The sequence below is a fragment of the Triplophysa rosa genome, linkage group LG8, assembly GCF_024868665.1.
Source record: "Triplophysa rosa linkage group LG8, Trosa_1v2, whole genome shotgun sequence".
NCBI lineage: Eukaryota > Metazoa > Chordata > Actinopteri > Cypriniformes > Nemacheilidae > Triplophysa > Triplophysa rosa.
This window is the reverse complement of record NC_079897.1, coordinates 5,120,941-5,186,884: the sequence shown is the minus strand read 5'-3', so window position 1 is coordinate 5,186,884 and position 65,944 is coordinate 5,120,941. Positions and strand designations below refer to the sequence as shown.

At 39.2% G+C, this 65,944-nt stretch overlaps 5 protein-coding genes across 9 annotated transcripts; 3 read left to right on the top strand and 2 right to left on the bottom strand.

The window, feature by feature from the left end:
- Positions 1 to 15,680: 15,680 nt before the first annotated feature.
- On the bottom strand, positions 15,681 to 33,227 carry smarcc1a (SWI/SNF related, matrix associated, actin dependent regulator of chromatin, subfamily c, member 1a). Of its 4 annotated transcripts, none has more exons than XM_057340300.1 (28): positions 33,000 to 33,227; positions 30,832 to 30,951; positions 30,553 to 30,638; positions 30,324 to 30,405; positions 30,119 to 30,211; positions 29,961 to 30,030; positions 29,753 to 29,822; positions 29,479 to 29,554; positions 29,192 to 29,317; positions 28,877 to 28,992; positions 28,558 to 28,688; positions 27,124 to 27,183; positions 26,996 to 27,033; positions 26,740 to 26,858; positions 26,322 to 26,393; positions 24,482 to 24,595; positions 24,241 to 24,394; positions 23,964 to 24,074; positions 22,691 to 22,750; positions 22,317 to 22,575; positions 22,016 to 22,177; positions 19,425 to 19,480; positions 19,177 to 19,318; positions 18,773 to 18,927; positions 18,487 to 18,621; positions 17,463 to 17,718; positions 17,261 to 17,389; positions 15,681 to 17,175 (listed from the first exon to the last, which is right to left on the bottom strand). In XM_057340300.1, the coding sequence occupies exons 1-28, from the start codon at positions 33,183 to 33,185 to the stop codon at positions 17,072 to 17,074; spliced, it is 3,282 nt and encodes a 1,093-aa protein (XP_057196283.1). In that variant the 5' UTR covers positions 33,186 to 33,227; the 3' UTR covers positions 15,681 to 17,071. The 4 variants fall into 4 exon arrangements, with proteins under 4 accessions (XP_057196283.1, XP_057196284.1, XP_057196285.1 ...); XM_057340301.1 differs by having other exon boundaries at positions 28,558 to 28,685; XM_057340302.1 differs by having other exon boundaries at positions 28,877 to 28,968.
- A 2,893-nt stretch (positions 33,228 to 36,120) lies between these two features.
- si:ch211-215k15.4 (fucolectin) lies at positions 36,121 to 37,571 on the top strand. Its single transcript, XM_057339726.1, is given in 5 exon segments — positions 36,121 to 36,179; positions 36,181 to 36,267; positions 36,356 to 36,537; positions 36,772 to 37,045; positions 37,421 to 37,571. Coding segments are annotated over 5 exon segments (753 nt in total).
- Positions 37,572 to 38,275: 704 nt separating this feature from the next.
- Positions 38,276 to 39,800, top strand: pkdc (protein kinase-like domain containing). Its single transcript, XM_057340509.1, has 2 exons — positions 38,276 to 38,340; positions 38,682 to 39,800. The coding sequence occupies exon 2, from the start codon at positions 38,683 to 38,685 to the stop codon at positions 39,646 to 39,648; it is 966 nt and encodes a 321-aa protein (XP_057196492.1). The 5' UTR covers positions 38,276 to 38,340; position 38,682; the 3' UTR covers positions 39,649 to 39,800.
- Positions 39,801 to 40,422: 622 nt separating this feature from the next.
- On the top strand, positions 40,423 to 44,247 carry herpud2 (HERPUD family member 2). Of its 2 annotated transcripts, none has more exons than XM_057340140.1 (9): positions 40,423 to 40,531; positions 41,178 to 41,555; positions 41,998 to 42,075; positions 42,191 to 42,292; positions 42,513 to 42,661; positions 42,752 to 42,877; positions 42,968 to 43,291; positions 43,382 to 43,484; positions 43,634 to 44,247. In XM_057340140.1, the coding sequence occupies exons 2-9, from the start codon at positions 41,409 to 41,411 to the stop codon at positions 43,808 to 43,810; spliced, it is 1,206 nt and encodes a 401-aa protein (XP_057196123.1). In that variant the 5' UTR covers positions 40,423 to 40,531; positions 41,178 to 41,408; the 3' UTR covers positions 43,811 to 44,247. The 2 variants fall into 2 exon arrangements, with proteins under 2 accessions (XP_057196123.1, XP_057196124.1); XM_057340141.1 differs by lacking the exon at positions 40,423 to 40,531 and adding an exon at positions 40,623 to 40,644.
- A 2,682-nt stretch (positions 44,248 to 46,929) lies between these two features.
- On the bottom strand, positions 46,930 to 54,016 carry tbx20 (T-box transcription factor 20). Its single transcript, XM_057340426.1, has 8 exons — positions 53,635 to 54,016; positions 52,492 to 52,726; positions 52,066 to 52,230; positions 51,590 to 51,698; positions 50,655 to 50,813; positions 50,283 to 50,359; positions 49,027 to 49,139; positions 46,930 to 48,909 (listed from the first exon to the last, which is right to left on the bottom strand). The coding sequence occupies exons 1-8, from the start codon at positions 53,759 to 53,761 to the stop codon at positions 48,569 to 48,571; spliced, it is 1,326 nt and encodes a 441-aa protein (XP_057196409.1). The 5' UTR covers positions 53,762 to 54,016; the 3' UTR covers positions 46,930 to 48,568.
- Between the last annotated feature and the right edge of the window lie 11,928 nt (positions 54,017 to 65,944).

Here is a 65,944-nt window from a genome sequence, read left to right as displayed (position 1 = left end):
GGACCAGAGCAAACTGTTACAGCTAACATTATCCGCGATCGGAGAGGCGGATTAACAAAAAGGTAACATGTCAGAGATGGGTAAACTGCATTTATTTGCGTTTAGCCTCCACTACAGCCCTCCGCTGTGTGCGACTGAGTAGAGAGAGGGCATAACTTTACCCCACCCCTTTCTTGCCTTTTATTATCGTCTTCGTGTGTGTGACTGAGTAAACTGTGTGCATAGGGCAACCACATAGCCTCGACTAAGTGACATGATATGGAAATTAACAACAACAAGAATAAACGAAATTAGCAAATAATAATTAATAACAATAAAAAAAAATGTGTTTCGTTTTTTATAGCATTTCTGCTGTGTTAAACTTGACTATGATGTCGCCACTGCGTCAAAATATTTCTCAAACGACAGTGCCCCCCCCCCGCCGATGACCCAATGCCCCTCCAGTAGATCTGCTCTGGCGCCGACTCTGATCTTCCTCACTCCAGAAGCCATTTCACTTCGATATCCATCACAATTCAGAAGAAAAAACCATTTGTTTCATGCTGACTTTAACTTAAAATTTTCAACAATTTTTGTAGTCTATCAAAAACAGCGAAATCCTGTTATTGGTTATAATGCATGAAAAACCTCTCTACATCATCGACATGAAAATTGAGGAAAGGTGATTATCTGATGCACATATAAATTCTTCCCACAAACCATTTGTTTACTTGAGTTTACCAAAGAAATTTACTTTGACAGAGAACTTTTGCCTTCCAAAGCAGCATTACTGTTTGGCCGCTGTTTGACTATTGGCACCACAATGAAGCTATTCATTCTGAAGTTAAAGATTCTGCTGCATCTGCCAGGTGAAAGCACTTTCAAAGTCTTTCTCGCTGATTTACCCTTGCATATAAACTCACACACTACTTATGAAAGACACTGATCTTCTCTCATGTGGCCAGACGTAAGCCCCGCCCTCTCTTTCTTCTACACCTACTTCAGCGTTTTCTTTTTATTCAAGTGCCATTAGCGCACTGCTGCTATTCCTGGCTCTGGACGGGCTGGAGCTTGGATCATATGGGCTTATGTGCTGCCAACCAGAGCAGAACTAAACTGTTTGTGCAGACCCCCCACCCTCACCATTAGCATTTACCCAACCCCACCATCTCTCTGTCCCTCTGTGCTTCATTTAAATACACACGGCAACTTTTTATCTCTTACAATGATGTCAACTTGTGCGAGTAGTGACATATTTGTGCCATATGATTAATAAATAATAATGATAAACCTGTGTATTATGAGTGACTTGATCAGAGACTGCAGCATTGCTTTGCATGGCGCCTAATGAACATATGAAGATCAATGGCATTTATGCATGTATAGTGGCCAAAAGTGATGTCTGGAGGACATATTTGTATATTTGCTTTTAATGCCATCTCGCTTAGATTAAACCATCATATGAGGTGTATGGTACAAAATGGAAAGAACACTAAGTTTTGTAGGTATTTATTGGACAATATTATTTGGCAAAAAGGCAAACTACAGCATATCAGTAAATATGGGTTTTATAAAAAGCATGTATAGAAAAACAAAAATCTTAAACGAAATAAAGCAGTATCTTTTTTTCTGTATAGAGATGTCACGGTCGTGAGGCTGAAGAACCCAGATGCTGGCAGGCGGTGGGTAAGGGGCACGACCGTCACAGAATCCAACAGCCAATACTGAACCCAGCAGGTAGCCCCATGGACAGGCTCCCAACCAGCCGGTGGCCGTGTACCGGCAATCCGGTATGGTGGGAGGCATTAGCCTCCCAGTCACACGCCGGAGGTGGCCCGTTCCCGGCCCAGTGCCATCGGTCCTTACAGGACTATGCTCGGGAGGTCGAGGCCAGGAAGGCATCCATCCCCGAGGTACTGGTGAGTGCCTACCTCATGGCCGGGATGGACGACCCACCATCTTTTCTGGAGCGGGAGGAGTTGGTTTACCAGCCGTTCCCACAATTAGTGGAACGGTTGCAGCTTCGAGAGGAGTGTGGCAAAGACTCCTCTCCCAGCAATAATCCAATCTCCTCTCGTCCCGGTCTGGCATCCATCCCGGAGGACCGTGTGGTGGGTACTCTCACCTTGGGGGACTCCACACCGTCCTCCTCCTCACCTCCTGCAGCCTCTCCACCACCAGCCAGCCTCGGTGGCAAGCGGGGGAGGCGAGCATCCTGGGAGTCCACATCCGAGGAGTCCCAGCCAGAGCCAGCCGTGCCTTTTGCCTCTTTTCTTCAGCCGACCTCCAGGCGGGTGGCGCGGCTGAAGAAAAAGAGGCAGCGGCGGGCAGCGCGGACTCCACCCCAGCCTGTGTCCAGTCCTGTGATCCAGCCGGCGTCCAGTCCGGTGATCCAGCCGGCGTCCAGTCCGGTGATCCAGCCGGCGTCCAGTCCGGTGATCCAGCCGGCGTCCAGTCCGGTGATCCAGCCGGCGTCCAGTCCGGTGATCCAGCCGGCGTCCAGTCCGGTGATCCAGCCGGCGTCCAGTCCGGTGATCCAGCCGGCGTCCCAGCCGGCCTTCCAGCCGGCGTCAAGCCATGTCCAGCCGGCTCCAGCCGGCGTCAAGCCCTGTCCAGCCGGCCTTCCAGCCGGCGTCAAGCCCTGTCCAGCCGGCCTTCCAGCCGGTCCTAGTCCCTCCAGCCGGTCCCTGGGAACCCCAGGGCCAAAGACTGTTCCCCCCAGGACTCCCCTAAGTCCCCTAGGACTACGCGCCCTCGAGCGCAGCCGGGGACTAGAACTGTTCCCCCCTTGGACTCTTTTGTTCCCCCCATGAACTCTTGTTTTGCCCCACCCCCCCTCCCATGTTTGTTATTCTTGTTGTGTCACCCCAACCCCATGATTATCTTGTCTTGTTTGCCTCTGATTTTGTTTTCCTTGTTCTGTCTTGTCATGTCACTGTCTCAGTCTGCCCTGTCTCGTTCCGTCTACCCCTTGGTGAGCACCTGGAGGTGCTCATTAAAGGGGGGGCTTCTGTCATGGCTCTGCTTCTCTTAGTCATGTTTTCTTGGTCCTGTGCAGAGCCATGACAAAGTCTTTGGTTAGGTGTGGAGAGAAACATATTATTGTTCTTTTGACAATAATATCGTTCTCTCCAGTGTCTTGTCATTGGCCCCATCCTCTCGTTTCCTTGTTATCTTTCCCTGAGTGTTTGATGTTCCACCACCTGTCCTTGCCTGTTATCCCTCGTTTGTCTTCCCCTATATATACCCTCTTTTTCTTTGTCTTGTGCTTTGATTGCTTGTTCTAGTATGTGTACTGTGCTGTCTGTACGTTGTCTGGGTTCTGTTCTTGTGCCTTGCTCTGTGGTTCCTGTGGTTCCTTGTTCCTCGCCCTAGTTTTCGTGTTTTGCTTGAGTTTTGTTAGTTTTTTATGTTGTTTTGATTTATTTGAGATAATATGTATCATGATAATTTTATTAATCACAACAAAAAATAACCTAGATTAATCGTCAACTAACATTAGATTAATCGAGGTGAACGAAGTACACAACTTCCTTACTTGAGTGAAAGTACAGATACTACTGGTCTAAATATTACTCCACTACAAGTAAAAGTTGTAAAGACAGATTCTTACTAGTAAAAGTACAGAAGTACGTGCTTTTAAAAGTACTCAAGTATTAAAAGTAAATTTCCTTTATGTCAGTTGTGCATTGTTTTATTGTCGTATACCTTATGCCTCTGAAGCAACCTACTGAATACACTGAGTAGCTCTCAGTATCAGTTGTATTAAAGGAGTACTGTACTGTAGTGTATTACTGTTCCATAGTCATTTTTATTCCTACTATGGAAAGTCAATGGGGGCAAATTTTGCAGTGAGCAACTCCTTTAAGAGCTTTATATGTTTAGCAAATAAATGTTTAGTTTAGATATAATCCTGTATGATCATTTAGCAAAATGATCCCCATTAGCCCCCTAGTCCTATATGTATTTATGAGCAGTGTTCTTTTATTTTGTATATTCCCTTTACCAGTTTTAGCAGCAATTTACCAGTAAGTAGTAAGGTTCTTGTAAATAGTAAAGTGTAGAAGCCATGTGTTTGTTGGATTTATTACCATTTGTATTACCATAATTTAACTACAAACATAAACTATAGCTAGTATAATGAAACTATGGTATGTTTAGTTGCTGTGGTTTTACTAAAGATTATTAATTGGAGTATGGTTCCTATATATAGAAAATGGTAAATTTGTGGATACTGTGGTTTTACTGCAAATACCATCCCTGCTGAAAAAAACAATTAATTTTTTAACTAGAATGAGATTTTTAAATTAAATTCCTCTTTGTAGTGTGTTTTGGGTTTTATTCCAATAGGATTTACCATCCCAGCAATAGAATCCATCACATACAAGTAGACAACATAGTATCCATAGTACAATTCCCCATTATAACCATTAAATCCATTACATTTTATGTTGTATTTTGGGCAGGGTTCTATTGTTTTTATTTCAACAGGAATACTTCAACTATAGTTACTTCAGTAAAAACATCATTCATTTTCCAAATCGCTTTAAATGATATAGCAGCAGATCAGAAGTTAACACGCACGCGTAGCTCAAGGTGTATGTGATGCTTATTTACCGTTTAGCCGTTATGCCGATCATTTTCATGACAATGTTTCTTCGATCTTTGACTGATCGTAACCCACAGATGATACACCACACTTTAACATGTGGCTTTTCGTCTCTTATTGTTCTATTTGTCTTTTTAGAGCGCTATAAATGGTGTATCAGCGCCTACGTTTACATTAGTTTAACAGGGAAGATCCCAGAGTTGCCAGATTTGCATTAAAAAATCTGCCAAATGGCCATTCAAAGCTTGCCGGAAAATGGCGAGCATAGAAAAGCTGAAATACTTGGCGACAGTAAAAGATCCTGGCAGATCGCAAGCCAGATAAATTGCGCACACAGGAAACCAAGCTGCATAGAAACCATTTTCTACTTTTGGACCTTTTTATAAATGTAGTGGAGTAAAAAGTATGATATTTGTCTTTCAAATGTATTGAAGTTAAAGTACAAGTACTCAGAAAAAATAATACTCAAGTAAAGTACAGATACTCAAAAAGTGTACTTAAGTACAGTACTCAGGCAAATTTACTTCGTTACTGTCCACCTCTGGAACTAAATAATACGAAGACTAACAGGCAAGACCAGGCAGGAACAAGACGGGAACCACAGACAGAGGCCGTAGAACCAACACGATGAACTGCATACACATACGTAATACTGAACAATCCAACAGCACAAGACAAAGAAACATGAGGGTATATATAGGGGAAGACAAACGAGGGATAACGAGCAAGGACAGGTGTGGAACATCAAACACTCAGAGAAAGATAACAAGGAAACGAGAGGAGTGGGGCCAATGACAAGACACTGGAGAGAACGCATATTATTGTCAAAAGAACAATAATATGTTTCTCTCCACACCTAACCAAAGACTTTGTCATGGCTCTGCTACAGGACCAAGAAAACATGACTAAATGAAGCAGAGCCATGACAAGAGATGCATGTCGTGCTAAACAGGCCTATAATGCTTCAGTCAAAAAACAAATTCCTTCTGGGACCAGCTTGAAGAACAAAAGGTGACAGAGCAACAAGGACAACACATGGCTGATATGAATCATGATAACCCATCACAAAAAGTGTCAGATCCAGATGTCAGATCAACAGCAATGAAAACAAGACGACACAGCCGGCACAACTGTGCTTCATCTGTGGCATCTAACCAAAGATGCTGGCTGGAGGATAGACAACCTGACTATATATCAAATATAGAAGCGAATAAGAGTTATAATGATCCTACCGCAGACTTCACAACAAGCAGAACATGGTACACACTGCGAGCTAATAGTGGCACACGGTACACAGACCATTTACTGGACGGACACTTGGCAGAACATTGGAAAGTGGAATCTCAATATTGGACCGAAGGAACAGCCCAATTTAAACAGTGAAACAGAGCAAGTGTTGAGATACTTTCTGTTACTGTTTGGCAAAATGTTAAGAACTACCAGACGGAATTGGCTGTACATACATTGACCTGAAAACACACAGTTGTTTTCCATATACAAATACCACCGAACAAATTAAACAGATTTTTTCGTCCTGCTTGGTGCAAACCAGTTGCCAGCAATGGGCCACTCAGCTGAATAGATGCCTACATTAACTCACCAAGATGACTGAGAGAACAATGAAGACCATTGTGATGTAATCCATTAAAGTTACTAATGAAGAGTTCAGCAAATTGAAAACAAAAGGATCAAACCAAATTAAACGCAGAATAGGTGAACTTGCAGAAACATTTTTTTGTCATGCTGGTTGGAAATCTCTTTACATCCTGATAGCAATCAAGAAGTATAGTGGTCAAATAATATTTTTATAATTATATATCGTCTGTGAAAGGCGTAGGACCAAAAAACTTCGCCCAATCAAAATGCTCTTGCCGAACGGTCATGTGTACATTTTCAGTCAACATATTTTGCATACCACTGCACACCCTGTTCACACAGACATCATACGTCATCAGCGCACTCACGTCCACTGTGTCAATGTAGGGAGAATGGCGGGCAATCAGCAACAATCAAACTTTCCTGTGGAACCGACAACAAGTAAATCTACAAAACGAAAGTCCGTTTTTGAAAAAGCAGTGACGAAAAAACGTCTGGATCATGAAAGAGGAAAAACTCGAATTAACATCGGTTCAGCTTTTACTCCGGCAGGCAAAGGGTCTGAAAGAAGATACCATGCTTGCTCTCTTTCTTTTGGACAGGTATGTACATGCTTCGCAAAGAATTTAATGGATTTAGTTTGTAATTCGTTACGTGGATTTACGAAATACATTCATGTGTTTGGAGGAGGCGTGGCTTTGGACAGCGAATCGCATAGAGGGTGGGATTATAATTTCAGTGCCACTCCACCTTTAAACAATCACATCACAAAGGCATGTTTGTCACATTTGATTTGGCTGAAGGGCATTCACGCTTGTCATTTACAAAAAAAATCCATTGTTCACAAGCATCAGAAAATGTGAACGGTCAAATTTAGTTCAATATGAATTGAGCCCAGCTTGCTGCACTTTACATTTATGCATTTGGCAAATGCTCTTATCCAAAGTGTACACAGTGCATTTAAAGGGATAAGAGATCGTCCAAAATTCTGTCATAATTTATTTACCCTCATCATGTTGTTCAAAAACGTATATACACAAAGGAAGATATTCTGAGAAATGTCTCAATAGTTTTGTGTCCATACAATGGAAGTCAATGGGTGCCAATGTTGCTCAGTTACCATCATTCTTCAAAATATCCCCTTTTCTATGTTCAGCAGAAGAAAAAAAGTCCAAAAGGTTCGATGACATAGGGTGAGTAAATGGGTTAACTATCCCTTTAAGGTGTGCATTTCATTAGTATGTGTGTTGCCTGGGAATCAAATACATTAACTACTGATGGTTTACCAGCTGAGCTACAGGAACTGAACTTTAATCCATTAGGAAGCAAAAGTTAAACAAAACAGCAGCTATGGTTTGTGAGCATGCTTGCCAAGATAAAGCCAAGATAAATTTGAAAAGAACTTTGTCAGTAAACAAAAGCACACAAATCTTAAACTCTGGCCTGGTCTTATTTTGTTTCAATGGGACAATTCCATGTGGCTCCTCCATCAGACAAAGCATTAAGCGTACTTTCATTTTAATTTACTGCCACCGTGCCTGGCTATAACAATTACCAACAAAGAGTCAGAAAAGAGTTTAACTCACACATGCTGGCTATTTCACAGAAAATAAAATGTCAACAAGTCAATCTGGCACACCATAGAAATTCAATAATAAAGAGCTTCTGTGAGCATCGAAATGCAACTAAATTTAAGGTAATTTAAAGGTCTAGTGTGTAATTTTTTGGAGGCTCTATTGACAGAAATGCAATATAATAGACATAAATATGTCTTAGGAGGTGTATAAAGAACTTACATAATGAAGCGTTATGTTTTTCTATACCTTAGAATGAGCTATTTCTATCTAAATACACCGTGGGTCCCCTTACGTGGAATTCGCAACCTCATCGCTAGATGCCACTAAATTTCATACACTGGACCTGTAAGCTGCTTAAATGCACATAACATTTATTTTGTCCCTCAGTTTGTGAAAATACAATGCAGTTACAATGAAAGATTACGGGAAAGACAATATGTAGTATGAAATTTTACAGTTTCCAAATTTTACCTTACCAAATAGAATAATGCATGGAGCTAGTATACCGGTCTGTCTAAAACACCAAACTGAAAATAGAAGCAAGGGCAGACAGTAGCATGCTTCTTTCTCTCAACCCATCCACATCTCCACATCAATAAACCACTAGCCTACTTTCTTAGCCTCCATTTTTAATGAGCTTCTACAGAACCCGCGCTGGAGCTCACCAGTCAACAACCTGTCAGAGCCAAGAAACCGATCAGAAAGGAACACAGAGTTATTGTAATAAATATCAAAAACTGCAGGTTCAGTGGCCTCCAAAAATCCAAAAAGCTGGTTGCTAACTCCAAGTCCTTGAGACCTGGATTTTTACATTTATACACCAAAATAAAATTTGAAGATGGATGACACTTGCAACAATTGTGGTAACTAGAAAGGAATGCAGCTACACAATAACCTCACTGCATACTTTAAAAAGAAATATGATTGATCTTAAATGCTCCAGATGTCGGTAATAATTACATTTCATCGTCTTATTTATTCTAGATTCAAGAATTCAACTAACAGCAGATGTCTTGAGGAATAAGCAAAAACAGATTCAACTAATAGTTACAAGGCACTTAAGAAGGGCCATAAAGAACAACAAATAAACACGCCTCTGAGCTCAACGCTAAACAGGCATTACACTCACCTTTGCACTTTAAACGGTCTGGCCGAGGCTCAGTCTCCCACCGGGAAGGAAGGTGCTGGATCTAATTTCCTCTCTGCAGGTGACTGGAGGAGACACCTGCTCTTCTCTCACACGTCCAGCGTGAAACTGTGTAATGTAACCAGTCCAGGTAACCATTAAGGAGTCTCCCAACCTAGCTTAGCCTTAGAAGTCACATTCTTGCTCTGACCTATCAAAAATTAAGAATAAATCTGCTTTGATTGTTTAGTTCCTCTGGGAGGAGCTAGACATGTTCACAGCAGATGACCCACTCAAGCAGTGACTTGTAAACAAAACTGCATTGAGTCACAACAAATACAGCATATCAGAGGCTTAAAATACTAAAAAAAATAACATTTTGCTTATCCCAACAGAATGAACGCTGAGTGACGATGTAACACATACAGGTCCACAAACTAAATAAGCAACATAATCAAAACCCATCAAAATCGAATTATAACATGTATAACATGACCTACCTGTCCAGAAGTTACCGTGCGGCATCATCTTTTAAACACCGATTGTAATCATACCCGTCAACACTCCCGTTTTGACCAGTATTTTCCCGTTTTGGCCAGTATTTTCCCGTTTTGACAAGGATTTTCACGTTTTGACAAGGATTTTCCCATATTTCACACCCATTTCCTCTTGAAACCATCGGAACAAAATCGAGAACAGACCGAGCGGGAAACCCCTGCGAGCGGCGGGACATTCTAAAACGCTTAACGTGAAAAACGCTTAACGTGATATTATTCACTTTATCCGCGGACCAAGAGCTCGTTCTGTTGACAGCAGCAAGTGTTTGGTACAAGGAAGGTTTGAAACGTGGTTTTCCTTGATCGCTGTTTAGGTACGTTAAGCGTTTTTCACGTTAAGCGTTTTAGAATGTCCCCTTCAAACAAACCGTCAGGGACCGGAATGCATTCGCGAATGCATTCTGCTTTCAACCCTTTGCTGATTAGAGGTTTTTAATCGTGGCAGCTAGGTTTTTTTTGATGATCTTTATTTTTGTTCGCCCTTTGCAAGTTCCACTAGCAAACTTGCACACATTTAACAAGGGGAAAGTTAGGTTCCAGCTGTTTACCTGCCGTTCCCCCGCTGTTTGTCTGCGCAGTGTTATGTGACCGCGCTGATGACGTATGGTGTTTGCATGAACAGGGTGCGCAAAATGGGATGCAAAATACGTTGACTGAAAATGTACACATGTAGGCCTATCCAACTAACCATGAATCGCACCGAGGCCAATGATTCGGGAAAGTTTTTTGGTCCTACGCATTTTACAGACGATATATAATTATAAAAATACCAATGTATCACTTTACTTATTGATTGCTATCAGGATGTTAAGAGACTTCCAACCAGCATTACAAAAAAAACGTTTCTGGACAGGATTGCCTACTCAGCCTTTAAACTCATCTTCACAAAGTTAACAGTACCTGTGTGCTTCATTAAACTATATAACACAACGATGGGTGGTCTGGGGTAGTGTTTAAACTCTGGTAAATAAAAGATTGATCCAATACCCGGAGACTCGTAACTCAACTCGCGACTAGTAAACAAGTTTTTATTTATTATTTACGCTTTTACATTTCTCCAACTAAAAATGTAAATATTGTATTTAAAATAAAGCCTCATGTATTACAATTCTCCAAATAAAAATAAAAATATTGTATAAATAAAATAAATCCTAATGTTCTATAGGGCAGGCTATTAGATACATTCAACAGAATAATAATCTGTACTGTCACAGCGTCTAATCTTAAAACAGAAATGTTGCTAAAATAATTTGATTTAAAAAGACTTCATCCAGACTTGCCTTTTGACTCAGGACTTTAGGGAATTGTGAACATGTCTGCATTGTGACCTTAAATGACACTTAACCCCAGAATGCTCAGGGGGATTATCCATGTAATAGACTCACTTTCCTTTTCCATGTTAACATTGTATAGTATAAAATAAAACAAATGACAACGTCCCTGGTGCGCACAATTTGCATCCACAGAAATTTTAATAGATTTCTGCAGAATTGAAAAACCATCATGCACAACAGATTTTCTTTATTCTTTGCAATGCCTACAAATTCCATCTGCGGTCCTCTGCATAAATTCTATTTTAATATATATCTGACAGCTAATGTATTCTAATGTATAGTCTTGACTGAAACATCACTTCATATGAGCTGTCATGGTAATGAAAGTGAAAATCATGTATGGATACCAAAGTCCCATGTTTTCAGTCATGGCACAAACACAGACGGACCCTAATTGAGAGCTTGTTGTTAAGCCCTTGGCTCTGTCCCAGATTTGCTCTTTTTTAGTCTGGAAGGTTAAAGATCAAATCACAAACTAGAGAATGTTTCTCAGCTTCAGTGGATAAACCTTTTGACTACTCTTAAAAAAGAGATCAGATTGAGACAATCCAAAAAAGGGTATCTCACTCAGTCTCGCATGAACTCATTGACCCTCCATCTGAACATTTCAGGTCATGCACATGGAACTCGAAGTGTGTGTTCCCAATGCATGCAGATTAGATGTGTAATTAATTTCGTGTTACGAAGACAGTCGCAGTTCTGTTTGACCGGTGAAGGTGACTACTGTCCCCTACAATCGTGACAGTAATTCTGTCGCCGACAGAGTCTCCACCATTAGATTTACCAGAGCACTTGCTTTAACGTTCATCTTTAAAGCACGAAACAGCCCCTCCTGTAAGGCTACTCTTCATGCAGAACCATGAGAACTGTTGCCATGGAAACGTCCTCAAAGATAGTGCGGGTGCACAAACATGAAATGCTTAAATGCCTTTGTCAAGCACGTATCGAACTGAAGCGATGGTGCTTAGGAAACAAGGAAAGTATCTTTTATATTCGATCAAGAATACACACACACACACACACACACACACACACGCACACACCAACTGTCTCTGGCAGCCCAGGAGCTCCAGCCATCTGCACATCACACACAGGCTGTCATTGTTTGTTGTTTTAATTCAAAGACTTTAGATTTGGAGTTTCTGCAATCCTACAGGGAACACAGCGAGGAAATCAAACTAACAGTAGAAGATGTTCAAATATGCAGTGCATATTTAGCCTTCTGTATATGTAAACCTGTTCTTCACTTGAGCAAACACATTTCAGCTTCCGGGGCATTCAAGGTACACGGTTATTAGTATGCATGTTCCCTAGAATCAAACGTTTCTCCCTTAAACCTGCTTCTACCTTACAATTATACAGGTCCCATATTGCTTTCAATTTTTGAGCGTTAGTTAAAGAAATTGTGCGATGTATTAGTAGACGAATATAAAAACAAGCTTTCCAAAGCACTTCTCTTTCCTGCAGCACTATCGTAGAGTGCGTTCTGCCAGTGCCACGATCAAGCTGCACTGAGCACCCTCTGCTTTATTCACACATCTCTGGACCTGCCGCCATGGTTACGGAAGTGATGGATGAAGACTGACGGCAGAACATGTAAGGACGAGCGAGGAGGTGGTGGTGAGGGACAGAGACGATGAAGAGCCAAGAAAAAGAAGAATTGGCAGAGGAATGAAGTCAGTGAGGAACCTGCTAAAGAAAACTGGGCAAAAAGTAATGGGTTGAAAGGAGGAAAAAGGGGCTTTTAAAGAATGACCTCATCTCATCGGTGATGACAGGGCTGGTGCAGCACAAATATAAAAGGGGATAATTATGTAACATTTAAACAAGTGAGCAACCAATATGGGTTTATCAAAAGTCAATAAAATACTGACAGAACATGATATGTAAAAATGACCAATTTACATTTAGTCATTTAGCAGACACTTTTATCCAAAGCGACTTACAGATGAGGGAAACAATGGAAGCAATTGGAACAACATAAGGACAACAAAAAGCATAAGTGCAATAAAAGAAAACAGGTCTCATATAGCCTACCACAGTATACAGAGTAGAAAACAGTATTTTTTTTGAAAGAGTAGAAAAGAGATAGAAGTCAGAACTGATCAGTCAGGTGAAGAGATGTGTTTTCATACGGTTCTTAAAGATGGCTACAGAATCTGCTGATCTTGTAGCAGCGGGCAATTTCATTTCTTAAAGTGATAAAATTCTTCCATAATTGATTCACCCAAACCTGTATGACTTTCTTTGTTCTGTGGAACATGCAAGAAGATATTTTGAGAAATGTGGAAGTCAATAGGCCCAATGTTGTTCGGTTACCAACATTCTTTAAAATATCTTCTTTTGTGTTCTGCCAAAACAAGAAAGTTTGGAATGACATGAGGTTGAGTAAATTTCATCATTTGATAAACTATCAATAATTCATGTTCTCCATATAAATTATTTATTGGTACATCCAGAGAATAAAAGTCTTTGTAATCTGTGTTACTGGTTCTCATTTCTCAACCCCTCCCTTCTTAACAGCCACTTCTCACAATCCAATAACTCCTGCCCTATATATTTATTTCATTGAACATTGTAGTTCTCAACACATATGTATTTTACACCATATTTACCCAATTTACTGTGAATTTAAAAATAGAAACTATGCATTATCCCCTGACAGGCTACTCAATCTAATGAAAGTAGATTTTAGAAATAAGACTAAAACTGAAATAATGGATAAAAACATACATATCTCAAAATGGCCGAATATAGGTATCTCAATCAGTATTATAAAATAATGGCTTAAATAAGTATGTAACAAAAAAATTTGTCAACAAAATAAACAAATAATGGAGAAACAAGAAATGTTCTGACTGTGCTCATCAAAAATAAGAGCCTTCACACAAAGGCTGTATAGCACTAGATTCTACCCTGGCCGAGAAGTGCAAAACAAAACAACAAGTTGCAAAACTACAAACAAATCTAAAAGCAAAATAAATAATCCAAAATCAAAATGACAAATCTGAAAACGCAATATCAAATCTAAAAACAGAATAGCAAATCTTAAAACACAACAACAATTCGGGAAACAAAATAAGTCAGAAACCACATCGACATGTCAGAAAGCAAAACGACAAGTCAGAAAACACAACGACAAATCAGTCAAACCGGAAAAGGTAGGTATTTTCTTGAAATGGGATAGCTACTGCTGATTGGATGAAACTCCTGTCAATCAAGATATCCAGGACGCACAATGAGAAAGGACGTGCATATGTGATACAGCGCATATTCATTGATTAAGGTTCAAAAGCCACATTTTGTTAATAAAGTTGAAACGGGCGATGCAGGAGTAGATGTGTGTCTGTTTCACACTGCATGCATGAGCAGAGTCGTCATGCATGCAGTGTCATGATCATGATTTTGGATTATTTATTTTGCTTTTAGATTTGTTATTAGTTTTGCAATTTGTGGTTTTGTTTTGCACTTCTCGGCCACGGTAAGATTCCCTGTAAGTTATAGAGGAGGAGGTTTTAATATGTCCTGAAATCATTGGGCGTTTTGGCACGCCTCAAGCACGGTTTTATGACCTGGACCTCATCTGGTGTCATTACACCAAATGTAAATAGCAGCCATAAATATTAATATCCACACAGAGGCAGTGAGGTACTAAAAGCCTTGGGGATAACCTATATGAGGCTAGTAAAAGTTGAATATGAGAAAACACCTAAAATATTGATCACATTTCACCATTTAACAAGTCAGACCTGAGAGTAATTATCTGTTCAGTTTGTAAAAATCTTGAAAAATGGGCCCATTGCTTTAAAACCTTTTATCAAGCACCAACTTGTTTTGAACGCATTAATTAATATAATTTAATAGATTTTGTAAATTAAAATAAGCTCTTTTCAGGTCAAAGACTGGTTTCCAAAAGTTGGTTGGCATTTATATTATATTATTTATAGTATATTAGAGTATTACAAGAGTAATATAATATTAATACAGTGATCCCACTCCATTGGCAGGTCTGTGAGAATAGTTAAGACAGTCTTAATTTAGCGGCTGTGTTTATGCAACTGGCCCCATATATTTATTCACCAAGCTGGTATGTTGCTTCATGGCAACTACAAACTGCTTACAATCAACTCCAATGATTGTCACAAGACTGATTATTTCGATCACTAATACATTTACTTCACATTTCTAATGTCATACATTCTATAACAGATAGGAGATTTAAAATGAATAACCGTTTTATCTCACAGCCATTTCAGCTACCAAGAACATTTTAAACTGGATTATGCAGGTTAGCATTACATGAAATTGCTATAATCATATGTGCTTTTCCCCTTAAGTAACATCATATTTAAAATGAAAACCCAACAAGTGAACACACTGTGAGGTCAAAGCTTTACTTTTGCACTCCACAAGCTTGTTATATATACAGGTCTAATATATATCAAATTTCTACTTCAAATAGACACATATTGCCAAATGACTGCCATATAAAAGTTAAAATGGCAGGTCATACCAACCCACAGAATAGCTTAATTTTCCCCAAAATAAAAAAGAACCCTATTTAGGACCATTAAGATTTGCATTGTGACATTTACAAGACAATAAGTCACAGTATTACAGTATTTTTTACTGTAACACTAAAACGCATGTAACAATGTACAAAAAGTGTCTCGCACGCAAGTAATATATCCAAACAATTTTGTTCTAATAAAATGCCACAATGCAAAAAACTGTAGTAAATGCGTTTTCTTTCCTTTAGGCTATATCCAAACTAAACTAAAACAGATAAGCAGTCCTACAAAAACAGAAACCCACTTTATTTGACAGTGTTCAGGTCTCAGTACCAATGTGCTGGGTAAAAATCAAAAGAAAAAGCTACAAACATCCAAGAACTGAGATAACTGAGTCTACACAATCTTTATTTTCTTAAAAATACATTACCATAAAATAAAAAGCAATAAAAGATATATATTCGGGATGAGGAAGATAGGGAATCACCCGTCTCCTGTGATATACAGCCGGGAAAGTTTTAGAAGAGGAAATGCATGTGTATCTGTGTGTGTGTGTGTGTGTGTGTGTGTAGCGGGGTGGGCCGTGATGAAGAGAGGGGCTTGGTTCACCTGAGGAGGAAGAGGACGACAGCCTCCACACAGCAGTAATGCAGCAGTCACATGGGCACACACAAAAGAGAGACAACAGCCATAGGAAGAGAGAGCGCGAGAGAGAGAGAGAAAAGAGGTAGTAAAGTGAGAGAGGTAGAGCGAGGCAGGGCAGCTATTCTGTCAGCACCTAAGGGAGGAGCACAAAGGGCTAGCTACACCTAAAACAAGCAAAGGTCCTCCGTCATTTCAGTGTGATACCATGTTCACCTCCATTATCATTCTCAGTGTGAACGAATGGAGTTTGTCATGTGGCGTGTTTTGTGTTTTGGCGCATGTGGGTACATCTCTAAAGCGGAGTATCTGCATGTTCTGGACAGCAGGGACCGCTTGGCCGGGGTTATGGCATAAGTTACGCCCCATAGGGTGAGCGCTCGCTGATCTCCGCTCTAGCCTGAGCATTACTAGGTCACAGTGTGGCTGACTAAACTAAGCACCATAAAGCAAGTCTGAGCAATATAGCAACACAAACCGTGCACAGGTGGAAAACGACCGGTGAGGTAGATTCTTAGCAAGGTGAGGGTGTAAATATTATAGGAAGCTCAGAGAAGCCACTAGGAACCCTGTTAAGATAAACACTGCACCACAGACAAACAAAACGGTGGCGAGATCTGGTTCTTTGCGCATCACAGGCCTGTAGGGCAGGAGGCTGCCGACCGGCTCGTATCTACAGTGTGTTTTCGAAGAGGGAGCACTGACTCACAACAGAGCTGTGCTCCAGTCTCAGAGGGTTTAGCTTACATGGCTTAGCACAATATACACATATTATTCTTTCAGTCACATTACAAAGAGGAGCCAGACGACAGCAGGTGTTCCTCCCCAAACACAGGAGTCTGTTAGCGTTAGCAGCGCGGTGTTATACATTACAGAACAAACAGTAGCCAATGCTATTACTAGCCAAGAGTTGCAGGAACAACTGTACTCCTGTGCCCTGAGCATGCGAGGATGTTTATGGGTGAGGAGGTGAGTGCTTAGCTCAGCTTGGGAGAAAAAGGCTTTAGAGATGACCCACCCATCAGGTTTGCGAGCGGTTCAGAGGAACCAGGATTAATTTGGATTTAAAGGAGTAAAATGTTCGATTGACTGTGTGTATTTGTGTGCAGATGTGTACATGTGTGAGGACAGGGCAACAGTTTAGTTTTCAGCAGCACGAGGAGCGGGCGCAGAGATGGGAGGTCCCACTGGGACAGGAGGCATCACATCAGGCTGTGTAGGTTGAGGAGGTGGTGGACCTGTATCTGTAAGAAGCAAACCAATTACGGTTTAATGCAGCTTTAAAGTAATATAGGAAAGGACAAAATCTGAAACAGAAAGGATACTCACACATGCCGTTGAGTGGTCCAGGGTGCCGTGGTCCCATCATAGGGGGCATGCCACCCTGTGGGGGGCCAACTGGGGGAGGTCCAGTCATCATCCGACCTGGCATGGGCTGTCCTGGTCCAACCATTGGTCCTACACCAAGCAACAAGAGATATTTGAGATTTGCTACATACAAGTCATCAAAGCTTTTAGGAAAAGTGCTGACCTGACTGAGGGGCATGGTGGGGACCCATGGCATGATGCATGGGGGGATACCCAGGGCCGGGGAGTCCGGGATGTCCAGTGTGCATGCCCGGAGGTGGGCCGTGTGGTGGAGGTCCGTGATGGCCTCCTGCGTTCTGCTGCGCAGCTGCAGCCGCCTGCTGTTCCATCTGCTGACGAGCCTTCATCTCTGCATACTTCAGCTGCTCCATGTGGAATGCCTGTCGTTCGGTCAGGAGCTGCTGTCTCTGGAGCTCCAGCTAAAGACAGACGGAAAGATCCAACTTGAATTTATAACAGTACAAGGTGACAGAAAGCTCAAACCGATAGAGGCTCAAAGCGTCTTTCAAATGTATAAATATAAACATAAGCTGGAGTGTTTTTACATCAGGTCTTTAGAACAGAACGGCAGTAGGTTTTAAAAGTGCTCCTAAACAAATCTCTTGTGTGGAGTCTAGCCAACACCTGGATATCTATATTGGCTGCTACATATAAAAACAATGCCTAGTTACTTCAACAAAAGGCAGTGAGAAGCACATTATCAGTTTTACAAGAGTTACTGGTAAATCATGTTGTGAATAACCGCATGGGTCTTCCTCAAAAGCACATTTAACTGAAATCAAAGGTGCATTAAATAAATGTCTGGACACTGGGCTATATAAAGACACATCATTCATGCACTATTTACAGTGGTTAAATTAGGTTACTATATTCAGCTGCATTTGGGCAGACATTTTGTGGAGAGCGCCCCAGGTGTGCAAACACAAGACTGGAAGATACACAAGAACAAGGCAGAAAATGAAGAGCATTCTGTATTTACACCAGTGAATTTGATAAGTTTAACCATTTTCACTGGCTATATATAAAGCCTATTTGAGGACCATTAAGATTTTTGGCATTGACATTTGTGCCATATTCATGATACTTTTATAATGTATTAAAACCAATGCAAGAAACACAAAATTAGCCATTTGACCATAATATCATTATATGCACTTATTTTATCACCAGGCATGTTCAAGACTCACCGCTTCTTTCTCACGATCCATAATGGTCTCTAGCTCCTCAAAGTGTCTGAGTTTAATCTCCAGCTTCTTCATCTGAGTCTCAACCAGCAGAGCCACAAGAGACTTGATCTTTCTCTCCTCCACTGCTGCCAGGTGCTGAGACAAAAGAGAGAGACAATGAGATGCCGCATGAAATGAACTTGGCATTACAAAAGGTATAAAGACTGGAACCACCTACGTAAAACTCAGTTTGTTAGTGCAAAGAGTTCTTAAATATCAAATCAAGTCCATGCATTGGATGTGTTACCTTTGCTTTGGTCGCAGCAGATGCCAGAGCAGCTGCGGCAGCGGTGGCAATGTTGCCCTCTTCGATATCTAACTCCAGCTTCCTTCCTTCCTCCTTCTCCTCCTTTGCCTCTTTCTCTTCCTCTGTGGTCTCCATGGCCTCCTCTTTGTCTTTCTCTAAAAATGGGAGCAAACATATAGCACATCACCTTCCGTCACAATGCATTGTTCTGTTTACTTCAAACACATTTTATGTAAGCAGTCGGGCATATCTATATTTAATTTGCCAGAATTATTAGATGTCAGTGTGATTGTTCTGTTTGGTAGATCTTTAAAGACCTAAGAGATTAGCTAGGCATGAGAAACCAAACGGCAGACATTAAGCCTGTGAGAATCTGGAACAGACTCGGCTGTCAGAATCTGTACCTGCTGTCTTTGTTTCTCCACCTTCGCTCTCTTCCTCCTCCTGTGGCTCAGACTTTTCTGTCGTCTCGCTCTTTTCTTTTTCTACCTCTGCCGGCTTCTCCGCAGACTCGCTGGGCTTCTCAGCTTCATCTTTGGACTCCGCCTGAGTCATATATTATGAGTAATGCATATGACGTTTAAGTGTCTGTATGACAAGTAAATCACATGGAAATGTACATCTGGCTTCTGGGGGCTGGACCAAAACTGACCTTATCTGGCTGCTGGGAGTCAGAGTCTGTGTCCATCTTCTCAGTCTCTGTTGTCTCTGCAAGGACAAAAAAAGACAATGATTAGAACAAAGCACATCACACCAAATACATGAAATCAGAAAAAAATGTGATAAAATATTAAATACATTTTAAATGTCTATACTGGAGAAAAAGTAATTACGCACATTTCCTAGATCATAATTAAAAACATTAATATTTCCCCTGTCAGATTTGGTCCACATGTAAGTGTGGAGTAAACGGTGCTATGGTGAGCTGCAGGGTGTAAATCAGCCCTGCCTGAGAACACACGGTGCCATGGCCTCTGTCGACCTATTACACTGAACTCTAAAGCACCTGACACGTGAAAACACACAGCCATTAGATGAGACACAACAGCACGACATAGTGGGACCGCTATGACCTTACGAACAAACAGAGCATCACAGCTGAATGAGGAAATTAGGCATATATGGAAACCGAAACGGACGCTTCAGCGAGCGGCTATGTTTTGAGCTTTTAGTGATAAGGTGTGTGTGCGGCAAAGTCAAAGCTGGCACGACAAGTCACACCAGGTCACACTTAACTGACCCAGTTTCAACCCCTCCCATACTTGTGCGCCCCATCTGCCAGCGCTGCATCGAGCCACGGGAGTGTGGAGGGGGAATGACATTAAAAAGATTTAGAATAAGCAACCATTGTTTTCAGAAGCACAATCGCATCTAGGACTAGAGTGTCTAACACAATATGGATTTCAGATCAAATTAGCCAAATCCTTAAAGCTCATAGGTGAGCATGGAGGGGGGGGTTCTTTGTAGCATATACAGGTGCTGGTCATATAATTAGAATATCATCAAAAAGTTGATTTATTTCACTAATTCCATTCAAAAAGTGAAACTTGTATATTATATTCATTCATTACACACAAACTGATATATTTCAAATGTTTATTTCTTTTAATTTGATGATTATAACTGACAACTAATGAAAATCCCAAATTCAGTATCTCAGAAAATTAGAATATTACTTAAGACCAATACAAAGAAAGGATTTTTAGAAATCTTGGCCAACTGAAAAGTATGAACATGAAAAGTATGAGCATGTACAGCACTCAATACTTAGTTGGGGCTCCTTTTGCCTGAATTACTGCAGCAATGCGGCGTGGCATGGAGTCGATCAGTCTGTGGCACTGCTCAGGTGTTATGAGAGGCCAGGTTGCTCTGATAGTGGCCTTCAGCTCTTCTGCATTGTTGGGTCTGGCATATCGCATCTTCCTCTTCACAATACCCCATAGATTTTCTATGGGGTTAAGGTCAGGCGAGTTTGCTGGCCAATTAAGAACAGTGATACCATGGTCCTTAAACCAGGTACTGATAGCTTTGGCACTGTGTGCAGGTGCCAAGTCCTGTTGGAAAATGAAATCTGCATCTCCATAAAGTTGGTCAGCAGCAGGAAGCATGAAGTGCTCTAAAACTTCCTGGTATACGGCTGTGTTGACCTTGGTCCTCAGAAAACACAGTGGACCAACACCAGCAGATGACATGGCACCCCAAACCATCACTGACTGTGGAAACTGTACACTGGATCTCAAGCAACGTGGATTCTGTGCCTGTCCTCTCTTCCTCCAGACTCTGGGACCCTGATTTCCAAAGGAAATGCAAAATTTACTTTCATCAGAGAACATAACTTTGGACCACTCAGCAGCAGTCCAGTCCTTTTTGTCTTTAGCCCAGGCGAGACGCTTCTGATGCTTCCTGCTGCTGACCAACTTTATGGAGATGCAGATTTCATTTTCCAACAGGACTTGGCACCTGCACACAGTGCCAAAGCTACCAGTACCTGGTTTAAGGACCATGATATCCCTGTTCTTAATTGGCCAGCAAACTCGCCTGACCTTAACCCCATAGAAAATCTATGGGGTATTGTGAAGAGGAAGATGCGATATGCCAGACCCAACAATGCAGAAGAGCTGAAGGCCACTATCAGAGCAACCTGGACTCTCATAACACCTGAGCAGTGCCACAGACTGATCGACTCCATGCCACGCCGCATTGCTGCAGTAATTCAGGCAAAAGGAGCCCCAACTAAGTATTGAGTGCTGTACATGCTCATACTTTTCATGTTCATACTTTTCAGGTGGCCAAGATTTCTAAAAATCCTTTCTTTGTATTGGTCTTAAGTAATATTCTAATTTTCTGAGATACTGAATTTGGGATTTTCATTAGTTGTCAGTTATAATCATCAAATTAAAAGAAATAAACATTTGAAATATATCAGTCTGTGTGTAATGAATTAATATAATATACAAGTTTCACTTTTTGAATGGAATTAGTGAAATAAATCAACTTTTTGATGATATTCTAATTATATGACCAGCACCTGTATCTTTAATTTGAATTTCTAGATCTACACAAGCCCATCCACAGCTGATTAGGGTCAATGAGTTCTTCGCAAACCCTCCTTGTCTGAAGTGGTTCAAACATACTAATCTGATGCCATCTGGTGGCAGCAGCAGGTATTACACAACGCAGCAGGTATTACTCAACACACCTGCCAACCATAATGAGTTTTCTGACTTTATTGTAAGTAGTTACCCGTCTTCTCTGGCTCCTCGGGGGCAGTGCCAGCAATACCACTGCTCTCCAGACCAAACGAGGGGTCCACTTTACCAGTGTTGCGGGCCGCCTCCTGCACCTTCTTCACGTGAGCCTCAACCAGCTCTGTCGGCACCTCCTCACGTACACGAGAGAACTCCTCTATAAACACAACGTCCAGTAATACCATATACAAATCACGGGTATTTAAATCGACAAAAGAGCTCAATGTTGTACAGCATAGTGATATTTGAGAAAATGTGTCAAAAATTGATACAGGTCAGAGACATACAGTACATACCTAGAGCTGCTTTGGCAGCAGCTGCCGCCACGCGTGGGTCAACCACGGAGGCGAGAAACGCAACAGTGCTCATGACTGGGTTTCCTGATTGGCTGAAGGGGATCGGCTGGTAGGCCAGAGGTCCTAATGAGGCCTCAGAACTCTCAAGGTAAGGATCTTCTATTGGCAGCCGCAGGAAGTGCAAGATGCACTCATCCTGAGTACGGCTGCCCACGTGCTCCGAGACCTTGTTCCAGTCATCCTTGTATATCTCCAGAGCCTGGAAATACAAGCACAGGTATAATATAAGATAAAAAATGAAGAAAATGGCAAAACGGAAAAACAAAGCCAAAAAGATGTTGGTACCAAAGATCTGAATCAGAGTCTGATCTCACCTCCAACAGAAGCAAAGTTTCTTGCTCGGTCCAGTCTCTGCCACCAGCAGTTCCCTTAATCTGTAAAGCAACAAAAAAACGATCACATCCTGAGCGATGGAAGACACAAAGAATCACAGCAGTAGGGCTGTGCGATTTGGGGAAAATATCTAATTGCGATTTTTTTGACAGACATTGCGATTGCGATTTGATTTGCGATTTTAACTTTTCTAATTCAAGCTTCAGCTCAATATTGTTGTGTGGAGCACAATATGGGTATAGTTACCCTGCTGAAAGAAAACAACAACAAAAAACATTACAGAATTTTAATTGTTTCCATTAAAACCATTACAAAATTCATTTTTGTAGTGTGTTTTTGGGCGTTATTCAAATATTGGTCCCCAACTTCCAGATTACATCACACCAATAGAATCCAAATACCAGTGTACACTATTATAGTTTCCATTAAAACAAATACAACTCCCATTGTAACCCTTAAATTCTAACATTTTCTATTGTGTTAGTGAATTATTAAAATAGTTCATAGGTTACATAGGCTGATTTATACTTTTTTAAGTATGTGGGATTTTTTAAAACAAGTTGAAAATGTGCTGAATGTTTCATTTCATCCAAGTGAAATTAGCAAAACAGTTAGATAGAATTTACATTTGTTTGAAACGCGGAGATAGGCGTGAGTTGACACAGGGTGCGCGCGTGCGTCAAGCCTCGTCCATATTGCCAGATGCCCGTATGGAGCCGGACTCAAGTACTATAAACGTCATTACAAAACAGGCTGTGTGTGCGCATCAAGTTTAAACGGCTCGTCCGCGAGACGCGCGAGTATGACACAGGCTGTGTGTGCGCATCAGGTTTAAACGGCTCGTCCGCAAGACGCGGCGAAGTGTCGAGTGTGTGCAGGCTGTGTGTGCGGTCTTCTGAATTGGACGGTTCTTTAGTATTTATTTGCCTAATATGATCGATCTGACTCTGCAGATGCCATAATAACACACTCTCTCTCTCTCCTGCCTTATGTTTTTTTTTTTTTAATGTCGGATGTTTACGCAGTTGGCTAGGGCAGTGCTGATAGACATAACAGAGGTGCGCTCACTCAGTTGGTTAGCAAGAATGCCACTCAAAGCGGGTTTGGAACAGACGCGTTTCTTATTTTTCACATCGCTTCCACATCGCAGCCTCTTGCGATTAGCAAATCGCAACGTCTCACATCGCGATTGCGATTCGATTTCGATTAATCGTTCAGCCCTACACAGCAGCTATAAGAACAGGAGCCACTTGCCTTGGGATTCTTCTTCGAGTATATATCTGGACGGAGACCAAAGTTCTGCAGGTCGGTAGGCTTGTCTTTGCCCTTTTCTGGGAAGTTCAGCATCGGCTGGGCATTGGGAACCTGCAGAAAACCCCAGAGAGTTTATGACACGGCACAGATTCACATGCTCATAGACAGAGGACACACCAAAGCTATGGGTTTTCATTTTAATCCAAATTGAACGGGACCATAAATTGGTTCGGTTACAACATTTAAATGCCATGAGAAAGCTTGTTTTAAACCTCACCTGTGGGGGGCGGTGATGCAATGGTACCAAACCAGAGGGAGTATCAGCCAGTACGTTGAAATGTGGGGTTGGTGGTGGACCCATAGGGAGGGGTCTACTCTCTGCATCAACCTGGTAGTTCACCAGTCCCCACTGCTCCAGAAAGGCATGAACCCTGGGGAAAAACACACAGATTAGTACAAAAAATAAATGTCTGAACAAAACAAAGAAAAAACACTGGACCATGAATGAGAGTTCTCACCTCATGACCGCACACACATCTCCAGTGAGGTTCCTCCTGCAGGAGGTGGAGGTCAGGTACTCCTGAGGATTCAGACGGTACGTGTCGATCATGAAGTTACGATAAGCCAGATATCTATTAAAAATTGTAATAAACAGAACAGAACAGTCAAGACATGTACACATTCAGGAATTATAGGACAGCAACTCATCGATGCAGCATTCATGTAATTCATTATATTTTTATTTTAAGGAAAGATTAAAGATAGTTTGTAAAATACGCCGCTAGAGGGCGCACATTCAAAACGGATATGTTCAAAACAACAACGGCGTAGCTTGATGACGCTGTGAAGATAATGGTAACTGTCGTCTTCAACTCCACCACTAATAATCAATCAGACGTGAATGAGAAATGTATGTAAAGTAATAAAGTTTTATAAATGTTGCGTTTGATGACGTGATTTTATTTCATTATAATGAATTAGATGTCATTCATAAAATGAATTTATTACTATTTAGTCAGATCATCTAAAAACAATTACCGCTTGTTCAGTAAATATATACAGGACATTTGTGCTAAATGAAGAAAAAGACATTCAAACAATAAGACTAACCTTGTTGATCGATATAACCATACGTTTTCTGTTAGTAAAGGAATCTAAACCGTTGCTCACCTGTCTAGTAAAATACATGCAAGATCAGCGTCTCTGTCTAGTAAAAATGCCTTTGTTGACAGAACCAGCTGCAAACAGTAACGAATAAATGTGCTCCATAACGACTGCGCAAAACAAGATAGTTGCTTGATAGACGCTCCAAACTGATACTTCCACATTTGTCCACGAGACTGTGTTGTCATGGTTTCTACGGCAGTAAAAGCGGAAACCGAGGGTAACGCCAGAGACTGTGTTATTAGATGCAAGGTCTAGAGAAAGCGTAACGGCTTACTCCAGGGGTGTCCAAAGTCAGTCCTGGAGGGCCGGTGTCCTGCAAAGTGTAGCTTCAACCCTAATCAAACACATGAGCCTAGTTGGAGCTAAACTCTGCAGGACAGTGGCCCTCCAGGACCGACATTGGGCACCCCTGGCTTACACGAATCATGCGTGGCACCTCAGCCAATCATATAACAGCCTATTAGGGCTGCACGATAATTTATCGCGATACCACTAAATCCTATTGCAATCAAGCTGGCTACGATATGCAATGTATCAAATTTTTTTAATGCGTAGCTTGTCCGTGAAGCACGGCTCTGGGACCAGTAGGAAATGCTGCTCGATCTAAAAGCAGTGCGAGTTTGAGTCGCTTATAATGTGCATTTGAAAAAGCAACACCTGTCAAACATGATCATTATAAATATACTTTATTATCATAAAAATACCTGATGAGGCTTGAGTAACAGTGATAAAAAGATGTCCATGGGCATTTCCTAGATTCTAGACCGTTATGACCTTCTGCAGTGCGTATTTGGAGTTTCCGCACAAGAGAGCGCCCTCTGGCTTTCGGATGCAGCAGCATTTTCCCGTACATCACTCAAAAGCTGTGTATAAATCACGTGATATTCATCGTCGGTTTATCGCGACAGCCCTACAGCCTATATTCTGCTTTCCGCAATTTTTTACTAAAGGTTGCAGGCTTACCATCTAGTGTTTTTGGTAACACGGATATGACGCCGTTGACAGGCGACAGCCAGACACGGCCTGTGTCACTGGTTAAAATTACAATTTTCTCACAATTTGCAAATAGTTGCAAACATTTGAGAGTACTCAAATGAACAAAATATATAACACTGGCCTAGTGGTTTTTGGATATTTTACTGCAAAAAAGTTACAAACTGTATCTTTAAGACAGGATAAGTCTTGACTTACATCTCTGGAGTCTTAGATTTGTTTTTGCCATTGAAGAACTCTGGTAGGGCACGTCTCTCGATTTCATGTATACTGGAAGAGAATTTCAAAGTTAACAGATCTCATACAGTTACCATCAAGCTCCCAAAGTAGGTCAAACACGTTTAACCTCCTGTCTGTATTGTGAAGTATAAAACGTAGCTATGATTTATTAATAATTTCTCCTGCTCTTCTAAAGCAGATACAGTTATTAAATTTTGCTGAAAGTCACCATTTTTGAACAAATTATAAATTAAATCTTTATGTTCACAATCTGGCAGATAAACATTTTCCACAATTATTTCGCAAATGGTAATTGTTACCTGCCTTATGTGTTTAACACTACATCTGTGCAAACAACCAAGTAGAAAAGCAGCTCGACAGTGGATGGATCCCATACCTGTTGTAGTCAAACCAAGCGGCATAACTAGGGATAATAATGTGATGGGTTTGCTCAGTCACGTTGTCTTCGGAGTCGATCAGACGATTGACCGCCGTTTTATCTTGTTCGTCATCCTCCTTTCAAATACAGATTATGAACATTAAAAAAACATTAAAAAAACAGCATATTGGTTAAAGAGCCAGGCTGTTAAAAACAAAACACTGTACATCTGTTAAAATAACAAGAAACATTTCCATTCTACAATAATTTCTACCTTGCCACCAGAGGCTACTGAATCATCTTCCTGGTCACCTAAAACAAAAAACAAATTCACCCATTCATTCCCGGTGCCTTGTCAATACATGTCAGTTATGCCGGCAACAAACCATACAGAATACTTACCCAAATCTGTGACCGTTCCCCCTTTCACTGGTGTGTTCTCACTGTCTTTCTTCTGACTGGCTGCAGGCAGAAAGGAAGAGCACATTAGGGATGTCAGACAGACAATTTAATAACGTTTAAAAGCTTTCCATGTAAAGTAGGACAATGAAAGTAGGGCTGCAGCCACAGTGTCTATTTTAGTCATGCACTGAATCTCGAGTAGGCTTTTGTGAAAATGGCTGTATGTCACTGCTTATTTTTATTCGAAGTCACATTAGGGCTTTTCACACTGTGCTTAACCCCGGGTTATCTTCATTCTAAACCGGGTTACCCCGGAATTTTACCCGGGGTTATGAAACCCTGCTCCGAAGCAGGTGAAAACGAAGCGGGGGGTAGAATGATATGACCAGAGACGCTTAGCAACGTACACCTAATCAAAAACTGTACAGCGCTTACCTCATTTACCTCAAGTTGTGCACAGTCACAGAAACTCCGTGCGCGGTGTAAACAATCCTTTGAGGTTTTTTATTTATTTGATTAAGTAACGTCTTAGGAGGCTTAAAACAGCCAAAAAGGATTTGCGAGGCGTCATTTTTTCCCAGAGCTGGAACAACGAGGTATTCGGTTATTTAAAGTGACAACGCACTATTTTTATTCAGTCAGTTTGACGCTGCAGTATTTATCCAATCATGACTGTTGATAGGGCTGTGCAATTAATCGAAAATTAATCGTAATCGTCAATTTTGGCTTCAACAATTACAAAAACAAAATAATCGAGGCAAAACGATTATTGTGCTGCATTCCATTTAGCAAGGATCCTCTCTTTTCTTGTGGTATAAATCCACAGTGCACCCTTTTCCTTTACAGTGTTTCAGCTGTGCTATTTCTTTACATTTATTTTGCAGTTGAATTCACAGTTTAAAAGCCAAGTTTTCATTTTTCTATGTTGTTTTAAAAGTTAACGAGTAATCGTGTTAAATAATCGGGATCTCAATATTGGCCAACATAATCGTGATCATGATTTTTGTCATAATCGAGCAGCCCTAACTGTTGACACCGCAAATATGCAAATAAGAATGTTAACCCAGGGTTTAGTGATGTACAGTGTGAAACATCAGGTTAAGAATACCCCAGGGTTATCTCTTAACCCCTAGTAAATTATAAACAGAGTGAAACAGATAACTAAGGATTCTGTTTACCTGGGGTTTAGAATAACCCAGGGTTAACCATTTCAAGTGTGAAAAGCCCTATTGAGTCTATCATATATACAACATATATAAGAGCAAGCCACCTCGAGCAACACAGGGGTACGATTACGTGTAAAATGGTCACTTAAAGATCATTCCCTGCAAAATTCCAAAATACAACCTTCGGGTTATCATCTAAAATCAATGCTGCAGCACCGCTTTAGATTTGTGGACTTATCAAGAGCCCCAATAAAACACCACAACTTACCATTTTTTGGCAATGAAACCTCCTCCATTCCTGGCACAGGGGATGGATCTTCCATATCCTTTGTGAGATCTTCATCTTGCTCATCGTCATTCTGATGTCCACGACGCCTCCACTGTGATCCAGGATTACTGCTTGAGAAACAACAGTTAGCCTCTTTAAAAAATGAGGTCTTTAAGGCTCAAAAACAACTTCAAATGCGGCTCATGGAATCCCATTTCTAAAGTTTATTTTTAAACATTCTACTGTTTTGGGCACAGGGTAAACAGTGTGCAAAGCATAACAGGATACTAGTATGCTTGTTCTTCATGAGCAAACGTACCCTTTCTTGCCCTTCTTGCGAGACTCCACAGGAGTGCTGGGTGGGGACGGAGAGCGCCGCCTCTTCTTGCCACCGGCCAGAGACTTGCGGTCCTTGCGATCAGGTGTACGGGAAGACTGATCAGAACCATGGTGGGGTGAAGGATGAGAGAAAGAGCGAGAATGAGAGAATGGAACGATCTTACACACAAGGGGGAGGGGGTGCTGAGGGGAAATGCGGGAGGGTGAGGCACGTGAGGGTGAAGCAGCGAGGAAGAGCTTGAGAGGATGACTGACAGACACAGACAATGACAAAACGGATCCTGCCGGGACCTACCACTTCTTCCCCTGGGAAGATCCGCTGGCGGAAACTCACAGGCTTCTTGTTTTCATCCACTTCGTAATCTTCCTCATTCATCCACTCGTTGAAGTCATCCGTGTCCATGACCCACTTAGCATGCACCTGAGGGCATCGGAGAACGTACTGAGCAAATTCCAGGAAATTTCATCTTGATGCAGGGCTGCATCACTTAAAATACAAATCCCAAGGCTGTGTCACATTGTACGGTATTATAATTTAGTGATCTAAAGCGACAGCTGAGCATTTATAGAAACACGCCTCACCCGCCACGGTTTCTCAGAGCTTGGTGGATCCTCAACATCTCCATCCACCTCATTTGTTGATACCCATGTGTCATAACTGCAAGTATAACAAACCCATGTGCAAACTTTGATGAAAAACAGCACTATACAGAGGAAGTTATCATACAGCTTCACTTTTTTTTACCTAGCATCTACGTTTCGAGGTCCTGATCAAACAGAAACCAATAGAATGTTTACTTTTGGATGCACTATCCCTTTAAAATCGTGCATTACCATAACGTCCCGCACTACTAACCTGTCAGGGTAATATCCCCAGTGAACCAACACCTGTTTGTCTTTGCGCATGACAGGACGTAGCCACTCTTCTAAAAAAAAAATAAGAACCACAATTAACATGGTCAGGTCAATGCAAACCAAACACCAAAAAGAATGGACCATTGGTGACAGTGGGTGATATTCACAATATGCAATTTATGAAACTTTTAGAAAAAAAAACTACCAACCTTCTTCCAGCTGGGCCGGGGATGGGTAGATAATATGGGTGGCCTTCGACTTATCTTCAGCGATAGTTCCCTTGAGATGCAAAAAACACCCAACAACAGGACATTGAAAACATGAATAACCAAACTCTAATCCATGCAAACCTGACAAGTTCTAATACCTGATGTCTCTTGATGATGTCTTTGAGCTTATTGGCTTGCTTTTGCTCCACATCAGACACAATGTACACAATAGGTCGAGTCAACGTGTTGTTCTGCAGGAAAGAACAACATATGTATCAAGACCATTCAGAGACAATTCAAAGCTCCATTGACACCGAATCCCATTATGAACGTGTGAGTGGAGCGCTAAAAAAGGGTCACTACCTGAACAAGTGTCTTCTCAATAGTCATAAACATCTCCACATTTCTGTCCATTCTGGATGGGTTCTGGAGATCAAACCTCCTCCTGAAGAAACGCATAGCAATTCATCGTACAGGTGGTAACCATGGCATAACTGTGTTTTAATGAACTAGTTTTAAGGTTCACAGAAGAGCAGTTGCTTTTTGCTCATCACCGCATCTTCCTTTTTTATTCTCCTGAGATTCTACTCACCAGCCCTGCTCGCTCTTGAACTTGTATGCAGACCCAAGAATGTGACATAGAGCTCCAGCAGATTTGAAGTCAAGAAAGCTCTTTGCCTAGAAAGGCAGAAAATAAAAAAACAAAGCTTTAATATGGAATTTCAAAATTTTCGAGCCATTAAATCGTTTACTTTCTCATTAATTTTATGCTGAAACTGCAACCTCTGTCGATTCATTTGAAATAGAGACAGATGAACACATTAATGTGTGTAACAGATATGAAACGCTAAATATGCACAAAGAAACTTACTGGTAGCTTGGTAAGGGCAGGATTGCTGACTCTACGCCCAAATGCATCCTCTTGAAACTGCAGCAACTGTACCACCAACGTAGCCAAAGATTTGTTTGTAGGAGAGTCGGTTTGGACATACTGAGGAACAAAACCAGGAGACTGATCAGACACAAATCTATACTATAGGGGTGTAACGATACTTCGTATTACGTAACCCCAAAAATGTTATGATGCGCATCGTAGAGACATGGGGATATTTTACGATATGTTTAATTCTATTTGTTCAGCAGTCAAGAAGCTACCTACTCTGCGCCAGCACGTCACGTGTGCTTATCTCATATGCGGTAGAGAGAGAAGCACAAGACACAATCTGTGTCTCCAAGTGGTTTACAAAGCGTCCTATTTTCCTTCACAATTGCCGTTAAAACACAGCAAACTTAAAGCGTGACTGCAGGCGAGTCACCCTGGAACTCATTACAAAGGCAGCACAAACGTTAATGTCAATGTTAATTTATCCGCTAACGTGAGCTGCTGCATAACGTGATATGCAACATAAAGTAAGCCAAAAGAAACCAGCGCTGTTCCGATCAGAGAAGCGATGAAGTGAGTCGTACTGTAGATTAAAAGATCGAATGACATGCTAAAAAACAAGTATGTGATTTGCATGATTGAAGAAATGTAATGCAGTTTATGTAATGTCTTTTTGAAAGATTTTTCTCATTCATTACTGTCAAAGACAGCGCAGCTTCAAAGAGACACGAGCCAATAGCGCTTGAGCGTGAGCTCTGTCAGAGCGTTTCATTGGTTGAATGTACTGAATGAACACGCCCTTCACTGAACGAACGAGTCAATTGAGTCAAAATGAGACTGAATGAACTGCTACATGTCGTTCATGGTCTAATATTCTCTGTGTTACAACAATGCATACCCAGTAGTTACTCAACTTTTCTGAAAAATAAAGGTAATGACCAGGTTTAATTTAATTCCAAGGTAAAGTAAATTATGTCGAAACAGTTAAATCTTTGTATGGAACATTTAATTACACCAATTCTGTTAATCCAGATAGATTTTCGTAGACTAAAAATAGACTAAAACTATGATAAATTGGGATGACTAAAACTAAATTGCATTTTAGTCAAAAGACTATGACTAAAACCAAATCAAAATTTGCTGTCAAAATTGACACTGATCTTAATTCTAATTTCAGTTAAGCCTTAAAATGTCAAAATTGTTTAAGTTGTATGTGCAACAAAATAAGTTACTGAAATTGTTAATATTTTGAAAATAAATGTTATTTGAATTTCAGTTTCATTTTTTAATTTTGTTCAAAATATCGAGATGCGTACGTATCGTGAACCCAGCATCGAGATATGTACCGAATCATGAGCTGAGTGTATCGTTACACCCCTACTATACTATAACGCGTTTCATACACCTACACAAGAAAGTCCTTAGGATCGAATCGACATACAAATGTTGAACATGAGATTAATCCCCACAAATAAATACATTGTGTAACCAGTCCACATCTAACGTTAGTATTCAAAAGCTTATTTAACCACGTGTGTATGTTTTGTTTTTGTTGTGTAGAGAACTACCTTAACACTAACCATGGTAGCACTATGGTTTTTGGACAAATAGCTCTGTTCTCTGACATGCAAATTGTTAGTACATATAAATATATGACATATTAACATGCTTATCACTTCGATATATTATAAGTGTCAGAGTATTATGATCTGAGAACTTTGTAAACTGTACTTCGTTGCAACAACAGTAACGTACATTTTGTAAGGAACACATCAGGGTATACCATCCTAGAGCACCATGATTACTTCTTCTTAAACCAAAAAATGCCATAAAAAGGCGTGAAAATGTGCGAATAGAGACAAAGCACACTAGATTTTGAGACAGCCATCATCATGGCAGCTCTAATGTTAGCACGAGAGCTAGCGTAACTGAGGATCCCAAAACATTGTCACTCAAAACAACACAACATTCAAACTTCTCGATAATAACGTCAGTTTAATGCTCGAATGTCATCTTTACACCACTCCGGTTTGACTCTTAAGTATAATCAACTATATTAACGAATAAACTATTAACACGCGCGCGTAACGCTTCTTGTAGCCATTGTGTGATGCGCGCGCGCCCCCCATTCAACGGACGCCGCACGAGCTGCAGACCTTTTTGTAATGTTTCCCGATCCACAGCCGAACCGTCTCCAGCTGGGACACCGTTTCCGAGCTCTCCCAGTACTTCGAAGACGGTCCTCCGTCTTTCTTCCGTCCGATCGAGGAACCGGCCCCTGCTTGACCGGCTGATGGTCCTCCGGATCCCGATCCGCCCGCTGCAGTCGCCGCCGTCGCCATTGTTTCTTTATTAGCGAGAGAGGCTAGACAGAGCAAAATGTTTTAAAATGAAACTGCGCCTGCGCAACCGTCGACGATGGAGTCGTTTGCTGAGGAGATCTCGCGATATGTCCTAGTGGTTCGAATCAAGATAAAACAGCGCCACGATGTGTTTTTTTTCCGCAAAATTCACGGGCAAACATACTGTATATACGGAGAGGAACATATTATTTTCTGCCCTATTTGTCAGGTGCAGCCAGCATCTAGTCATAACAATTTGTGATATCGTTTTTCAATGTATTATTTATTTGTTTAACATGTTAACAGTCAGTGAACCACTAAAGTTTACTTAAAAATATCACAAATAAATGTTAACTATCATGACAAACAATATATCAAAATAAAGGTCTAAGCTTCTAAAATACATATCTGTCCAGTTTTTTACAATATAAATGATGTATATTGTGACAATTAAGTGAATTTTTGGTTAGCAATAAGTGACAGTGACCTATTTGTGAAAGAGGACTGTATTCTAAGCATGAATTACAACCATTTAAGTTTGGAATGTGAATTTTTCATGTATATTCTCCATACATTTTGTGACAGTTAACAGGTTATTTGCCTCCCAACTCACAGCCCACCGACTGTTAGATTACAGTGCACAGACTGCAAAAAGTCAGAGTTTCTGTCAGTGTCTTGTTGGAGGGGTTAAACCTTAAACTATCAGGTAAAATAGGTCAGATTGGTCATAAAGGTCATACAATGTATCCAAGCCTTTCAAATAGGTTAATTACTTTGTTTTGTAGTTAATATAGCTCTAGATATGCTATCTATTTTTTAGTACAAATTCATATATTAGTTGATTATACTGTCCTGACTGCATGTTTCTCTTTGACTTTTCCTGGCTTTTTCAGGATCATTAAACCAAAATCACTGTTATGTCGCTGTCTTGCATGCACTGGCGTGTCCTTTGACAAATTCAGATGCCATTGCTGTAAACTGATACGTTGCCAAGTTTACTAAGTTTGAAATTTGGTCGAGAAAGTTTTAGTTTGTGCTCTTACTGTCCAGTGAGTCATAAATATTATCCACGTCCATAAAAATTACACTGTTAGATGTTGCTGTAGATTTAGCAGCACATTACTGTAAAAATGCACAGTACATACCGCATTTCTACATTACAGTAAAATACTGCAGTTCGTAATGTATTCTGGGTAATTTTGATTGAGCGGGAAAATTAGATTATTTTAACCAAATGAGGGTTTTGGTTAGTTTTATTTTCTGTGGAATTGTTTGAAGTGTGATTACAAAGGTAAGCAAGGTAAAATGACTGTATTTGTTATTGGATAAATACCATGTTTATTAGTATATATTAGTTGCATCTCCTTTTAAATGTAAAAATATACTGTTAGGATACAGTATACGTATATATTTTCAGTAACACAATAAGGTTCCATTTGTTAACAGTATTCATCTTAATACATTTCAACATTTGCTAATACAATTAATATGTATTAACTAACATTAACAAATATTATTAAAGCTAAAAAATATTGTTCTTTGTTAGTTCATAATAGCTAAAGCATTAACAAATGTTTAATAAAACATTATAGTAAAGTGTTACTGAATTTTCTTTCACCATTTCCTGCACAATTTGTACTTATTTCTATGGCTTACATATTTTGTTATATGTGTCTTTTTTGTGTTACAGTCAAATCATTGCTTGTTTAGCTGGATTGGGTCATCTGTGATGTTCCCAGGCAAGTCATCCCAGGTTTAGGATGTCCAGATACTACGTTTCAATGAAATGATTTAATAAAAATATTTTGATACAAACATTGCTTGGATTGCCTTTTGATTCATAATGCAATTCTGAAGTATAGTAGTTTTACAATATTAATAACTATAGATTTATATACTTACTTATATAATATTATTAGTAGTCTTTATTGCAATAAGTAATAATTAATAGTAATGTGTCAATATGCTGTAGGTATTACAGTAAATTACAGTATTATAAAATTGAAGTACAAATAGACCAAAATACAGTTAAAATACAGTAAAGTACCATTTTGTAGCTACTTAATTTTTATTGTTCTTATTCCAGTGCCAAATTCATGACATTCCAACATGGTTTCACTCTTTATTTTTTCATCTGCTTTAAATGACATGCACTGAACTGTCAAGCCTCCAAAAGAGGATATTAACCAGAAACACATTAATAGTCGGTTGCTGTTATATTACAGCATTTATTTACAACAAACAATACATTTTATTACAGTTGTGATATTGTTTATCTCAGATAAACTGTTTAGATAAAAGTCATACATTTAAAAGCCATAAAAACATGTGTATTTATAGCTGTCCCATTGCTTGTTTTTGTTATTAACATGGTGAGGAGCACCTTTCACACTTCTTACTCTTTACAGCATATTGTCATTTAAAAAGGTTCATTCTGAGACTAAAATATAGGTGAGTTAAAGGTAATATAAAAGTTATATGAAAGAGTTAATAATAAAATTTGTCTTGATGTTCTCATAGGACAATGGAAATGTGCATGTTTTTCCTTTGTACATTTGTGATGCCTTGTATTACATAAACAACCACTGCTAAACTCTGAAGTAGTTTCAATATGGCATATATCCTTTGTTATAAGCAATACAAATGAAGATATCTTAATAATAAACGCTTAAATGATAAATAAAAAATAAATTTAACCCACTATTGTAATTATTCTTACTTACACATCATAAACCAAATGCTACACAGTTTAATACTTTTTTATTTCTTAGTTTACTTATTATAACATTTCACTATAGTGCTTTATTAATTTCAGCCCAAAACCTTGCTTTATGGCAAGGCCACACAGTCAGACTATAGGTTGTAAACCCTTGGTCAGAAAACGGTCATGCAAGCAATGGCATCGATAGTAATCGTGACCCTAACTATATACTGTATGCATGGATCCTGTAATGCCACTGACGAGCAAAATCATCCGTGGTGGAGGTTAGATTTAGTATATCGTGACCTCCATAACAATCACTAACAGAAAAGACTACTGTCCCGAAAGGCTTGATGGAGCCGAGATACACATCGGCAGTTCTGGAGAATGAAGGCAACAGCAACACTTTGTAAGAAAACTTGCTGATGATCAAAGATTATACTAATGAGGTTACACAGCCACTTTTACACTTAAAACTGAATGTTTTGCCTGCTGTTATTCATATACAGGGCTGGAAAGATTACATCCATTACTCCCTGACTTTTAAGTGGAATTAAGGAGTCTCAGGTCGTTACGTCAATGTGGTCATACCTGGGGTCAATCGGGTTCTTACCCTTTGTGAGCTTGAAGTGTATGGTACCCAGCTCCCAAGGGTGAGATTATGAAGAGTTATATTTGTTTCAGTTGTTATTGATAAGAGCACGGCACTAAAAAGATCCAAGCATTCCAGCAGAGAAAGACAAAACAGTAAAAGGTATATTTAACTATTTTGCTGTTCAATGCTCTATTTTGAGCTGCAGGAAAGCTTTAGTGGATGTAAGTAGTGAATGTAAGAAGAACAAAGACATTAAATAGTTTATATAGCATCCGATTGTTTTGTTGTTGCAGGTGAAAATGTGGCTTTAAGAGGAGTAGCAACACAGAATGTCCCGTATGAGCACAACATTGCATCTAATGCTATTGATGGAAACAAAGACAGTAATTACTTTCATGGATCGTGTTCCTGTACTAAAGAATTCCTCAATCCTTGGTGGAGACTTGACCTCCCACGAAATCACAAAGTATTTTCAGTGGCAATTACAAACAGGGGCGACGCCTTTTCTGGGGCAGAAATCAGAATTGGAAACAGTCTGAATAACAATGGCAATGATAATTCCAGGTACATGATTTCAGATTCCAAATGATGCATTTTTTGAGAATTTACTGCAATACTGAGAATTGCAGTTGCATTTAAAGTTGGCGTCAACAACATAAACAAACGTTATGTAGCCCAAACTTAACTTCCGGTAGACCTCCGCAAAGAATCAAGAACTGTTGGGTAGTTTTAATTTAATTTATAGGATTTTTTATATGAATTGTACTAAATTTATATTAATAAAAATTAAATCTAAAATAAATTGTTATGTTAAAACCAAACACGACTGGAAGTTACCTTTGGGCCAATCGTGTGCGTCCAATGAAACATCCTATCTTGGAAATGTATTAGAAGAGTTTCCCAAAATTCTCAACTCTCTCCCTTTCTTTTCCTCTTCAGATGTGCTGTGATCACTTCCATTGATCCTGGTTTTACCAGCTCCTTTGATTGTAATGGGGAGGAAGGACGTTAAGTCAATGTTGTTATCCCTGGACGAAGTGAATTTCTCACACCGTGTGAGGTTGAAGTGTATGGATCACCTCTAGACTGAGAAACACTTGGAACAATTATTTGTTGTCATGGGTGAAATTGGCCAATCAAATTTTCACAGGAAGTAAATTACAATGTTAACAAATATTAAATCCCAGTCTAGGACTTAATAGGCCTACATACAGGATCCAGAATATTTTGATTAAGCAGGGCATAATGGACATAAATTGCTCTCTTCATATTTTGTGATTCGTTTTTTAGTTATATTTTGTAATTATTATTATTTGTTAATATTTTCAATAATATTCAACATTCAACAACAGATTTAGACGTCTCTTAAGCAAATCTGGGACATCTTGTAAAAGGTAGCCCAAATGTGTAAAACAAAAAAAGAGCAATTCATAATAAAAATAAAATACATTAAAATTCTTGCTACTATTTTCTTAAATATATAAAATGTTCCAGTTTGGAGCAGTCATGAAATCCAGTAATTCTCGATATTTTAGTTAATGCTACCCTGTTGCTAAATAAATCAATAATGATTGTGTTGATTCGTTTGTTTCAAAAATATAGAAATATGGTCACTGGGCCTTGCTAGGGGACAAAAAAATACAAAACCTCAGCCTTCCTGACAAAAATAACATCTTATTTCTAGATAATATAATTAAGTGGTTTTGGGGATGATTATGATCCGGACGTTACAGTTTTCATAAAATGAGCCCACCAATAGACTACATTTCCCAGAATGCCCTTTTCGTGTGCCGGAAGTTGTACCTGCTACTACGTCGTCTTTTGCCGAACAGCGAACACATTTCACAGCCAGACATAAGGTAAATGCAAACAAGTGTATATCGTAAAGACAAATTCTTGGATCATTTATTTGTCCAGTGGCTTCTTTGATAATCGACACTCGACAAGACACTGCAGCGCTAATCTGCTAATTGTATTTTAACCTCATCATTTTTTATTCATTCATAAGTAGCCTGCTATACGAACGATTTAGTGTAACTCTTTTATAAGTTATTTGAATTGGCCTATATTCTAAATAATATTGTCAATGTATGGTTTACAGTAATAATACGTTTAGGTAGTTTTGAGCTAACTTTTAAATACAACTAAATATGGTTTATAGACCTGTAAATGTCTGTTTTTTTCTAATCTAAATCACTAGAATGAAACAGGAACACGAGGAGCTCATTTTGAAAGCATGTGGAGCAAAGTCTCTTCAGATTGGAGAGAAGATTCAGACGTTGTGGAGTGGTTATGGTGAAATAATAAGAGTCCACTTGAAGGGATGTGACCGGCCCTCTGTTGTTGTCAAACATGTAAAGTTTCCCCAAAACCTGAAACATCCAGGAGGTTGGAACTCAGACATATCTCACCAGCGCAAAGTGCGATCCTATCAAGTAGAAAGTCATTGGTACCAAAGCTACACTACCAACGAACACTGTCGAGTTCCCATCTGTCTGGCTTCCCAGTCATTTGGTGATGAGCAGTTGATTGTTCTGGAAGACCTTGATGTGGCAGGATTCCCAGAAAGAAAAAACAGTATAAATGATGCTGAAATGAAAGCATGCCTCAGCTGGATTGCCAACTTTCATGGCCTCTTTCTTGGTGTATCTCCAGAAGGTCTGTGGTCTGTAGGAACATATTGGCATTTAGCAACAAGACCTGAAGAGTTAGAAGCCATGTCAGATCAAAAACTCAAAGCAGCCGCTGCGGAGATAGACAACATCCTCAACAGCTGTCGTTTTACTACAATTCTGCATGGCGATGCAAAACTAGCAAATTTCTGCTTCTCCAAGGATAGTCTGCAGGTTGCAGCTGTAGATTTTCAGTATGTCGGTGGAGGTTGTGGAATGAAGGATGTTATTTATTTTTTAGGCAGCTGTATGAATGAGAGAGAGTGTGAAAGGAAAGTGCCTGGACTTTTAGATCACTATTTTTCAGAGTTGCGGATATCCGTGGGCAAGCAAACCAATTTTCCAGAGCTGGAGAAAGCATGGAGAAGTATGTTTGCTTTTGCTTGGACAGACTTTCATCGCTTTCTACTTGGGTGGATGCCAGGGCATCACAAGATTAATAAGTATAGCAAAAGACTTGTCCAAGAGGTATTAAATAAACTGAAACAATCTTAATTCATGTAAAACTTAGGTGTGTAATGTCTTGTGTTTTATACTGCGATTAAACTGGAGTATAAGGATTATTTGCATTAATGCTGTATTGCAAAATGTGTGAAACTGGGTATATTCTGTATGTAATGTGCTTGTGAGATTAAAAATATATATTTATTCCAGTTTTCTAGCTCTATGCCCTTGTTTCCTAATTTGTTGTATTACAGGTTAAATAAAATTAATAAGAGGTACCCACAAACATCTTTCACTATAGCAACATTTTATTATTAGAATTAAAAAGAAAAGTTTATTAGTAATGACCTTTGTGCAAATTTACCATTTTTTAAATTATAGTAACCATAGTAATCACAAATTTACTTTGGTTTTACCACACAGTTAAAACATGATGTTTGTATTAAATCTATGGTAATCAGTCTGCCCAAACCATGGTTACTACACTTTTACTATTACATTAAAACTATGGTTAATTTTCCTAAAAAGCAATATAATTCCTATTGAATTATCTAATCTGTTAATCCTCTATAATCCACTCCAAGACTAACTTTAATAATACGTTTTTCATCGTACTGCACACTGTCATGTGTTAAAAATCGCTTTATGCATGTTATTTCCCCATGACAAATTATTTTGTGGAAATCGGTGAATTTCTGCAAGCGTGAAGAACTTTTACACTGATCTAGGAACAATCACGACACCCCATAGTTTTATTCTGTATTCGAGAAAATTTTTAAAACAGGTCTCAGGTCAATCACATGGGTCCCGTTTTTGTGTGTGGAAGCATCTCCAAATGTGCGGAACTGTCCTTAGTTCTCCTGACGTCATTTCCGGAGTTACGCCCGACTCCATTTTACACGAAAATAGTCTTTGGGGAAGAGAAATTGATCGGGTGCGTAACGTTATAGTTTTTGTTTTCTCCTAACATGTAGTTAAACTACCATCTTTATATTTAGTAAAAAAAAGTATATATTCAGCGTTCTGCGATCTTTGGGCTAATCTGGTGTGAGTTGCTAACTGGCTAGGTGGTCGTATGTTGTTTGTTTATCATATCTATGTATGTTTATTTTTAGTTTGACGGTAAAGGCTTGATTTTAGTATAAAGCCTTTGCAATTTAGATAGATTTGCTGATCAAGTACATCAACCATTGATTTGAGGCGACTGTAGGTGATGTTGTTTATTTAGTTAACGTTACCAGAATTGACAACTGTCACGAACACGATATTTACTGATTTCTTTATTTTCACAGTGTTTTTCTATGTGTTTTGTTAAGAACACTCAATACATGTTAAGAACTTGCTTGTAAATGTGATATTTTATGAGCAGGTTCAGTTTTATTGGTTTAGGTGAATCAGTTACGTTACATATTATTATGAACAAATTTGACTTAGTACATACTTGCTCTCCTTGTGTAAGTTCTTTAGTATGATCTAAAATAATCTTGTTTGCAAGCAGAACTGGTTAATTGTTGTTTCATATAGAGGGAAGTGTGCTGTTTTCATTTACTTGAAGATCTCCTTTGTTTTTCTTCTCCTAGGTCGACAAAGTGCACCCAGTTGCCTCTGCCACATTCATCTTACTGAAGGTACCGATTATATGTGTCACTGAGTGCAGAAACAGCCTGGAGAGGAATATGAAGGAAACGTTTACAGTTTGCCACCTATCATGAATCAGTTCTGATGAGGGAAAGCATTCCTGGCCTTGTGCAGGAACCTTTGCTGTGTGCGATAACCCCATCTAAAAGATCAGAGCTGCTTTAGTATGAAACATGGACCAGGGTACAGTTGACAGCCCCGTTACTCTTGTCATCAAGGCACCCAACCAGAAATATGATGACCAGACCATCAATTGTTTTTTGAACTGGACAGTAGAGAAATTGAAAAAACACATCTCCAAAGTTTATCCTAGCAAGCCGGTGAGTACTTTTTTTTTTATGGGGCAATTATTTTATTATAAGCCGGGTGTGTTATCTGTTCTAAAATTATTCTGAAAAGAAAGATATGTATGTACACATCAGTTGCATTTGTTAGGTAGCAAGATCATTAGAGCCTCACTTCTTGAAGATTTTAGCCAAGTTTAGGCCTCAGATTTAAACCACTTTAGTACACTTTAGTAAACAAAAGAGAAGAAAAGTGTTTTCTTTTCATAAGAAGCCTTTGAAATAGCTAGTTGACTTTGGTAGATGACAACTAGATGCCACCTGCTTTAAAGGAATGTTTGGCATTGCTGGTATTTTGCCTGAGAGTCACATGCAGACCTGCAAATCTTCATACTTTAGTAATACTTCACTATCATCATCTTTTTTATGAAATCTTTTTCATAAAATGCATTTATTATAGTCTATTTTTATCTTTTAGTCATCTAAGGACCAGAGACTTGTCTATTCTGGACGGCTTCTGCTGGATCACTTGCAGTTAAGAGATGTGCTTAGAAAGGTACTCTTTTGATCTGGTTTAATTCAACACACTAACTTCTATACTATATGACTGTTATTTATACTATTTTATCTTTACACTATTTGACTATTTTTTATTCCTTAAATTCCAACAGCAAGATGAATACCACATGGTCCACCTTGTGTGTGCTTCTCGAACCCCACCTTCATCTCCCACTCTCAGCAGCCCTGTGACCCCCACTGATTCGAGCTCTCCAGTAAGTGCCTGCCCTGGTACATTTGACATCATGTATAGAGAGAAAAGGTTTCTTTCCCATAGCTAGTAGAGCAGTTCTAATAGCTATGGCAACGTCATGGGTTCAGTACCATGGGATTTGACCTGTCCATAGATAAGAAGAAGGTGAAGATCACTTTGGATAAGAGCATCTTCCAAATGTGTTAATGTAAGCATCTGTGTTACTTTTTCTCGATCCCAAGATTTCAGACAGTGCTGGTGCGTCATCTTCAGCATCAACTCCCAGTCAAGATGGCCCAGCTAGCTCAGGAGGCCCTGAAGGTCTTCGGCACCGAGGGAACCCAGCGAACACGCTTGGCTTAAATCCGGCCCCTCCTGGTGTCATGCAGAGGTCATCACGCAATAACGTAATCCAAGATAAGATGACTGTTGATGTCTTTGTTATTCAGACTTTAAATTTGAATGTTTTTTCCTTACTCAGGCCTGAAGGAATTCCTCTTCCCATGCAAGGTGGTACCCCTGCTGGCTTTCCTGTCCAGCCTATGTATATGCCAATGCAAATGTTTTGGTGGCAGCAGATGTATGCTCGCCATTATTATGTGCAATAGTAAGTTTCATGTTGTTTATCAAAAAAAAAAGAAGCCTCTGTTTTGATTTCCTCACGAGAACCATTAATCTCACGATTTTTCTCTTTCAGTCAAGCAGCCATGGCAGCGTCCCAGGCCTCCAGTACGGCCCCGTCTTCTGCTTCCAGCGTTAGCCCCCCGACTCAACCAGCTCAGCCTAACCAACCTGCAGCCCCTATGGGGCCCAATCCCGCCCCTGAGGATCGCCCTGGCAACCCCAACATTCAGCTGAACGCACAGGGAGGAGCCATGTTGAACGATGACGAGTTAAACCGGGACTGGCTAGACTGGATGTACACTGTTTCACGTGCCGCCATCCTTCTCAGCATCGTATACTTCTATTCCTCCTTCGGCCGCTTTGTCATGGTGATCGGTGCCATGCTGCTGGTTTATCTGTAGGTCACAGCCGGAAGTTTGGTATTGGAGAAGCTATCTTGTTATCGTTCGTATGAATTATACAGTTTGTTTTTGTTTGTGTACCTCAGGCACCAGGCAGGATGGTTTCCCTTTAGAGCTGAACAAGAGAATCCAAGGGCTGGAGAAGGTCCACAAGATGAGGCGGAGCAAAATCATGATATGCAGGAGATGGTTAGTTATTGTGGGCGATGATGTTTTTACAAATATTTGATATTTAGAGCAAGGTTTATTGTCAAGTTTTTTAACATTTTACCTAAAGAAATACATTAAGCAGTTTTTAAGTTAACTAAGCCATGTCCTTCATTATTTCACCATTGTAGGAACGAATGATGGACGAGGGGATGGAAGACGATGAGGGGGACAGTGGAGAGGAAGGTCCGGAAGATCCCATAAACGGTGGTCCGCATCAGCTGGGCTTCCTGTCGGCAGCATGGTCTTTCATCAGCACTTTCTTCACCTCTCTCATCCCCGAGGGACCTCAACGTGCTGCCAACTGAACTCAGACCTCTCCACATAGTTGTTGCACATTTGAGAAAGCAAAAAACAAAAATAGACGACAGACTGCAGAAACAAATGAAAATAAAAAAGAACATAATGATCTGCCATGTTTTGGCAAGTCTGCAATGCTGCTTCAGTGGTATTAAAATTTCCCCCATATGCCATTGCCTAACGCTTCTCTTCCCGTCTTTTAAGTCGGGTTGAGATTTCATGGATGTGCAGTCCATGTTGTTACGGAAGACTTGTTTCTGATCTGATCAAAGAACACTCAATACCATAAGACATGGTGAACCATGGATTTACTTAGTGCAAAACAATTTTTTCTCCTCCTTGTGTGTAAATAAATAGTAAATATTTACAGATATGAATATATGCATCTCATTGAAACAAGGTGTGTTTTTGAATAAAATCAGGTTTTGGTTCTTTAGTGTAATAAGTGGTTTTATTTCTTTCATGAAGTAAAGCAGAACGGTTTCTGTTACGTCCGATAGAGGGCGCCACTGATTTAAAAACATTTGCAACACCCCTGCATATATTATGTAGGACTTATTTACAAAAGAAGTATGTATACAATTTTCATTTTCTTGACGATTAAATGTTCTCACCTCCTTAAATTAAAACAGAAAAATTACACTAAATGAATACAATAAAATAATCATAGATCATGTCTAGACTTAATCCACTACAACAGAACATGCTATAAAAGTAATTTTAATTCATGCATCCAAACCAAAGACTTTATACATTTTTTTATATTGTGTAACAAATTCAAAATAGAATGCACCAAGTGATGTGTTTTTTCTTTTAATACATTATTTTTCTTGGTATTAATACAACTGACGTCTTTTTGATGTAACGCTTTCACTCAGTACACAGCATAACTAAAAGTCCTCTGCATTCCAGAGCCCAACCTCTTACATCCATCTATCCAATCCTATCCACAGACACTGAGGTGAGATGGAGACAAAGTAGAGCATCATGCACTTCAGTGCCTTCAGAAAATCTCTAATCAAATGAAGATAGATTTTGTTCGGTTCCTTGTAACAACACAATTAATTATGCATGACAGAGACATTTATTGGGCTCATTTCACCCAGGCTCAACTAAGTAACTGTGCAAATCGGGTTACACTCCCTTTTCTCAAGGTAGGACAACTCTTATCATGAGAACAGATCTCCAATGAGTGCTCTGTCAGACAATGATTCCATCATGTTTACTCTGCTTGGAGTTCTTCAGAATGTGTAAAACAGTTTTAGTAAAAAAACCGACCAGTTCACATACGGTTTTCGTTCAATACCGCATAGCCCGCGCTAGAACATCTTCATTAGCAACACCCAAGCATCATGATTGCGACCTGACACTCAAAGAATGTAAAAAAATCGAGTATGCCTATAGTTTGTATTATTTTGCCTTAAGTATTTTTACCAGCCTACTCTTGACACTAAAATTGCGGGAGGAAGTAAACGTGAAATCACCCAGAAACCATCAAGACACAATTGGAAAATATTACACAAGCATTACAGAACAAACAATATGTTTCTGGAAATAGAACATTTCGCCATCAAATTGTTTGATTCACAAATAAATAGTCGGTGCATTTATAAAAGGATTACTAAATTGTCATGGCTGTGCATAGGCATATGCACGGGAAGGCAAAGACATTCTCGTTTTCATTCCCGGCTGCACCATTAAAATGTAGCCCTTTGTCTTATCCAGACATTTAAAAGAACCGGAGAGGAAGTAAAAAAATAAAAGAAAGGGAAAACATGCAAAATTGAATGAAATTAAATTCAATTTGGCTGGCAGTATTCACTGTGCAAATTACGCTCTTATTCCTTAAAATGGACTCAGTGGTGAACTGTTCCTTTCAATTTCTTTGGCCATACCTCACGGGCCTTAGTCTGCCTATCCCCTACCTCTTTAATCCAATCACCCTCTCACTGGATGTTATTTATTTGCTTATTTATTTATTTCTAAAGGATGTAACTGATTTTTATCAGATGGTATAGTGTTTTTTCTTCCTGGTGAAACGGTGACTAACGACCTGCATCGATTTGATGGTTGGTCTATAAAACGATGGCTGTGATAGAGAGCCCTTCTTTATATTTAGAATTATGCTACAGATTCCATAGGCATTTCCCAAAGTCTTTTTCTAAAATAGAATAATTAATGATAATTGGTGTCACATCTGTGTGGTTAATCAGAAATAGTCTAATATTTTTTAGAGATTTAAAGCATATCCAAAATTACTTGAACTAAATATAATGAATATGCTTTTAGGTCCCATGTATAGATTCTGAAATGCCAGTCTGTCTGTTTTGGTGAACAAAGGTTTTTTCTTTATTCCAACAACTGTTTTGTTTAAAATGACATGCAATTAAACGGTGAGGTTAATAATTTGTTCCAAAGCTGCACATTAATTTGTAACCCAAATATTTGTAATTTGTAATTTTTTTGAGTGTGATTTTGTAAGACTGGAAATGAATAACATTATGAAAGTAGAAAGTTCACAGATCACTTCGTTTTTTTATGTACACACCAATACTTCAAGCTTAATCAATCGACACAGCAATATGATAAACTTTTTACAGAATGTTTGCCTCTCTGTTTATGAATAATCATGTAAAACGTGCAAACCTGTCAGTGTGTACATTTAACAGTAGTAGGATTTTTTTACTGCGGAAAGTGGTTGTTCATTACGCTACATCCTCAATATCGTCTTACATTTTTTCTAAAAAATACATTTAACATGCAGAGACATAGTTATTGCCACGATTTATGAAGTTACTGTAGAATGCACATAAACTAAATTTAATATGACCTAAGTAGTAATTTAATGATTAATATGTTAATTTAAAATGTATTTAAATGTATGGTATGACCAGTTAAATGTTAGACACAGTCTAAATGATCTGCATGTGTTAAATGTATATATATTTTCTGTGTGCCTGTTAAATTTAGGTCTACTATATTTATTAAAACTTATCTGAATGTAAAGAATTTTAATAGTGCTTATACATTGCCAACCGACTGAATATTGTGGGCTATAAGCCGATTAAAGAGAACAATGCAAAGTGACAACAAAAAAAATCACACTGACAAGGTCAGTTTGGGGTGATATATATTTCTTCTGGTTTACAAATAACATCTATCATTGCTTCAAATATTACATTAGCCATATCTTTTTCATAGAGCTGAAATAAATATATTGCACTTAAAAAAGTCATCAAAACATTGTTAGATGTCTCCTTACAGGAAGGTTGCATTTAAAATACACACAAACAGAAAAAGAAGAAAGAAAACATTTGCTAATACATTGCAATTACATAACTGTTGGTATAGTCCATTCATAACAAATCAAAGACTTGAAATGGTGGGTCATGAAATGCATGATTTATATTTGAAGAAGTGAGAGGGTCTTCAAAATATGTTAATTGAAGAAAGCAAATGTATTTTGGTTTCATCTCAGTGGCTCATAACATCACATTTCATATGTAAATTGAATCTGAACCCTGAAAAGCAAAATTTGACTGTAATTATTTGCACATTGACACTGCTTGAATTGTTGTTTAATTGTAATAAAAATAATCAAATAAAATAAATCTCATGAGTTTTAGTGTGAACATTCCAATATTGTATTTTAACCTATACAAATAACCACACGCACACACACTCTAGTTCCTTCATCTGTCTATTATGGCAAAAAAAGTTTCTCTGTGATTTGGTTACAGGATGCTGACGAATTGTCGGCCATACAAACAGGATCACCATAGCCACAAATCACCTAATTTCCCAGTTCCCTTGGGGGAAAAGCCTATTATTCCAAAGTTAACCAATTATTTACAGGTGTGGACTTCCTCCTGGCTGTTGACAAGCAGTCTTAGGCAGATATACATTCAATTTAATACAACTAATTTTTTGGTAGTGACTATGAGTAACCTCATAGTGCTTGTTGATGGTTCGCAGTTGTGATTGTAATGAAATCATTTCATTTGTAGATTATCTCGTAATGTTTAGTTTAGCAGAATAACAAGTTGTTTGTGCTATCAAACTAAACAAGCATAGTCAAAATATCTGGAAACCCACTTTAAAGAGGGGTTTACTTATCTGCCCATAAAGATAAACCCAACAATGGCCTGCCCATAATTTTTTGTATTGTACCATGGATAAATGTTCCTTCTAATGATGCTCTGAAACATCCCGAATCACAGCGCCCTCTATTGTCAATGATTTGTAGGAGAAAAATGAGTGCTCCACAGATATCATATCAATAAGAGGTGATTGATGTAAAGAAAAACAGCAGATGTCCAGTGTTTGTCCTTGAGGTTGTCCCTCATTTAGCTCTATATCCATTTTTTAAAAAATGAAAGGGGGTGGACAAAGCATGAGATGAATCATTAAAGGTAGCATAAACATGTCTGCAAATGAAAATTTTTCCATCTCCGAGTCTTATCTATGCTAAAAAAAACTCATGCTTGACATTCTGGTTTACACCTCGAAAACTCCATGTCCACTTGACCTTTTTCTCATTTACTCTTTTTCTCCGGTACGACTGCGGGAAGCAGCGTGTCCGGGTCGTTGGGTATACTGTGTCAATCAATGTTATTTACACGTGTCGAACTGGCTTTTTCCTCATGAATTTTGAAGACGAGGACAAGTTCGTGTAAGCGTGTGTTTTGCGTGTGTTTGTGTGCCGTGTGTCTTCACATGCCAGCAGAAGGGAAATCTTATCAGGTTGACTTAGTAATTGATAGGAATCATACGAACGGAGTCATGACTGCAGAGGAATGACGCAGTCCTTGAATGGCGGCGTAGGGCCCTTGCTGGAAGTAGTGGTGGTACCGTGGCATGTGGAAGGAGGGGAAGGTAGGCCCGCTGCCCTGCATGGAGCTGGCCAGGGCGGAAGGGGTGAGAGGCATTCCCAGTCGACTGTAAGGGGATAGAGAGCCCTGGATGGGGTGAGGAAGAGGACTGGCCAAGGAAGCAGTGCTGGTTCCGATGGCAGACAGTGATTGAGGGTGCTGAAACCCGGTAAAACCAGACGCGGTGGTGACCCAGGAGCTCAGGGAGAGGTTATCCGAAGCAGTGAATGCAGAACCTACAAAAGCAAAATTGTACATATCCACATCATTTACAGTATATGACCTGTCTGCAGCAAATAAAAGTGCACTGCTGTCAAAACGTATACTTTGCCGATTGTTGAGAATTGTCTTACATCTACTGTGTGTCGAGTGACCATCTTCACCCAAGGGCTCCTCGTCACCAGCGTAAGTCCGAATGGGCGACCGGGCATAAGAGTGCTTGTGGATCAAGCTCTCAACACTTTCCCTACAGCAAAACCGAAAGACAACGGCCCAAAATAAATCTATTCGTCCACAACTGCTTATAAAAATATTTTACAATAAATGCATTGCATTTTAATAAACAAAACAATTGTTATCTGTCATACTATTTTTGGCACCTATAAATCAAGGCTACAGACTGTGTGGGTATCGTCAAGAAACATAACATCAGCCCGAACAACACCTGCATAAAAATACGTTAACACACAACAAGTGTGCAGAGAGCAGCGTGTCTGCTTGCCTTGCAGTAAGTGCATTAGCTCCTGTTAGATTAGACCCCTCAGACAGGCTGAAATGGTCTGCATCACAAGAGCCATGCGTCCACATTAGCCTCCCAATTAGGTTAGGAAAGTGCAATATCTGTCAGCAGCGCAATACAAATATGTGTGTTTTTATCTGTGATGCGCTCTCGAGGAGAGGGGCCGTGCAGCCCTACAACTTGGGTGGCTGTTTTCAATCAGTCACCGGGCCCAATTGAATTACACTGTGTTTTAGTGCAGTGCCTGACTCCAGACTAATGCGATTTCTGCAGCTCCCTGAAGATCAATTGATCAGATCTAATTCACAGCCTTTCCAAAGAGAAGAAATAGAGAGACACCGGGATCCGGGATGCATTTTTGTCTGGTATTTTTGGCAGTCCTTGACTTTCGTTTGTACTTTTGCATGCGTCTTAAATGAATTTTGCCTTGTGATGTTTAACTAGAATGCTAATTTGAGAATGCAGGGCACAGAGTTGTCATTTCCAGCTTTAGCGACTTTTTAAGGGATCATTTCATCGTTTTGTGTATCATGTCTCCTGCCCCTTGATATTGCATTATTTAAATACAAGTTCAAATTCTTTACACTATTGCATGCGCAAACTATGAATAATACATCACATTCATTAGCCAGCATGAAATAAATATTTATATCTTATAATTACATTTTATTTTCTCTCTTCTGTTTAAGCCACCCACACATGAGAATCTATCTAATGAAAAGGCACTTATGCACTTGTTAATGAATCCACTAAATGTTCCCCACCACACGTTTCACTCCACGGTACAGCTGCTCGCTCACCCACCGCAATCACTCATCTCACCGAACGCAAGACACAGATCAACACATCCAGCAGCAGAATTCCTCATACCTCTCAATATCTGTGAGTCTTGAGGAGTCCCTGAAGCCTTTGGCGAAAGGGTTGCTGTCAATCTTCAGTTTGGTTATCTGTAGCAAAAAATGTGAAAACTTCTAATTAGTCCATCACTTCTTTTTCTCCCAAGTCTTTGTTCTAAAGGATTAAAATAAACAGGGTTGGCTGTAATGATTGATGCCTTTCAGTATATATTTTTCTAAAGCCAGAAAAACAATCATTTCAAATCATTTCAAAAGGATAATTATTTATTTGTGTTACAGTTTCATAAAATAGCTTAAAACATTATACACAGGCTTGACCTAGCGAATTACCTATATGATAATTTTATAGTGTGTAATATTGTTCTCAGAGCAATGCTAGACTCACCAGCTGGTTCTGGTAGGCAGTGACTGCAGTGAAAACAGTTTCAGTGAAGACGAATGTTCGAAACTCTTCAGATTTAAGATTAAGTAGAGAGGCCGTGTGATCTTTCTTCTTGATGATATGAACTCTAGGTTGATACTTGTGCATGGAGTTGAGGATGATCTGTTGAACAAAAGATTCATAAAGTATAACAAAAATATGTAGAGTTTGTAATGTATTTAAATTGACTGTATTTTTAAAATAGGATAATTACAATTAAAATGGCAGGTACATTACACAAATCTAAAAAACGGAAAACATAAAACATTATGAAATATACATATTGCAGCAATTTTGTAAGTTTATCTTGTCACGTGTTATCTATGCGATGGAGGTTAACTTTAAATATAAATACATTTGAAAGATATTCTATGATATTCTATATTCCAATGCGTTTAGTCTTAAATAATATAAATGATGGTATTCTTCTTGTTTCTTTTGTGAAATCCAAGCGTCATTTAGTTCATTATTTTTTAAACAGATTTGTAATTTATTGTTCGTGAATAATAATTATTACATTTGCTTAGCAAAAATCATTTTAAACATTATCGTAAGTGTACAATGAAAAGCGTTATTGTGTCTTACACCCTATTTTCTTAAAAAAATATATACTCCCAGAATTTAAAATCGAAACAACCCTTTTAAATTCAAATGTTTTGTAACAAACTGTCTCTGTACACGTTTAATTAAAGTGTGTGTAGCCTATATCACATTGCACTTGTCATATTAAGTCATCAAATAAGTGAGTTTAATTTTACGGGCTCGCTGGTGTGTTAGATGTCATATGATTTGTATTTATTCTTTATAATAAGTGTGGTAGATGTGACTTTTAATGTTCATATAAACTATTTAAGGCCGCATTTACACAGAATACAAAAAAAAAACATTTCACGACTTACGTGTCCGTGCTGGTCCAGTTCGTTGTTTGTAAGTTTGACCTTTTCGAAAGAAACCATTTGTTTTAATAGCTGTTCACCGGTAAATGGCGAATCTGGATGCACGTACAACCTGCAAAACGAATAAAAAGCTTTTTATCTTTTGCAGACTATATAATTCAGGCATTTTAACGCAAAGGGACAATAATGTTTTGCTTGCCCGCATTAACTATTTTCTTTTTAATCTTAATCTGTAAAGCAAATTTTTAATTAACATTTAAAGTATTATTGTTTCTATAATGGTTATAATAATTTGATAAATCGAAGAAAATTAACGTTTATTGATCCTTTCGAAGTATTCGTATATATTGAAATCGAAAAACACAACATCTTAAAACGAGCAGTTTCTGTAATAATTATTGTTTTTTTCAGTAGCCGCTGGTGTCCACAATTTTACAATAGCAAAACAATAAATAAGCTACACGTAAAAAGGTTCCTACCTTGCAGGTAAAGGTGGATCTGCCTTTCCAGCAACAAGCCAAGATGATCTGTGATAGGCGTATCGATATCTCTTATTGTCCACAGGAACGATGTCCATTAGTACAATATATTTGGCGTCCGGATCCATTCCGGAAAATGATACACGAATAGTCGGAAACATTCGTCTGTTGAAATGAATGTGCATAAGCAGCATGTCAAATGTTAAATTACAAACAATGTTTTACGCTCTTCATGCACAAAATAAATATATACATAAATAGAGAGGCGAACTGAGTTAAAGAATTCTACTAAAGATCTCAAAGATTTTGGGCTGGCGAATAGGCCACAATGAATTGAACGTATGAATGAAATTTCCCCAAGAACAGTAAAACTTATAAATTCGTCTGGTTGCGGTTTAAAAACTCAAACCATATTAGCCTTTTTACCTTCCCGATTTTGTGATAATCATTTCTGTGCCGAGATCGTGAAATTTATCCCACAGTTCTTTAGTCTCCAGGGTGCAGGAGATCTTGGCCATTTCCTCGCTGGGCACGCCGGGTGTCGTGGGAATAAGCGGCTCGGTGCATAACGGAGGCGCGCTGCTGTTGAAATCGCCGTGGGTTTCCAGGGCAGGAAGGTCGCCGAGGTTTTGATTGCATGATGACTTTTCCACGAATTGTTCTACAATATAAATAATGTAAGACCATTAGAAGCGTATTCGCACATTTTGGTGTATGAACCATTATAAAATGATTAAGGTCTGGGAGTGCCATTCAGGTATAAACCTCGTCACCACATACATATAAAATAACATTATGAGCATTAATGACATCGTAATGATATGGCACGTTAACTATAAATAAAATAAAATAAAATGAGGCCTGCTTGCCATGTAGCCTAACAATTGTAACACAGCAGCCATGCAACACAAAAATTATATTATCTAAAATACTTCCCTGTAAAATGTAGGCTTTTATGTGCAATGATCGCTCTGAAGGATTTTCTTTTTTAAAAGAATATTGCAACTTCGTCTGTAATGTAACATTGATCAACTGTACAAAAGCACCAACACGATATCAGATAAGCAAAATAAAGAAGCAAAACTCTTCGTTCTTGCATTTTTCCATTTTACAGTCACTTCCGTAGGCCTTAATTCTTATATTTGGACTGTAATGTGTAACCGTTTTTCACATTATTATAAGCTTTTCATGAGCCATAAAGTTAAAGACATGAAATTGTATACAATCTGCAAGCATAAAAAACATGCAACAATTTTATTTAAAAAAAATTTCATTTAAGTTCTGAATGGAAATATTGTTCATATAAGCCTTATGTCCCTTTCTTTAAAATTATTACACTTGTACGACCACAAGACACAAACGGTAGGCTACGCAATTGTATAACCCACTGAAAATATGCGCAATTACTTTAATCCTAAATACAACTATATACTTTTTTTGTCTAGTGTCGGTGGTGTTCTGGCAGAAACGTTGATGCCATAGTAGGCTGTCACAATTCAATGTCTTTTGCGATCAGACAGACGCTTTTCAAAACTTTCCTTCATATTTTACATTCATATGTGCTCTTACCCAGCGGCTTGATCGTATTTTCCTCCGACTCCTTGTCCTTGGATTTCCCACTTGACATGAGTGCGGCTATGGAGAAAGCGTTCGCCCTGGACGAGAGTTGAGGCTTCGGGGAAGATGTGTACTCCATGATGCGAATGCTCAAATCTATTCTCAAAACCAGAAATGTCCAGATTTGACCTCGAAACGGCTTTAAATCAAGACGTTATTTTTAGTCAACACTAGGAGGATAGAAGGCTACAGGCTGTTAGTTCCAAATCGTCTGGGACATTGTGAGCGCAGTGCTCCGGTCACCCCTGAGTTTTCTGGTTTTTCATTGTAAGTATTGGACACTTTCAGTCCCCTTAATTTCAGAAGCCCCTCAGTCGTAGTCAGCCACGACCAATCGGTGTGTTGCTTCAAGATCATTGGCTCTTCGGCGTCCTCTGCCGTCAACTATGCGTCCATTTACCAGTCCTACTATACTGAAGGCGTAGCTTCTGAATATTAATAATGACACGTGACAGGCTAATAAACCGATGTGAAGAAGGCGTATCTTATTAGGCTATATTACTAAGATTATGTGACTGGACACAAGCAACGTCACTATTACATTGTCTAACAATTAATTACAATGAATAAGTAATATCTTAGAAATTGTAGGTTTCTTGCTGCCTCTTGTACAATGAAAGAGATAAACTTCATTACAGTTTTGCACGTCACATCTGTCAACAAAACAAGGCTGGTTATTATTTTATTAGCTTCCATTATTTTAAGAAGACTTGAGAGAAAATTCACACGAGTAGTACAGACCTCCTTAAATGTGACTATAACCTCTAGGAACGTGTTTATGATCTTCTATTAATAAACTATTATGATTAAAGTTGAATTTTATTCTGAGATGAACCGCACAGTATACACCTTAACTGCATCATTGTAAAAAACTTTTGAGATATAACTTGCAACATCAATTACCAATTAATATTCTCAAATAATTATAATAGTTTCTATATTGATATTTTCGCACATTCAATATTAATCTTATCTGTTTACGGACCACTTTTATTCTGTTTTTTTTCTGCATTATCCTATTAAACGTTTGATAAGTACAAATCTCTCCCCTTATGCCAAAACTGAGACACAGGGCCTTTGTCAAGTCAAACACTTTGTAAGCTTATGCCGATCAAGCTTGATGAAATCATTTATGCAGCTTTACAAAACACGTTTTCCCACAAATAAGGCACTTTGTTTAACCACAAAGGTTTCATTGGTCCCTAATATGCTTGTAAGAGGGATTCCATTTAAATTGCTATTTCTATAACGTTACAGCACATCACGTTAGCCTATGAAAACCCAATAAAGCTATCAGTTTTTGATGTTTCCACATAGAAGATCTTTGCATGATCTGTGCTTACCGTTGCCTTGATGAACTTGCTGCACCTCCTCGTGCCTCACGAGGGAGTTTGTATATAAGTAACGTTACGTAGGGCTGAAGCGCTGACTCGTGCGCTTTTTCCGCTTGAGGAATCACCTCTCATCCTCAATGTCACTCTCTGGTGCCACACAACTACAGCGTTTAAACACATTAAGGCGACACTCAAATGCAAATCCAATGCTGCAGATATTTTATAAGAGACCCTGCCTGGGAAAAATTAGATTACTGTGCAATTGCCAGCAGATAATGTGCTAAAAGCTTTCCCACTTAGCGTAACTCCTTACTGAGTATTATTCACACTTTCAGGGCCGATGTGCCAACCAACCAAAATCGTATTTTTAAAGATACAGCAAGACCCCGAACGTTATCTGCACACTAGCATTTTAAACAGGCAAAATACAGGAACGGGAAACTGGAGGGTCCTATTTTTTATTTACACACCTGTCGCATACCAACGATTCTTGTTTTTTTGTAATTTCGCACTACGGATCAATCAAACTGTGGTGAGCTAAAAGGACCATTATTACGAAGGTGGTACCCTAAATTATAAAGACATTGTGTTAACACAAAACACGTTGATTTATAAATATTCTGATTTTCATCTTGAATCTGCCCATCAGAAGCGCATCTTGTGATAATACGTTGTCGTTTTTTAAATACAGTTTTTATTCAGTTATTTGTTTGTTTTATTATTAGGAAATAGTTTTAGTATATTTTAATACTGGGAAACACTAATTGAATATTTGGTAACATCATCTCAGCGCATAAAATTATTATTTTACATAAATATAGCCTACTAGAATGTAAACCATCTTCAAAAAAGCAAAATATAACCTTAGTATTTTAAAAAGGTTTACGCCAGTGCTCGACTATGAGCATTTAGTTTGTTAATTGTTTATAGTTCCATAACGTTTTGATTCCATGCAGTTAATTTAAAACAGAAATGTCTGTGCATATTTTTCAACATTATGATGGCATATTTTTCTATTGTCTTAAGAAGTGCAAGTTGTTTTATCAGTATTAACAATCGCATTATATTAAGTGGATTAATTTGATTCAGTACTAATCCTGAGGCGTGAAATACAACAATCATCCTCTATTCAGGGGCCTTAACAGAAATGTCAAACATACAGCTGTACTAGGTAGCCATGGTTAATAATGATCTTAAAATTCTAGAGCAGAACAGTAAGGCTGCATCAGACTGTTAAAAAGACTGGAGCTTTTCCAGTTTTGACTTGTGAAAAGTTCCCCCATATTCCCCCTTGAGGTGAAAGCAAGCCATTCCCAAACTGTAGCCCGGGCGGACAGGCATGCAGTGGCCGAACCAGTGCCTCTGTTCATATGACTAATTAGAAAAGCTTCATGCTGTGCTGTTCTTTTTGATGCTGAGCCCTGGTGCTAATTGCCACGTCCGTCATGGGGCACAGGGAGGTTAAGTTCAAATGCAGCACCGGCTCGATGCACTCCCCTACCCTACCGACTGCCTCTTTCCTCAATCCATTTCAGCCCTGGGTAGGGCTGGTGGCGGACGGATTTGGGATCAAGTTGAGCGGACGGACTGTTGAGGATAGGAAAAAAGAGGGGGCCTAGAGTGAGCGTCAAACTCACTCTTAGATTAGTCTCATTAAGGAATGAAACATGAACAAGGTGTCAGGGTCTTTGCTTAAGCAGGGCTAAATCAAGCCAGGAAGTTACAGTCTGACCTTTTACCTTCTCATCACCTCAGTCCTCTCTGTTCATCCAGACTGTCAGTAATTTTTCCAGGGACCATTGGAGGGGGGTGGTGCAGACCCAAGAGTGAAAGTGGCTTAAAGTCATTAGTCTTGTGTGAGTGGGCGAGAACTAGTCAGACTGAAGCTCGTAGTTTGGTTAACGGCGGGTGCGATGTAGCAAGTGAACGGGGTGCCAATAATACTGATGGATGTGGTTTTGTCTGTTTTGTGGTGACCTTTAACACCAATCTGTCTCCAGTTTACTTCACCCAGACCATCTACTGTGGCCTATGTTTAGTGATGAGTTAAAGTTAGTTTCGTGTCAAAGTTAAAATTGTATCATATTTATCATATTTAATGTCACATATAAGTAATGTTTGCCAGTATTTTGCATCCATACAATGATATTTATTCATACCTTCTGTAATATTTACGTGCGGGAATGGACAATCCAATATCTCCCCATGTTCTTTCATCGAGTGTTTGTTTGATGTGGGACAGAATAAAGTGCAAGTGTGTGATAAAAGACTTGGCATGGGCAACCCATTGTTTCGGTCATGGTGGTCAGCATGTGCTCGAGTGTCAACCTTCAAAGGTCCCCATCAGAGATATGATTGGATCTCTGCCCCAGTCTTTATCGCTTTACCTTACATCCATGTGACAGCGTCAGCCTCCCCTCTGCCCATCTTCTCCGAGATGCTCTCCTGTCCGTACATGACTATCGGACATTCTCCTGGTCAAACAAGTGTATCATCTTTAAATGGGAATGTTTGACTTTGACACGACCATGAATAATTGAGAAGCCTGGTGGTTAAAAACTGTACTAATGTGGTTTAACAGACACTTGTGAAGGGAGAATATAAGCGGTCTATCCCGCAGGGAGAAGGGTGTGATGGAGAACTCTGAAGAGAGAAGATGGTTGCGATGCTGAAAGCCTTTTTGCAGCATCACACCAATGTTGTTGGGATTTTAGCAGTGAGCGTGCAGTGATAAAAGCCAGCGAGAGCAGCAGGTCTCCAGTAAAACAACACTGATAACTGCAGAGGGACCAAATCACACGAATATCTCTTAAGAAGCACTTTAATTGTGTTTCTACTCTAACGCTTCTGTCTCATCCCCTTGTGCCTCTCCAGTGGTGATCACATTTCCAAACAGGGCCAAAACGTTCCTTGATGTTTTAAAGCAAATCTAAACTTTTATTTTGACCTCTTCCACAGATTTTCACTAGCACAGATCCGGGAATCTTTTAACAGTGCCTACAGGGGTAAGTCAGCATTTTGCATTAAAGATTTAGACCAAAATCTAACTTCAGATGGCAACATTTACTTACACTTGTGTCATTCTTAACCTGTTTGTAGTCGATGCTCCAACCTGGTCTCATGAATTGTGTATAAATAATACGCTGTTGCATTATCGTGTAATACGTACGCCAAAGTTAAATTTTGCGTGCATATGATACGCCAATGCGTGCACCTCGCTGGAGAGCAGCCATTTTGAAACGTACATGAAGAGGAAACACTGAAATAATTAAAATAATACTGTTAGGTTTTGGGTTAGGGTAGAGGTTATAATATGCACGCACGCTAACATTAGGTTTAGGGTTTGGGTTAGGGGACAGGTTAATAAGACAAATTGCCGGTTTATATGCACGCGCGCTAAATTGGCGTATCATATGCACGCAAAAATAGGCGTATCATATGCAAAATCGAACTTAAGAAAAAAAGTTGTCATTTCATGGGGACTTTTTTTTGGCTCTTTTTATTTAAAGTTTCATACACATTCATTAAAGGGATACTTCACCCAAAAATGAAAATTCTGTCATCATTTACTCACCTTCGAGCTGTTCCAAATTTGTATATATTTGAAGAGTTTGGTTCCAAAACGCGATAAACGCCATTAAAAAAAAGAGTTTCCGCCAAAATCAGTATTGTATCACATGTCACTTTTTAATTTTACGCAAAATGCGATATCTGCCGTGTTATTCTGTCATGTTTTCTCCCTTTCTTTCCAAACCGCAATATACGCCAGTCTCACTTCTCTTCAGAATGCGATATATCCGCTCAACCAATCACAGCACACCATTCCACGCATTGTAAACAGTAATGGCGGCGCTCTGAATACGGTCGGCTCCTAGTTTCCATGATCTACTTTGTACTTTGTGTTCAACAAACAAACACAAAAATTAATAATTTGGACGGCATTGATGAACCTGTGCTGGTTTCTGTGGTGGGGAAGAAACGTAAACCATCGAAATCTAATAATTTACGTGAAGAGATTAAGAAAATGAGGCACTAATTTATAGCATTACAAAGACCCATTGAATTCATTTTAGGAGCGATGACTGATTGAATGTATTTTTAGTCCAGTGCCTGTATGTAAGATTAGTATTGTATTGAGTTCAGAGGCTGTCATATGTGGATCAACTCACTTTGTTGTGTATTTTCAACAGTTTCAATATGAAAAATAACCTTTATATTGATTCAATGGATTTATTGCATTTTGAAAAAAAATGTTATGGATTTATTCATTTATTTATTAATTTATATCAGTTTTTATAATAAATCTTTTAAAATCAAAATGTGGATTTGAATTTTTTATGTTACTAGAACCTAAAGATGCTATGTGAAACTTTGAAACAGAAAATACTAGTTTTCATCTTGCCACTTTCTTTGTAAAGAAAACTCAAATTAATCAAAATGGATTCATAGCATTTTGGAACCAAACTCTTCATTTCTTTGTTCTGATGAACACAGAGAAAGATATTTGGAAGAATGGTTATTACCAAACAGATCTGGCCCCCCATTGACTCCCGTAGCAGGAAAAGTTACTTTATAATTGTTTTTTGTTCTGTTGAACACAAAAGAAGATACGTTGAAGAATGTAGAAAAGCAAACAGTTCTGGGGCACTTTTGACTACCATTGTATTTTTTCCTACTATGGTAGTCAATGAGCGCTAAATCTGTCTGGTTATAAGCATTCTTCCAAATATCTTTCTCTGTGTTCATGAGAACAAACACATTTATACAGATTTGGAACAACTCGAAGGTGAGTAAATGATGAAAGAATTTTCATTTTTGGGTGAAGTATCCCGTTAACTGTATTAATTTAAGGTAAGCTGTGAAGGTTTAATTCATTTTCAGCTCAGTCTGGGTTTATGTAGGATTTTTGCAAGATGTCGGATTGAGCCGCAATGCAAAACTACACAGATTATCCACCATGTGGATAACATGAATAGAATTAGTAGCAACCCTAAAATAACATTTAAGAAATGAGAGCTCAGCCAGATCCTTATAAAGGGCCATTGTTTCCCTTTGTTGTTACTTCTCGAATCTAACTGACGTCACTCTCTTTCAGAATCGCCTTAAAGAAACATAATTTATCTGAGAGAGATTAACCGTTGCCCTAATATGCTTTACGGGGTCAGATACAGCACAATGTGAGTGTTGATGGCACAAAACTATTTCAAGCTTTTGAGGGTATTAGTAAAATTTGTTAACTCCTTCAGCAGTTGTGCTGTGCTGTGCTGTGCTGGATGTGAAAAGCACACTGGTCTCATCACCCCATCGCATCTGAGGTCAGCCTCATGTTACTACAATACTACAATGTTTTTTAAGTTTAAAATTCATAATTTAGTGGATGCAGACCTGTGTGGGGTGTAACGGTGAGCCCATTTCCTCGAAATGCACCGCTGAGCCGTTTCTCAGGATGGGAAATCTTGCTGATTAGTCAATGATTGAGGTTTTTCTGAAGAGTGCAGAAACCAACACTCCGATGATAAAACGAGCGGTGGGAGAGAGGGTGCCATGGGGGACGTGGAGACGCGAAAGGAGGGGCAGTGAGGCTGAGGTACAGGAGAGCTTCCTCGTGCCTTCACTGGGGCAGAAAATCTCTCTTAAATTGGTTACCACAATGGCGGCCTTCAGGAGCTTTCATCCAACTTGGCTGGGGGCCCACAGGGGGATCTTTGCAGAATATCCACCTTCACCCTTTGCATGCCCCCCGCCCCCCCGGGCAGCATCCATTACCACCGCAGGCACGAAGAGCGCAGGGAGCGTCACCGCATCCTCTGCGTCCCCAGTGATGTCCGTTTAGCCGTCAAACGCCCTGGTTGCATTAGCACTCCACGGAAGGTGCGAAGAAAACATCGCACAGGGACACTCACACTATTACAAACTGCTAGATGTCTTTTACTAATTCAGTTTTTCTCTCTATAAAAGAACAAAGTTCACTTTGCTGCTCTGTGCAGAAATATGATTTATTTTTGTAAACATTATATAGCTGGATGTCTTGCGTGATTTCTAGCATGAGGATTAGAACCTCTCATGATGAGGATGAAACATGACAAAGAACCACTAAACAAAATAAATAGACCTAGTGTTTTGTTGTTAAATTAGTTCAGATACATTTAGAATTGAAATGTAGATATGAATAAAATTACACTAAAAATGTTCATCTAAATGTTTTTGTTAATGTCGCATAGCAGTGGTCTCAAAATTTGGACACTTAAATAAATAATTGTCATTGTATTAGATTTGAAAATACCAAACAAAAATTGTAAAGAGGGCACAAGCACCAATTTGCAACATTAAAACTATGAAGATACTACAATACATTTCAAAATAAAGAGATTTTTTGGTTGGCAAAATGAGTAAACATCTCCATAGTTGATGTAATGAGCTACACTTTCTTTTATCCAGAAGAACGAATTTCATACATAATTATAAAATTATGTAAAAAGTTACATTTCTGACATTTTGTAATGCAGTGCCATAAAAATACATTTTAAGGCTTTCTTACAATGACTTTTTCTGCCCACTGTACGACTGTACATCATTAAAAAGTCTGAAGGCAGTAGGAAACTTTGAAATGATCATGGCCTTTATTCTCACCAGACCTCCTTAAAGACACATTGTGATGGTTCTCCTTTATTCTACAAGTAAATTTATGACTCTCTTGTAGTCTGTCTGTTTGTGTCTCAAAACTTAAACAGTTATCAGTCTGTGAATTTGAGCCCTGAACTTTAGAACCATGTGGTGGGGTCAGGCAGGAGAAATGAAAGCTTGTGGCCAGGTCCTGTATGTCAAGGGGTTAATCCTGCTCTCATTAACCCCACCAGAGAAACCCCAATTAAAGCCTCCATCACCAAAACAACACTGTTACTGACCACTCAGCACAAGTTTTTTTTTCATATTTCATATGTATTAATAGTTTTTTGGACAAGTGGATTATGATGTAAATTGTGGTCCATATCATGCCTCGTATGCTCTATGAATCATCTTCTCTTGTGTTCCACAGAAGATATCATCGCTGTCATTCTGAAATCTTGTATGTCCAAATTCACTGTTTTTCAGGAAATAGAAAAAAACACCGTAGCCTACTTTTTAAATGATTACATGTTGTCAAAGAACTTTTTAATACTTTTTACTGGTTAAATATTTGCAAAAACCCATTGATAAACATAATGGGTGACTAATAATAATGATTTATGGCAGAAAATAAAAATCACAAAATAAGGAGATACAAGGTTTCAGAAGGACAGCAGCGATATACTGTACATGTTTGGACCAACATGAGGATGAGAAAAGATGGCATACTGTATGTATACGAATATAGGTTATGAATATCTAACATGCTCCATTGTTCCTTAAATAAATCCTTAAATGATGTCTATGGCATTCTTAATAGACCGATTTGACCCCTAATGGTGCAGACAAAACGCCAAAGCTTTGCTTCTAAAATTTTCCCACAGAGGCAGTTGACGGAGGTAAGAAAAGCGCAAGCGTTATCAAGCAACAGGGCTGGTGCTGACAATTCCTGCAATCACTATATTTGTAGACAGTTAACGTCTCAAGATGCCGTCAAGGCGAGGCGATAAGTAATGAGCTGACTGGCTATGTCTCCGTATGTGTGCGAGATACACAGGGTCACGTGTAGCCCACAGACGCCCCAGCAGATGATAGCGCTGCTGGATCAGAGACGATGGACCGGTGGAAGGATGCTCTGACGGCCTGGACTTCATAGATTACAGGAGGAAATGGCCCCCAGGAGCTGTGGAGGCTCCTTGGCCCTCCTCCCTGCCTGTCAATGCCCTCTACGAATGATGGACTTTCTCCTCAATATCATGGTACATTTCTTGTCCTGTAACGTAATGATATCAGACCTGACAGCACACGATGACATTCTGCAGCGCTGCGACATTATTGGCTCATGAACTACCTCTTTTCTCTGTAGTCATGAGTCAGGCAGGAAATACATTACGGGATGCTAATTTTATGAAAAGCCATAAAGTTAGAGCTTTGTGATTGGCCTGGAGGTATACGGAAGACACAAAAACACTGAAATGGTTTCAACAACACACACACATGCATGTACACAAACACGTTGATAGCAAAATACGGGAATGATTCCTAATGGTTTGGTTAACTTGTTTATTCGAGTCCCATTTCCTTAAAATTTTCGTTTTTAAGATACTCCATTATGACGTTGTGTCATACAAGATGATTTCGTTCATGGATTTGGCATCTGAGCAACAGGATACGAGTTGCATTAATGTGTTCTTTGATTTCCCAAACATGACATCAGTACACCTGCTGGTCAGTTGTCAAAGGATAACATCATGTGAACCATAACCGGACACGAGTCGGCATCAGCTCTACTTTCTCTCACACTCCCTGCTTTGTTATCAGTATTTTTTAGGATGGTGGGTGGGGGCGCCCAGGTCTGGTGTGGAGACGCTGTCGGCCCGCTCCCCCTCAAATGGAGCCAGGCTTGGCTGATAAGGCCTGTCCCAGGCCTAGCGGGGAGCCAGGCCTATCTGAGCCCCCTGAGTGACTGGGTGACACGCTCTTCCATGGCCTAGACAGATAGACGGGGGAAGAGTACTGCAGTGAGGAAGAAGCATGGGATAAGAATGGCGACATCATCAGAATCAAATGTTGGCACCACTGGGATGCTGCACAAATCTGCCATTTACCAAAACTCTCTGAGTTACTGGATTTGATTAGTCATGCAGGATGACAAATGGTCAGTCATGTGTTGATAATGAAACAACTTATCAAACGGGCCACGAGAGGCCACGTGTTACAGTTGTTTTATAGAAGTGGCTTATTGCTCTTGAAAAACAGTGGCGACAGCACTATTTATCATTTGGAGTTGTCAATCAATGTAGTAATTTTGATAGACTGCTCCTCATCCAGGCAGACTTATGAGTCAGAACTATGTGTTATGTGTATATATATAAAAAAATAATTTCTGTATAACATCATTATCTACATTTACGCATTTGGCAGACACTTTTTTCAAAGAGACTTATCAGTATGTGTGTTCTCTGGGTATCGAACTCACATCATTTTGCGCGATTAAAGCAATGCTCTAACTACTGAGCCACAGGACATAGATGTATATGGAAAATATAGACTATAAAGTGAATGGTTCTTTGGGGAACCAAAAATGATTCTTCTATGGCATCACTGCGAAAATTCTTTTGTAGCACCTTTATTTTTAAGAGTGTACTGTATATTATATCGCTGCTGTCCTTCTGAAACCTCCTATCTCCATATTTTGTGATTTTTATTTTTTGCCATAAATAATTATTATTAGTCACCCTTTATGTTTGTCACTGGGTTTTGCAAATATTTAACCAATAAATGTATTGAAAAGTGCATGTCAACTTTGACAACACAGTATGTAATCATTATAAAGGTACAGTTTTTTCCATTCCCTAAAAAATAGCAAGTTTGGACAAATTAGTTTTCAGAACAACAACAACAATTGATAGTATATACACGGGCTACACTAGGCCACAATATCGTATATTTCACAAAAAAAAGCGATCGTGGCCAAAAGAATTCAAGAAAACAATATCGCTATATCTATTGAATTTTTTTAAAATATAAAAATAATGCAGTTCAAATTCATCTTTAATTTGGTTTATTTTGTGTTTTCTCTGGACCACTACAGGGGGCACGACAAAGCTTAGGTATATTGTCATCTGTGATTCCCAACATTATAAATTCAACTGCCAGCTGACAATGTTGCTGTTTACTGGCATTTGTCTGATCAGTGACTTACACTCTTAAAGTGACCAGTTCCTTTTTCATTAAGGTGTCACACAAATTTCAGTATGCAATATTTCAAATAAAGCCTGGACAGTTCTCTCTTTATTATTATTATAACATTATTTTATATTAATATTTTATAATATTTAGTTTCTTATCTTACTACTTCTTACTAGTAAGAGCTTGCTTAAAAAAACGATGAAATTGTACTTCCTCTGCATGGACAAATGAAATCATATTATACTAAAATCAAACCCATATAAATTAATAAATATTATATGAGTTTGAGAGTTTCATTATGTGGGTGTATGAAGGTGATGGGGATCTGGTGGGGCTCAAAAACATGTTTTTCTACAACAAGGGGCCTGGAAAAAGAAGTTTGGGAACTGCTGCAGTACATGACACCATGCAAGTATCCCATACCGTATATTGCTGTTTACGATACTAATCCAATATTGGTATGATTGTCCCTGTCAGCTATAATGTGCTACAAATGTGCAACAGATTAGTTTCCCCTTTAGGCTGCTTTACTATCACGGCCACATCTTGTCAAAAGCAGGGTGGTCCGCAGACGTGTACATCAGTTTGTTTCTCACACATTTGAAGTGGCGAGCAGAACAGAGCTCCCACACTCACAACGTGACGTAACACAAGAAGATGACAGGCGAACGCTGACTGAGACGATTCACGGCAGCTCCCGTCTGTCGGACGGGAATGTGGGTGGTCAGGGGACGTTGGTGTGTTTGCACATATGTGCGTGTAACCAAACCAAATCAGACCGTCTGAAACATTCAAAAGGGTCTCGTCACTCCAAAGGTATCTGAGGAAGACCACACAATTCTGTCAGTGTGACCTAAACAGTTTTGTCTGTTCAGTGACAAGAAGTTGGATTGTTTTTGTGGGATACAGTGTACTGATAAAGTTGGATACATTAGTGCTTAATTTGTGTTTTATACAATAATGCTAAGTATATTGTTGTAAATGTGTGTATAACTATAGACCTACTGTGGTTAAAGCAAGTTTAGGAATTGATCTCAGTGTTTCTGTTGATACGGCTTTCATTGTATGTGCACGCGTACATAAACGGATGTGTGTGTGTGCTGTAAAGCTATTGGACACTGTGCAGAGCC

What these genes read in the sequence shown, in the direction of transcription:
- pkdc (XM_057340509.1), top strand. Translation starts at nt 38,683, where the DNA reads ATGAAACAGGAACACGAGGAGCTCATTTTGAAAGCATGTGGAGCAAAG.
- smarcc1a (XM_057340300.1), bottom strand. Translation starts at nt 33,185, where the DNA reads ATGGCGACGGCGGCGACTGCAGCGGGCGGATCGGGATCCGGAGGACCA. An exon ending in TTGAGAAGACACTTGTTCAG is followed by an intron (nt 30,212 to 30,323) that starts GTAGTGACCCTT and finishes TCTTTCCTGCAG; the next exon opens with AACAACACGTTGACTCGACC. An exon ending in TGCTGCCAAAGCAGCTCTAG is followed by an intron (nt 22,178 to 22,316) that starts GTATGTACTGTA and finishes TTGTGTTTATAG; the next exon opens with AGGAGTTCTCTCGTGTACGT.
- tbx20 (XM_057340426.1), bottom strand. Translation starts at nt 53,761, where the DNA reads ATGGAGTACACATCTTCCCCGAAGCCTCAACTCTCGTCCAGGGCGAAC. An exon ending in AAATACGATCAAGCCGCTGG is followed by an intron (nt 52,727 to 53,634) that starts GTAAGAGCACAT and finishes TTTATATTGTAG; the next exon opens with AACAATTCGTGGAAAAGTCA. An exon ending in GATCCACCTTTACCTGCAAG is followed by an intron (nt 51,699 to 52,065) that starts GTAGGAACCTTT and finishes TTCGTTTTGCAG; the next exon opens with GTTGTACGTGCATCCAGATT.
- herpud2 (XM_057340140.1), top strand. Translation starts at nt 41,409, where the DNA reads ATGGACCAGGGTACAGTTGACAGCCCCGTTACTCTTGTCATCAAGGCA. An exon ending in TAAGAGATGTGCTTAGAAAG is followed by an intron (nt 42,076 to 42,190) that starts GTACTCTTTTGA and finishes AAATTCCAACAG; the next exon opens with CAAGATGAATACCACATGGT. An exon ending in CCACTGATTCGAGCTCTCCA is followed by an intron (nt 42,293 to 42,512) that starts GTAAGTGCCTGC and finishes CTCGATCCCAAG; the next exon opens with ATTTCAGACAGTGCTGGTGC.